The sequence below is a fragment of the Clytia hemisphaerica genome, unplaced genomic scaffold (assembly GCF_902728285.1).
Source record: "Clytia hemisphaerica strain Z4C2 unplaced genomic scaffold, Clytia hemisphaerica genome assembly, whole genome shotgun sequence".
Taxonomy (NCBI): Eukaryota; Metazoa; Cnidaria; class Hydrozoa; order Leptothecata; family Clytiidae; genus Clytia; species Clytia hemisphaerica.
In genome coordinates this window covers 1016368-1073594 of record NW_027103648.1, presented here as the reverse complement: position 1 = coordinate 1073594, position 57227 = coordinate 1016368, and the positions used below count along the sequence as shown (strand labels likewise).

At 35.4% G+C, this 57227-nt stretch overlaps 4 protein-coding genes across 5 annotated transcripts; 3 read left to right on the top strand and 1 right to left on the bottom strand.

Annotated features, from left to right (window-relative positions):
- The first annotated feature begins 1898 nt into the window (after positions 1 to 1898).
- On the top strand, positions 1899 to 12445 carry LOC136803036 (uncharacterized). The gene is made up of 10 exons (XM_067059786.1): positions 1899 to 1963; positions 5494 to 5889; positions 6347 to 6427; positions 6512 to 6622; positions 6816 to 6944; positions 8095 to 8469; positions 9476 to 9616; positions 9994 to 10012; positions 10408 to 10525; positions 10867 to 12445. Exons 1-10 carry the CDS (start codon positions 1912 to 1914, stop codon positions 10927 to 10929), a joined length of 1485 nt encoding a protein of 494 aa, XP_066915887.1. The 5' UTR covers positions 1899 to 1911; the 3' UTR covers positions 10930 to 12445.
- A 375-nt stretch (positions 12446 to 12820) lies between these two features.
- On the top strand, positions 12821 to 33652 carry LOC136803034 (oncoprotein-induced transcript 3 protein-like). 2 transcript variants are annotated; one of them, XM_067059784.1, is made up of 6 exons: positions 12821 to 13013; positions 29043 to 29226; positions 29607 to 29760; positions 30253 to 30462; positions 30851 to 31445; positions 32386 to 33652. In XM_067059784.1, exons 2-6 carry the CDS (start codon positions 29068 to 29070, stop codon positions 32717 to 32719), a joined length of 1452 nt encoding a protein of 483 aa, XP_066915885.1. In that variant the 5' UTR covers positions 12821 to 13013; positions 29043 to 29067; the 3' UTR covers positions 32720 to 33652. The 2 variants fall into 2 exon arrangements, with proteins under 2 accessions (XP_066915885.1, XP_066915886.1); XM_067059785.1 differs by lacking the exon at positions 12821 to 13013 and adding an exon at positions 19381 to 19405.
- Positions 33653 to 33686: 34 nt separating this feature from the next.
- On the bottom strand, positions 33687 to 35499 carry LOC136803033 (uncharacterized). Its single transcript, XM_067059783.1, has one exon. It carries the CDS (start codon positions 35488 to 35490, stop codon positions 33970 to 33972), a length of 1521 nt encoding a protein of 506 aa, XP_066915884.1. The 5' UTR covers positions 35491 to 35499; the 3' UTR covers positions 33687 to 33969.
- A 2256-nt stretch (positions 35500 to 37755) lies between these two features.
- On the top strand, positions 37756 to 39505 carry LOC136803075 (cytochrome P450 4V2-like). Its single transcript, XM_067059825.1, has one exon. It carries the CDS (start codon positions 38019 to 38021, stop codon positions 39195 to 39197), a length of 1179 nt encoding a protein of 392 aa, XP_066915926.1. The 5' UTR covers positions 37756 to 38018; the 3' UTR covers positions 39198 to 39505.
- Positions 39506 to 57227: the final 17722 nt, after the last annotated feature.

Genomic DNA, 57227 nt, shown 5'->3' with positions numbered 1-57227 from the left:
ATACTTTTTAGCACATGGACAATGGTATAGCAAAATCAATATAGATAAAAATCAAGCGCTAAGAAGTTTATCTACTATCAGGTTATCATGTGGAGTCATTACGTAATGTTTTCACTGCTGGGTTCAAAATGGTATGGCACCTAGAAATAGGACTATTGCTGATGCAGAAGAAGTTATGTTGGTATACAGGAGGGTGGGTTGGTACTAAAATCTCAGACATATATGAGTACTAAAAGGGTTTTTAAGAATTTTTTGCATATCACCACCCCATTACCCCGTTTTAGAGAACGTACGCGACTTGTGAGATTATTCTTCTCAATCGGTGAGAAACCTTTAGCTTTTTGCATTATTAGTCTGTCCAATAGTCTGTGTTCTTGAGGTTGAAACAGTTTATCTGTTTATCTATCTTAGTAGTAAGTTTCTCTGTGAGATAAAGTGAACATTTCAGTGATTAACAGTTTAACAGTGGACAAAGATGGTTTTCCATGTGATTTTTGGCAATTGTTTTTTTTGGCTTTCGCTCTACAGTTAAACTGGGTCTGTGATATTTTGGGAAATGCTTATCAATGAGTTGTAGAAACCTTTGTGCCATTTTTGTTTCACCGTTCTGGTTGTAGGGGGGGGTTGAACCAAGTGATTGAAGGATCGTGGAATATCTTTCTGACCAATCTTGCTCCACATACGTCTCAATTCCCTTGTGAAAAAGCTTGCAAATCAAAATTGATGCAAGGCAAACGATATCACCCTTATTTAAAAAACAAAATTTTTTACGCATATCTTGAACCTGTTGGCATTTCTTACCAGTTTTAATTTGAGAAATACATCTTTGCCTTGACTCTCACTTTCTGATCAGATGAAAGCTGTCCACAAATGAATTCTGAATGGCTGAAAGTCTGTAACTTCTGAATTCCAATCAGATTATATTTCACAGAATGTAAGATTGCTTAGAAATTAATGTTATCATGATGTTACTTTTTAGCCAACTACTTAACCTTTTCCGGACAGACGGGCCACCGGGTGGCCCATGAATCGTGTTCCTATATGAAAGACGGGCCAACGGGTGGCCCATAGCTAAATGGGATAATAGATAAATTTCCCGTAACTGGCAAAAAACCGCTTTTCGATATCTTGTTTACAACTACTGTAGAATTATAAATTTTCAATGTTTGTTGTAAATTTACTCAGGCTAAATCTGTAAGGGAAAAATTGCTCAAAAATTTGGACAAAAAATCACTTTACTCAGATTCTTGGAAAGCTTATGACATGAATTTTTTTACCCGGTCAGTAATTCAATTCTCTAACTCATATTCAAACTTCAAGGAGTAAAGCAAATGTCTTTCTCGCGTCATATATCCGTGAAATCATGCTTTCGGAAAGGGTTAATATCCTGTGACTGTTCAAAATTAGCCAGAGTGTAAGGTGTGGTAACCTCTATTCAACAAGTTTTCACTTTGCTTATACAAACACCTGATTGCAAATAAATCTTCTCGGACTCGTTTTATTGCATCCAATCAGCTTATAGTATTTTCCCTGACAATCAGAACGACTATATGTTGTTTCTGATTGTTTTGATAAAATAACGCGTTCCAAACAAAGAGAAAAGTTTGTCATTTTGAATTAATCTTAGGAATAACGTAGATGTTATTAATTTATGCCTTTGATAGCAAAATATTTTATTTCCATTGGAATACGAAAAGTCTTCGGTAAAGGCGATCATTTTTTTACCCAGTCTGTTTGCAACTAAGCTCTTTAAAAATACTACTTAAAACCTTGGTTTGGTTCAACAATTTTTTTCCAGCTGAAGCTTCGCTAAATAAGGGTGTTTAATTTAGGAGCTGTCTTAGGGAAATAGAAGAATCCATACGTTGAACTAATTCTTAATCTACTTTTGTTTCTAGATAAGAACTAAAAATGAAGTTCTACATAATAGTTTTAATATGTTTTATGTGTACAAAATTAACAGGTGATTAAAATTTTGTTATCCTTTTTTCATATTATTATGTCATACTTTCATTCCTTTTTATATACTAATTGAATTTTTTATTGAAATTGAAAAAGGGGTAATCTGATATAAACCTGAGCAAAACCTCATCAAAACGAGATATTCATGCATGCTTTTTATCTTAAGCAAGAAAACAATAGAATTTTGAAAGATTGTTGGTTTTACTCAGGATAGTTTATAGCGTGCCAAAAATCTTAACCATCTGATTATCCCTGGATAGTGAGAGCTTGTGAGTGAGAGCACACAATGCTTTTCGTGTGCACAGACTTGTTAGAAGCAAACTAATTTTTTTAAATGATCAATTAGGTAAACAAGATCACAAAAACGAGTGGTGAGAAAAATTCTGACCATTTTGCTGGTCCCTATGTGGTGTCATCTTCACTTTTGCTGGGGCTTGAGAATGAAAGTGAAAATTTGAAGCTCAAGTATGCCTAATGAAAGATATTTATCTAAGTATTCCAAAGAATATCAGAACAAATATCTGAAAATCAATCTTTGAGAAACTATAACGGAAAATAGCTCAAAAAATAACGTCATTGATGAGGTCTCCTCAAATTAAAAAATTGTCAAAGTCAAAAAATTTCTTTCTTTCATTTTTTGTGATCTAATGGACCTAATTGATCATTTAAGGTATGTGGACACCTTTCTAATACTTTTCCTTTAATTGGCTATATCTTCCGACTGACAAATTTTAGAACCATAAAAGTATATATTTTATGAAAGTAGCAATAAAGGTGGGTTTGTTTCACCAAAGACAGTGCTCTACGTAAAGGAGCAATACAATAATGATGAGTCAAAACTTTTTTTAAAATGTAGAACTTAAAGTTTCATGCTTACAATCATCAGCTACATATGATACAAGTTTGATCTAATTGAAAAAATTCAAATTTCAAACACCGCTAGAATCGACAAGTCGTAAAAATTAATGAGTAATTAGAAAAAATAAAATTATAATTCCCATGTGAGCAGCTATGTCCAGTGGTTACAAAAACATCAACTTATCATATGAAAATACCTACCAAAATACAGAAAATCGTCGATCAAGAAAGCGAAAAATTATATATGGTTCAACCCCCCGTACAACAAAAACGTCTCAACAAATGTAGGAAAAACCTTCCTAAAACTCATTGATAAACATTTTACAAAAGCAAACAAACTTTATTCAGTTTTCAACAAAAATAATGTCAAAGTGAGCTACTCTTGTACCGAAAACGTCCGTTCTATTATAAACTCCCACAATAAAAAGATTTTATTGAAACCTGAAGACAACGACCAACATTGCAACTGTCGTAATAAAAATGCATGTCCGTTACAAAACAAATGCAAAACCAAATCCATTGTATATAAATGCGAAGTTACAGCACCTAACCATGATAAGAAATCATACATTGGCCTTACCGAAAGAGAATTCAAGCAGCGATATAATGAACACAAGCAATCTATCAACAACGCTAAGTACAAAAACAGCACACAACCCTGTCTACGTATATTTGGGCCTTAAAAGAAAAGAATATTGCCCCGACGTTAAAATGGTCTATCCAAAAACGGGTCAAATCCTACTCTAACACTTCCAAAATGTGCCGCCTTTGTTTACAAGAAAAATTAGAAATCCTGAGATTCGAAAACAAAGACGAATTGCTTAACAAAAGATCCGAAATCGTTTCTAAATGTCGTCACATGAATAAGTTTATGTTCAAACATTATAAAACAAAAGACTGGACATAGCTGCTCACATGGGAATTATAATTTTATTTTTTCTAATTACTCATTAATTTTTACGACTTGTCGATTCTAGCGGTGTTTGAAATTTGAATTTTTTCAATTAAAGTCTGTCCAGATATAATTGGCAGTGGAAACAAGAATGCCTGTAACTTTTGATAGTCAAATATAATTATGGAAATTTTTTTTGCTTGTTTTACATAATTAAAAGCGCTATATTTGAATGTATTTTTGGTTGAAAAATTCGCGACTTTTAGCGGTTTAATTTGCGATTGTAAAAATTGAGCTTTTTTTCTACTTATGCTATAACGTTCATTTTTACACCAGTGGTAGTTCAACCTTAGGTTAAGAAGTTTGTTAAATTTCAAGGCAAACAGAAAAGTCCTTCGGAAGATATGGGACCCGAAATACCCCTGGGTAGCACTTTTCTGTGAAATATTAAATCTCCAACTTATTACTAAAAACGGGGGTTATGTTATCTTTTTTGAACAGTGCAATTAAAAGTTGGAAAATGTTAAGTGTTGGTGCATTGGTATTATTGGTATCATTGATTATTTCGAAACGAAGTGAAATCATACAGTATAATTGTTTTTATTGAAAGGATAAGCATGAACTTATATTGCCTTTGTTATTTTTAAGTCATTAAAGAACTTTGCTAATTCCCAAAACACTTGTACTAAACACAGTTTGGCTATGAGGTCATAAAGAGATTGTAAAATGTGTTATGATCGAAAAACTGTTTCATCAATCATATCACTACCCCCGTTTTTAGTAATAAGTTGGAGATTTGATATTTCACAGAAAAGTGCTACCAAGGGGTATTTCGGGTCCCATATCTTGCGAAGGACTTTTCTATTTGCCTTGAAATTTAACAAACTTCTTAGCCTAAGGATGAACTACCACTGGTGTAAAAATGAACGTTATAGCATAAGTAGAAAAAAAGCTCAATTTTTACAATCGCAAATTAAACCGCTAAAAGTCGCGAATTTTTCAACCAAAAATACATTCAAATATAGCGCTTTTAATTATGTAAAACAAGCAAAAAAAATTTCCATAATTATATTTGACTATCAAAAGTTACAGGCATTCTTGTTTCCACTGCCAGTTATATCTGGACAGACTTTAGATCAAACTTGTATCATATGTAGCTGATGATTGTAAGCATGAAACTTTAAGTTCTACATTTTAAAAAAAGTTTTGACTCATCATTATTATATTTTATGAAAGCCAATAATATTCTGTGTCTATCATCTATCAAGTTTTTTTAAATTCTTAGCGGAAGATATTTAAAATTTTGATCTAGGTGACTTTACGGAAGTTAAAGTCACCCATTGCTTTGATCAAAAGAAAAAATACATACTACCAGATTCTGAAAGAGAAAAAAATCATTAATTTTTCTGATTTTTCTTCACTTAACCTGAAATTGTGGAACTTGAACTTGATTAGAAAAAAAAACCAAAGACACTTTTAAGTTCAATATTTTGCCAAAAATATAAAAAAATCTTTAAATTATTAATCAAAAAAGATTTTAATTTAGTTCTTTGACCATCAGAAAGATCTTCTGATTTTCTACAATATGATATAAGAATTTTTTTTTTGAATTTTTCTCAGTCTTTGCACACGAAGGATGTTTTCAGAACATAGACCCTCACTAAAAAATTAAAATAAAAGCTTAATCAAACATATAATCCAGTATGTTTTGATCACAAAGTTCAACATACTACGTGCTTACAAATATGTAACTTAATTTGTTTAATATATTTAATTTTCAGAATGCCTTCAATGGGACAATTCAGTTTCTGATTTAGCGATAAATGCTAACAGCTCAGGCTCCGCAATTATCAAGTTCAGATTTAGCTATGGAACTGAAGACCGTTCAAGTGTTAATATTGAATGTGGAATATGGAATACAGATCAAGCCAAAATTATTCCCATGGTGACTAAAATGGGTAACCAACCTGCACAAAGAAGAAGTGGAGTTACTGGCGATGTTTTAGGGAATAATGCAGCTCTCTATACAGAATCTGCACAACCAACTGTTATTGGATTAAGATTGAGTAATATTGCAAAGACCTTCCCAACTCAGTACCGTTGCGATGCATCTTTTACTAAAGCTGATGGTGTGGCTGATAGTGAAGCAAGTGATCGTGTCAATCTTATTGTCTTAGGTAAATGAAACCCTTCACTTTATTGTGTTTGAAATTTTTAATCAAACATAATCGATGACATTATCAGAATCAAGTACACTCAATTCAACCAAGCTTTCAGCAAATGCGTCTCAAGGAATACTATTGATTGAAGTATTGTATATAGCGTTGTCCATAGCTAGATGTTGAGATATTTGACTTTGAAAACTCGCTCATGTATTTGGATGCTTCTGGCCCTTCTCTGATTTTTTCTTAGGGATAAAGTTGACAAAATTTATTAGCCACCCCGTTATGAAGATTTACTCCATCAGGTGGTAAAATAAGTCTAAGAACTTCAAACTTTCTAACAGTCTCTAAGCTACAAACCCTTCAAAGCTCTCCATAGAAAATTTTTGCAGGCTTGTTAGCTCAGCATTGAAGCAATTGAAGCAACATTTTTAGATTTCATTAATCCATCTGTAATATTTTATGTTTTCAGATCGTCCAAAATTTGTAGACTGTTTGAAAAACATAGAATCCAGATCAACTACAGCTGGAAGTTCACTTGATATAACATGCACTTTTTTTTCCTTTTTTTTTTCTTTTTTTTTTTTTTTTTTTTTTTTTTTTTTTTTTTTTTTTTTTTTTTTTTTTTTTTTTTTTCAAGTCTCTGGCAACCCAACTCCTAACTTGAAATGTTCACTGTTGGCTTTTGATAGAGATATCCTAAATACTTTCCCTAAAAAAAGTAATGGTCGGAATCTTGATGAAGATGGTAATGATTTACTAATATTATGATAACATTATTTAAAGAAGAGATATTATTTAGTTCATCACAATTCATGGATCATTTTTATAACTTAATGATGTGTTATAAACACATAGAAGCTTTGAAAATTTTTTTTTTTGAATCTTTCAATTTTGTTTATAATTGATTGTTAATCTTGTTTATAATGTTAAATTTTTAGAACCTGGTACTCCATTCAACATCTCATCGTCATTTTCAAATTTGCCAAAAGAGGCCCGTATTGTTCGATGCTTTGCTTCTCAAACACTTACTGGGACCAATTCGTTAGAAAGAAAAATAACTGTCTTGCGTAAGTTATTATTTTTATATCATACTTGAAAGCTTAAATTTCATTTCCTGAATTTTGAAAGTTCGTGTGGCGGCTGAAATCCTTTTTTCGCCTTGAAATTAAGAAATCAGAAAAAATACCAAGCCAATGCTCATTTTCCCAAATAAAAAAATTTCTGACTTCTTATTTGCATTTTCTTACAATGATTGCCATTTTTTTATTACGTTATCGTCTTATTACGTTAACCTTAAGGTAGGTCCACTCAGCATGTAGCCTGTTGACATTAAATTGGAATCATTGAAAGACAAAAACTTTGCTTAATTTACATCCATATGCACTATAAACCTTTTTTTCCACCGCGTGTGGAATTTTTATTTGGACATTCTTTGCTCTAACAGTAACGAAAATATTGTCCTAAAGAATATATTGAATTTATCCTAATAGATAGCATTTGGAGTCTGGTGCGAAGAAAATAAAGGGAGCACAAGGTTCAAGCACCAGATTCACTGTAGATCACACTGTAACGTTTTATTGAATTTAATGCAATTTATATGCAAATCAGGGGTTCTTTTTCATTTTGAATATGACATGAAATTAGAATAAGAATGTATTTTTGTATTTATCACAAAATGCTTAATCAGTTGAAGTCAAAAAGAATTTTCGATACTGAAAGTTCTGGACAGCTCAACACAACTGTTGTCGCCACAGTCAGGCTCAACTTACTCTTTTTTTAACCTAGCACAATACGAGTAGTTCAACTGTTGTTGGCTCAACAAAGGTTAACTACCAAACCTTTGTAATGGTAAATTGATCTGCTATCCTTTAGGGACTTTATTTTCAGTGGCTGTCAATACTACTCTAATTTGTTTACTTCTTTCCTGATTAGATTTATCATGAAAATTCTAAGACAACCTAGGAAAGTCTCAAACTATTCTCATTACAGTATTTTTAGTTTGCATTAAAAAGGAAAAGCTTCACGATTTTCTCCAAGATTTACCATTTTTCGTTACTTTTAAAAAATGATTGCGGAATCAAAAATGAGCCACAACAGGAAAGCTGATATTTTTTCACACCTATGCGATTTCAAACGTTTTCACGTTGCCATTGCAGTGGGCGTTGTGACTGCGGAAACTCTCTATTACATATGTGTTCGTTTTTTTCTTTTCTTCAGACACACCTTTTCCACCAAAGAATTTTAGCCAAGAAAACAGTCCTGATCGAACATCAATCACAGTCTCTTGGTTACCACTTACTAACGATGAATGGGGAGGTGCCAAAGATGGCTATAGGGTAGCTTACTACATGGTTGGTCAGGATCCGCGATTGAATTTAACGACAAAGGAATTGGGACATCAACCTTCAGAATTTGGCCAGGATGCAAACGTTTATGTCTCTAGAAAAGTGGGAGAAAAAGATGTGGAATTTTATTTCTATACTATCAAAGGTTTAAATCCACAGAGACCTTATCAAGTATATCTTTATGCACAGAACCGTTATGGAAAAGGAGATGATTCAATAAGGTTTTCCATGACACCTGGTGATAATCGTAAGTAAATGCTCTCATGATATTTTAATAACAGAGAAAAAAAATTATTTCTTCAAAACTTTTTAAAGCGAGTCTTAGTAAGTAACTCTGCGACCACATTCAGAGGCGACCCGAAGGCTCCTCTTTTGATACCTATCTACCCGAAGGTAGGGGAGGGCGCCACTCTTTCTCCCTGGATTGCTCCACTTACCCTTGATCCTTCTCTTAATTGCTGAGCATCAAGCAGAGAGTCACCAAGTACCATTTTGGAAATCTTTGATATGAGCTGGGGTTGATCCACAACCTTGCGAGTAGCTGGGTGTACCAGCACTACGGTCGTACGGGTCATCAGTGGCGTTGTGGCGGGGGGCTGGGGGGCCATGGCCCCCCAGCGGAGCTTTTTTGAAGGGGCGTCGAAGAGCAAGGGGCGCCAAAAGAGATTTTTTTAAACGCCCCAATCTTAAAAATCATACTTTATGCGCCTTAAATTGCGCCCAGGACCAATTTTACTGAGATAATTTTAAAATACTTGCAATTTTTTTCGCCCAGGACCAATTTTACTGAGATAATTTTAAAATACTTGCAATTGCGAAATCTGTATGTCTCTCCTTACGATTTTAGGTGAAGAAAAAAAGGCGTCGGAAGTAGCTTCTAGTCAGTTATTTGTCTTTTCTCTCACGCGTGCTGAATATTTAATTAGTGTTTACATTATTTGATTGACAGTTTTATTATAAGTAATAACCGACTAGTTTACTAGTCTACACTAAATATTTCCTTCCTCATTATGCCTAGGCAAATGAATTTGGTAAAAGTTTAGAAAATGATGGGTGGGGACACCACTTTGAAAAATTGGAGGGGGCGCCATTTAAAAAAAATTGACTTTGGCCCCTCCAGAAAAATGTTCCCACAACGCCACTGATCGGTAATGAGTCTTAAGTAGCCAACTCAATTTACATACAATAAAACTTTTCCTTGATATTTGAAAAAATACAAATTAGAAAGTATTTACATTTTGAATTTATTTTAGCAAATGCAATGGAATCAAGGAATCCTGAATCTGATAGTAAATTGGCAGAGATAATTGGTGGTGTCATTGGTGGTACTATTGTTTTGGTGTTGATTGTCATCCTGGTTGTATGGCTTTGTAGACGTCCATCTGCACCCAAAAGTAAGGATTTGCCTGTTATAAAAAGAATTGGATAATGAATATTCATTCAATTTTCCTGTTCCTTTTTGTTACTGTTCTAGTTCTGTTCATAGTGGTCCTTCGTGGAAACAATTCGTGAGCTGTCTAAAAGCTGCAGAATTTTTCGGAGCCTTTGAACATTCGTTATTGTTATTATTATCATTATCAATAATTAAAATTTGATTGAATTTTGCGATAGTATAAATTCATTAAAAAAATTTATTACCTAATTGCCTAATAACCCCTTCATCTGAAAACAAAAAACTGACTGTTCGCAATTTTTTCTTTCTTTGCCTAAATAGGACCCACCATAAAAATAGAATTTTTAATTTAACGTAACCTTTTTTCTTTGTTTACAGAAAGCAAGTATCCCACAAGGTAGGCTCAATAACTAACTTTCATCTATTTGACTTTGAATAAGGCTACGAAAAGTTGGAGTTCCTGTCTGCCCAACAATGTAACTTCAGTTACCCCACTCAGGAAATCGGTAACCTTATGAGGCTAACCCTAAAAAGTGTTTCTGTTTCTGACCAGGGAAAATTAATTTTTAGTCTTTTTTATGACGATGTTACACCACTACAAAGTCTACCATTTTTTATGCTTTTGAATTCTGATTTAAATGTGAAGGAAAATTTGAAATTGGGATTGAAGCAGTCTGTAACGCAACGCCAAATAAAGAACTTTTTTGTCAGTAAATAGCTTGAAATTGATGTGTCTCAGTCAATTTCAAATATATTGATTTTCAAATTCTGATCTTTTTTGACAAAACTTAGTTATGTTGAAGATGCGGTTGATTATCCACCGCAACAGCCACAACAAAACCTATATGCAGGTGTCAATAATTCCAAACAAAGAAATGGATCTTCCAATCACTCAGACATCATGAGCAATGTATGTATTAATTTCTTTCTTTTTATTCATTTATTTTTAAAGAAGAGTTTTAACTTTCACGGGAAAAGTGTATTACAGTCAACTACAAAAATAAATTCAGTTAAACTTGAATAAATTTGGGTTTTGGAAGTTTTTACTGTGGCATATATTGTCTGAATCATGAAATGGAACGTCGTCTTTAGTAATAGCACAACCTGTTAAATCTCAACTCTGAACTTTTCTACTACTTGAGTTATTCAAAAAGAATGCAATTGGCGAGAAAGGACCTTCATACTTTGAGATACTCCTTCTTGCACTACTTCTGAACACTGATTTTAATATGTTTTGTTTTATCTTTTCAGGGTGATGGCTATCCAATGAGAGGTATGAATTCATATGAAACGTCAGAAAAGGCATATGTGTAAAAAGAAGAAATGAAATCAATCAAAAATAGAAATTCTTTTGGTAAAAATCACACAATTTGTTTAATTGGATAGAGTTTATAAAGAATGGAAAAGTATTATTTGTCGTCATTTTATTTTGGTATGGAGTGGACAAATAAATTGTGCTGTCCGTTGGCTGTTCATGTCCGTTGGGTGTTCAACGAATTACACATCTGTGCCATCATGCTAACTTTCACCTATTTGTTGAACAACATACAAAGTTTTCATGTGCTACCTTGTTTGAAACTTACTAAAAATGAGCAAAAACAATATTTGTTGAAAAAAAGAAGTGAATTGAATATTAATTTTATCTGGATTGAATGGATTTTGTCAGGGGTCATCTTTTCTTTGGGAAATGAGTGAATGAATTCATGATAATTACTGTACAGTTGGTTGGTATTAGAATGTTTTGTGTTTGACAAAAAAAACATGTTTTGGATATAAATTTAGCTTAAGTAGTTTGTTTCACTTTATAAAAGACAAAAGGGAGATTTGAACTGGCTATAAACTTAATTTTTAAAAGACTTTCGTGATTTCTCTTTAATCATAAATTTAGTTAAAAAGCTTCTATTCTGACATACTCTCGAGCTTTGAGAATTTGCTCCTTTTCAACATTTTATAAACAAAATTCTTCCTGAATAGCTATCTTTTCTTCCTTTGCAATGCACTTGCATTATGTTTTTATTTTATTATTTATTTTTTGGTATATGATTTTTTTTAATTGAATGATTCTTTTTTTTTTGTTGATCGTTATTTTTAAAATAATTATTTTATACTCTTCTTTCTTTTATATGTGATAATTTTTTGTGATTATATCTTTTAGACTTTGTATATTTTTCAACATTGCTTGCCTTTCTTTAGTTTGCTCTTATTCCTGCAAGTTCGTTATTGTATATAAACGAATTAAAAAATTCCAGATTAAAATCTTTGTTTTTTTCCATAATTATATTTTTTATACTTTTTATAGGAAGATTTAGTTAATTGTTTATAATTTGATATAACACACCCATTATTACAGTATGACATGTAGAGCCGAGCCATAAGTTTTCAGTATATCATATCAAGATTTAACGTTCTATGATTTAAAATACTTTTGATATCATCCATATTTTTTTTGATATAAGTTGAATTCGAATCTTTTTTCACATAATTTATACCAACGGGTAAAATTTACCTAACTCCACGTTTGCACTTCAAGCCTCAGAGTTCATTAGTTATTTAAAACTAGTTTCGAATCTGTCGTTGACCATTTTTTAATAGAAATGCACTTAGTATTTAGTTAAAACATTTAATCTTTATGTACATAGGTCTACCTTTGTGATAGTAATTTTAACCCTCGTCGAGTGTAGTCGCGTTTTTAAAACAACATTATCTTTTTTGTCAATCAGGTTTTTATGTTTGAAATATTCTTTTTCACGTTTATTTAGTGTCTATACTCTTAGCATTATATTGTATGCTTTAAAGAATAAAATAGTATAAATAAAATTTGTAACAAAGATATGAATCTCCTGGTTGTCTGTCTGCCTGTCTGTTTGCCTTCTATTATTTTTTTCAGCCTGAACATTCTAATTAATGACAGGTGCTTATCGACTTTATTATCGATTTTATTAGTTTTATTATGATTGTTAAAAATAGTTTCACTTACCATGCTTCTACTCAGTACTTTTGGAGGAAAAATAATACCATTTAAAGATTTCTGTTATTTTTTATAGATAGAATTAAAGGAAAGCATTGAAAATGATGAAAATAAATGGAAAAAATAATTGATATAATGATATGGATTGATGGTGGAAAAAAAGATGAAATCAAGACCTATCAAAATCCTGAGGTCTGGCTACAGCATACCTACATCCAGAAATACATGCTATTCATGGGTATCCCTTGGAAATAGTAATTTCTGTTGAAGAACTTTATTTTAAATTCCAAGAAGAATATGGCCTGTACAAGATTTTCTATGTCTCGCACCTCTCTGATTGGATTTATGTCACATGGTAAATGGATAATGGTACCTATATAAGCCAACGACATGGATGTTGATTGTTCAGTCACGTGATGCAAGAAAGTGGGTAAGATGAAGACTTTTTATTCAAATTACACGTTTCTTTTATAAGAACATCCAAAATTTTTTAAGCTTTTGGATGTTCTTAACTCTGAGCTATAAACCTAAGAACCTTCTTATTTTCGCCATTCTTTGAGCATTTTTGCCCATTTTTCTAAGAAATTGTGTTTTAAAGTCTGCGAACCCTAAAAATGTTCTCAAATTTTTCTTGATGTTTTGGCCATCGAAGCCAAATGTTGTCATATTTTGTTCTTATAAAAAAACGTGTATCTCTGTTTTTCAATTTGACTTTCCTGTTTAATCAGTGTGATCATCTCTATTAAAGTGTTGCATTTAAAAATTTGACTTTGGTCCTAAAATGAACTTAAAAGTGAAGAAATCGAAAAATTATGTATTATCAGTAGTGGAGTCTCCATAACTTGAGCACATACGGGGAACTTAAATTTGTTCGAGTTGTGGAGACTGCTTTACAATGTATTGTCAAGTGAAGGGAATAAAAACGTGTATCTTTTTTCAATTTGATTTTCCTGGGCAATCAGTGTTATCATGTCTAAATAGTGTTGCATTTGAAAATTTGACCTTGGTCCTAAAAATATGAACTAAAGTGAAGAAATCGAAAAGTTATATAGTATCAGTAGTGGAGTCTCCATAACTCGAACACATACGGGGAACTTAAATTTGTTCGAGTTCGGAGACTGCTTTAGAATGTATTGTTAAGTCTAAGACTAGAAAACCTGTTCAAATTAAGAGACATTCGAGTACTAGAGGTTAAGAGTTCTTAGAGATTCCACTTATAGTATTTAGTCCATTTCATCATTCGCTAAAAGGATTTCATTTTCAAATAAATAATACATAATACCATTGAAACAGCCATTGCTATGAACAGGCCACTCTAAATCCTCACCAAAACTTGGTACTGCTGAGCAATTTATACTAATAACAGTTTAGTATTTACTTTACTCACACAGCAGGGTTGGGATGTCGCTTTCAGTTGGATACTAGTAAAGTCATTCCTTGCGAAACTCTTTTTTAAAGCTTGCTTTATTTTACTTGCTTACCTCCTAGACATAAGCAGTACAACCCTTTTTCCTTATTTTGAATTATAAAAATTTTGCAATGCAACCCAAGCAAGAGACAAGAGAAAAGTAATTTATCTTTCAAAGTAATGATTCTATCTATCATTAGATTTTTGTTTGAATTGAGCTGGTACTTGATCTGATTCTTAACTTGGGTTTAGACACGTTTCGCCCTACCTATTCTAATTGTAAATTGAAATGGGCTGAAAGTTGGCTGTCTAAACTCGACTGCATTGCCCTCTTTTAATGACAATGCAATGACTTCAATCTATTCTAGACTCCTATGTCATTATCATGGATCATGTTTGAACGCTAGAATGATGTTTTTGAGGGTATATTGCTGTATTCCTATGCAAGAGTGTATAAGTTTCGGATTACCATCCGTATTTTCTTTAGCCTTTCGAGCATCTGCCTATGTGTAGTAAGGAAAGGCATCTTAGGGAGGGCCTGTAAGCCCCCTTAAAATCCAAAGATTTAAAATTTTTATGACCATGATGATTTGAAATTATAGCATTTTCTTAGCTCTGAAAATTTAGATTCGCATTTCTCTGGTTGATATTATACAGACTAGAATGTAGATTTGGCTAAAATCACGTATTTTTCAAAAAAAGTCGAAATAATTCAAAGCCATGTGTGTTTGAAAAATGTATTAATTTTATAAAGGCGATACTCCAATTTTGTACAAATTGACTAAAGCTGTAAAAAATAGGTAGCACCTAAAAAGGGTTCATATTAAGTCGTTCATTTAGTATAAAACCGATCCTCCCCTTAAACGAAATCTTAGTCAACTTTTAAGACATTTGATTTAATTTTCAGTTTTGCAAGTGTACACCAAATATGAATTGGCATCTTCGGTTTCACTTCACCATTCTAAATTTTCAAATTCAAATCCCCTTAATACGACATGATATGTTCATGATATGATTTTTGGGATGCAAGGTCAATTTTGACTAGAAATATTCACCAATGATGAATTTTAACTAGAAATTTTCACCAATGATAAATTTTAACTACAAGTACAAACTTGTAAGATCAAAACCCAACACTGTTTAATAGTCAATTCTAAACGAAATTTTATAATGCGGTTATAATATGCCATTAAAACATAGCACTCAAGTTTGTAATAGAGATTTAGCAATGCCAAAATAGAGATTAGCAGTCTGAGCTGCTTGGTAAATCTCTTTTTCAAATTTTACCGCCACCGAAAAAAGATGCTCTCAATTTCTCATACGGTTTATTGATACTTATGTATTTTGATGTATCAATAATGAGATAAGCTTTTGGATTTTGGAGTTTTTCCGAGTTAAAAGCCTTTTAACCCTTGATAGGGGAAGCATCTTGGGGGTTAGCCTCGAGGCTTAAAACCTCAAGAATGACAAATGGGTCAGCTATGAAATTTTGACCTGTTGTAGATATGGATTTAAAAGGGTATGATTTTTATGTTTGATCGCTTTTATGTTTCTGAGCTAAACAATATTGAGAAATGAAAGGATTCTAAACTTGACTTTGGATTTTTCGATTGATGTTCACATGTCTAGGAAATTGACCAGACGTTTTGACCTTTTAGAAAATTTGTTGATTTTCATCTGTGCTGAAATGAAAAAAGTATATTTGGTGTTTGGTTTTAAGTAGAGCAGATTGTTAGATAAGGGGTTATCTATGTTTATAGTTTCTTCCGACACGTTAAAACTCTGAAGGTCGGGTGAGCTTTAACTTCGTTTTTGGAGGTTTTTGCAGCGAGTGGTCTAACAAAAATATTCTCAGGCTTTGGGCTGAGGGCAGTTGAACCTCAAAACTGTCCCATTTCTTTAGATCTTCAGGGTGAGCGGCCGTCAAGCCGCTATCGGAATATCAGATGGAACAATGAGTTATTGTTTCATTTACATGATAAACCATTTTCTAACTAATTTTTATCAAGTAGTTAACCATATTTCTTTAAACGAGTGACGCATTATTTTCAAAATATTTTCCACGATTTTTTCAAAAATCGCTTCAACAATATTTTGAGTTTTTAAAACATTTCGAAACTCGGAAAAATCTCGAGTAAACTCGAGAAAAAAGATCATTGGAATTTGGTACCTTGTTATTTTAACTGTACGATGAAGTTAATGGTATTTTAGAGGGTATATATGAACTAATTTTTTCTTTACAAAAAATCACTTTTTATAAGCCTGTTTTACGGTTAATAGTGAATCAGTATTTGGGTAGCCCGGGGCCACTCAAAGCTTTTTGATAGACTTGATGGTGTTGATAAGTGGCCCGGTGTAATTTGGCTGACTCGATTTTTTGGCTCTGCTTGAGGTAGTACCAAATCCAGACCACTAGATCCAGTCCCTTTTTTTGCGAAAAACAAACAGAAAGCTATGACCCAGGAATCGATCGATTTCAAAGTTCGGAGGTATTTTTGTGTCTTTATTATCGGTACGTAATCTTTGATGGAATTTTATTTAAATATTTTATTGTTTTTGAAAGCGAAATTGAAAAAATTCAAGAAAATCAGTAAAAATCCAAACAACAAAAAAACTACTTGGAGTTGAAAAATATGATTAAGAATGGGAAACAAATATGGATAACAAATTTGCTTTCCCTTATTTTCAAATAAAAACATTGCTTCATCCTATTTTACCTTTCAAAATCAACTAAAATCTGCAAAAAGCAAAAGCATATTACTATATACTACCGGGCCACTTAATCGTGCCATCCAGCCTATAAAAAAACTTTAATTGGACCCCGGGCAGAATTTGGGTGATGTTTTCCTTGCATAGTTAGCCTGTAAGATGGAACGGGAGGAGCCTCGTGCGCGGAGGCTTAGGAACTTCTGCTCATCGACTTCCAAGCCCGAAGGGCTAGACACGAGACTCCCGGATGGGAAATGAAGCCATCTATTTCCCTTCCTAAATGCGTGACCCGCATGGTTTTCACACAAACGCTAGATTGAAAGTAAAATATATATATCGCCAGATTTCGAAAAATCCGTTGATATATAGAAAGTGCTAGATTTAATCAGTCATTCTAAATGCGACGCAAATCTTAAGGCTTCACTTTTTCTTGCTTGAGAAAGGTCGAAGATTTATCTTTAACCCCTTCGAGGCTCTAAACTCAATGCTTCTCCTTTTAATTATCGCGGTGACAGGAGTGTTATCCCTAGCCTGGTTACCCCCACCGTCCTTTCTTTTTGTAGTTGGGAAGAAAACTTTCCTTTTTTGATCATTAAACGATACTTCTGCCGGTCTTGCTAAGCGAGAAATTCTGATATTATCCCGTAACAATAATCGTATTATCATGTAACATCCATATTACTGTATTACACGAATTATAAACAATTCCAGTCTAAGCAACATTACCCTTTCTCCTTCATTGTGTCCAAAAGTCTGAACGACTGTCTAATGATGTCTGAATCATAAACAAATAAATCAATGTAAAATGCTTTTCGGATCTGTTAGAATTTCCGTTTTCAGATATTGATACGAACTGTAAACATTGGTCACATTCCAAAGCGTCTTATACAGATTAAATGCTAATGCATCATTTTTGTAATGCTATTATTGGTTAGTACTTCGTGGATAATGCACAGTGTTGATGCACAATTACGAAGATTAATTTTAAAAGAATTTTACATTCCAGAGAGTTGGTTGACAGAATATTTTAGACGCTTTTTTATAAGAACAAGTGAATCTCAGTCGAAATTATTTTTTGGAGCTTTGAGCCTTAAATTTTTATTATGTAATTCTTATTTTAGGGGGAAATTGAAGCATTAAAGGCTTCGAACCCTTTTTTTTTTATACTTTGACCAACAACTTACCTTAAATGGATTCGGTCTCGGACTCGACAGTTCTTGAATTAATTTTACCTTATCAGGGAAAAAAATGTCGGGGTTTTATTTAGTCGGGTTTTTGTTTCGTCGGGGAAAAATTTCGTCACCTAGAGACATTTTCCTCACTTTCCCCGACCAAAATTTCAAATTCGTCACTTTTCCCCGGCCAAATTTTTTAAATGTTCCCGACAAAATATAGAGCATAAGAAGAAATTATCAAGATTTTTCGTAATGCTCAATTTGTTTCATAGTTTTATTACAACATTGAATTACTGCTACAAACTAATACCTTTTCTTGCTGCCAAAAATGCCCAGAAATGAGGGACATCTGCATAAAAACTTTGTTAATATTTGGATTTTTTAAAGACTTGACCGAAGACCGACATTGTGTTACTATTGTTATTTTTTATAAAACCATTGTAGTTTTAACTTAGCTTGTTGTGTTTACTTAAACCAAAATTTACTGATTTCTTATAAAAGAAAGGTGTAATTTAAAAATTGTAAATTTAGGTGTAATTTTTGGGTTTCCATACAACGTTCTTGGGAAACTTTATCCGACTTATGTTCGATTAATGTTATTTTAACGTTTTCATTCGTACGACTGGTAGTTTGTTTGAGACCGCCCTTACGCCCTGACTCTACGCATACGATAGCATCGTCTAGTTTGAGCTGTGAGCTAGTAAATGTTGTAAAAAGGCTTGATGTAACCCAAGTTTAAAGAATCTTCAAAAGAAGTGGCTTCATTTCCCATCCAAGAGTTTCAAATCTAGCCCATCAGTGGGTTCGACTGACAATTCCTGCATTGAAAACACGCATGCGTAATTTGTCGTTCTTTTAAACCACATGTAATTAATTCCCGTGATAAACAACAGGAATGAATCCGGGTGGTACAGTCACTTTCAGTCGGGGTTGTGGACGGCAAAATTTGTCGTTCTTTTTGTCTATTTTTAGTAATGCTGGGTTTGTTAGGTAGACCCCCTCCCTTCCAGGGCTTTGAAATCAATGGATGTGACAATGCATCATGATTGCATCGCCTCCGTAAAAGATAGACAGGTTTAACTTTTATTTGGTGGCGAAATGATGTAACTTCAAAAAGGAAATCTAATTTTCATGATGTCATAAAAAGGGTTATTGTTCCTATTATATGTGCGACATAAACTTTGTTCGGTTCGATTGTAATTGAATACACGTTTTTTAATATAAGAATAAACTATATACGAACATAAAGCTTCGATGGCCAAAATATTAAGAACAAGTTAAGAACATTAAGGCTTTGCGGACTCTAAAACACCCAATTTCATAATAAATTGCACAAAAACACTCAGAAAATGATAAAAACAGGCACACTCGAAGGCTTCAATAATTTATATCGTTCTTATAAAAAATGTGTATTACCCTCTGGTGACAAATCAAAGGATTGTTGTCTTTAATCAACTTTTTAAGGTTTCTTGAATTACATAAGTCCTTTTATTAATGTGGGAATTGCAGGATTAAACTTTGGAATTAAAGGTAATATGCAATGTTTTTTTCTTAAATTATTTTTTTTTGTGTGTTGTCTTGACGTCTCAGCTTCGCTTTTTAAAGGTTTTTAAAGGGTTTTCTTGTTAAGCTGCTCATAGTGCTTTGGCTGTTCACGTGGAGCTGGATGGTATCTTCTCACCTTTTGATGGTCTTTATTTTATAGTTAATACCGTAGGATAGCTAAACTTTCTTATTCCTGGTGAAACACTCCTGGTGTTTTTTCTGGGCACACCGGCAAAATTTATGAATTTTCAAAAAAATTTGTTGCTAAATTTATTTTGTAAAATTTGATGAGAAACCGTTGAGTTTCAAGCCAAAGGCTAAAAGCCCGAAGGGTCTCTATCCTTTCTCAGGCAAGAAAAAGTGTAGCCACTTATTTCCCATCCAGAGTGCGCCTAGAACGCGCCGCAATCATGACGACGGATTGTATCTTAAGGTTCCTTTGTTTCTGAAGACTACATTTTTTTAAATTTAGCGATAGATTTTACTTTCAATCGGGTGTTTGTGTAAAAACCATGCGCGGGCGTTCTGGATGGGGAATTAAGTGGCTTCCTTTCCCATGCAGGAGTCTCGAGTCTAGCCCTTCGGGCTTAGAAGTCAATGAAATCTACAACCTCTCCTTGAGAAGGAAAAGTGATACCTTAAAATATGTGCTGCATTTCCGGATTGAATCCATTAATTTCTTTGTTTTCGCGTTTTAATTTTTTTTTAATTTTGGTGGTAAATAATACTTACAATTCGTGTTTTGTTTGAAAACCACGCGGGCCGCGCAACTTATATAGTAAGTAAGTCGCTTCAAATCCTACATTGGCGATTCTACTCTAGCCTTTGGCTATACTTTATTGACTGGAACTTGTGACCATAGATTTATAAATCCCGAAGGGCTAGATGTCGTGCTTCTGCTGAAAAGGGTGCGGTAGTTAGGTAGGAAATCCTACCTCGGTACCGTAGGAAGCATTTTCATATTGGGGGGGGGGAGCTGAGGTTTAGTAACACCGCGAGGGCCAACCATGGTTTGGCCCGAGGGGGGAAATTTTGAAAATTTGAGCTCTAGATTGCTTGAAAATGCACTCAATTATGACAATTATGACAAATTAAAAAAGAAAAACTTTGCATTTTGCAAAACTTTGCATTTTGCAAAACTTTGCATTTTGCAAAATAACCATTTTTGAAAAAATTATTGGGGGGGGGGCATAGCCCCCCCTTGCCCCCCCCCAGTTGCTACGGCACTGCTAGGTCACGTGACATTAAAAAGAGAATTTCAGTGCTTGACCAATCAAAAGCTTCGTGGATTTTTGAAAACAATAGAAAATTTTTTTGCCTGCGATGGCTTAAGCACTGCATCTAGCCCTTCGGGCTTCATAAATCTGTGTTTTGGCTATACCTTATTGACTGGGACATGTGACTCATGTTATTCTTCCTGGAGATATGGTAAACCAATTAGATAAAGTAATTGAACCTCCCTCTGTGTATTTATTCGTAACTAGACGATCGTAACTAGGCGATCCTAACGTCTACACAAGGTTACTAAAGAGGGAATGATTTAAGAGGCGGGGATAAATTTGAAAATGAAGTTTAGCCCGGGGTGGAGTTAAGCAGTGTTTACGGGGTTTACGGGGTTTACAGTTTGCTCCAAGCTCTACTGCCACTACTTTTTTACCGTAAACTGTTGTGATCGCTATAAACTCTGCGCAAATATATTTCCCGCGTTTACTATCTCTATAACGGATGATAGCATCGTCTAATTCGTAACAGGCAAATCTAAGTTTTTGTAATTCAGGTCGCGTTCATCGGCACGTCATTTAAATGAAATACAGATGAATTCGATTTCCATAGGAATTGGATTTTCATCAAATAAGGGAGCGAAACGAATGGTGAAGAGTCCCTTATGAGAGAGTTTTTTGTAGACCGTAACTTTCAATATTATCGAATAAGGGAGCGTGTCGAATAATAGATTGTCCGGTTATGAGATTTTCTTGTTGACGCTGACTTTCAGTATTATCAAATCATGGAGCGTATCGAATCCACCTCTTCGACCGTAGCCGCCGATTGCTGCGCGGGTATTTTTTTTGTCCGTTTTACCACCCTAAAACCGTCTCAGTGTTTTTTTCGCACCTGTAGACAATAGAAAAAGGTGTGATGAAGTGGCACGCGCCTAACCGTGCGACTTCGGTCGAAAAGGTGTATAGTAGAGCGCCGAATTAGAGAGCATAAACTGTATTTACTTTTGACTGAGTTACCATCTTTCCTCATGATTTTTATCCGACACAGAGATACTCAGCAATGCGGCACCACCTCAATAATAAAAAATGCCTCAATGAATAATAGAATTGCGTAACCCTTGTTTCACAATTTTCACAAACCATTTTTTCTTCTAAACGGGAGAACAATACATGGGTATATTTTATTGAAAAATAAAGGAAATAGCCTCAATAAATATCTATTGGTAACAACTACAATGAGAAAAATAGATTAATATCTATAATGAGTCTCCCATTAAGGAGTTCCAACCGCAGATATTGTTAAATTTTATTAGTCGGTCGGTTGGTTGTTAGAACTCGCTGTGTTTGTACCATTCTGTTTTGAACAAAACCGACGAATGGGTGGACATCACTCACTGTATCACGGTATTATGGTTTGTGTTAAAAATGTTATGTTTGGAAAAGAATGGGCGTGACACAGCATAGATTTATAAAGCACGAAGGGCTAGATGTAATGTAAAGCTTTTGTTGAAAAGTGTGACGTTAGGTAGGAAATCCTACCTAAGTCACGTGGCGTTACAATAGAATTTCAGTGATTGACCAATCAGAAGCTTCGCGGCTTTTCGAAAACAATAGCAACAATATTTTTTCCGATATTCACTTTTTTTTGCTTGGAAGAGCTTAAAGCCCGACATCTAGCCCTTCGGGCTTTATAAAACTATGCGTGACACGTTTCGTATTCAGAGCCATTGGATTTAAAGCACGAAGGGCTAAAAAGGAATATTCAACCCTTCTAAAGCAAGAAAGAGAAGGATTTGCATAGCCTTTCGAATGAAGGATTGAATCTAGCGCTTTCTTTGTTTTCATGCGGCATATTTTGGTTTTTTCTTTCGATCTGTTTGTCTGAAAACCCTGTGGGTCACGTGTTTAAGGCTTGAACAAGGATATTCTTCTGACGTAATCATAGTAAGATTTACTTGTCCTTACAAATGAGAATGTGAGATGACCTTAAACGTGGCTATTTTTCCGTTATTGTGAACATCGCCATTCTGTGTTCGGTTCATAAAGGTTATAAATAGGGGTCTCTTTGCTCAGTATGATTCTTTAGTCTATACTCTATTGGACAAGCTCGTCATTAGAATTGGTTCGCTACCACAGACTACTACTGCTAGAATTTTAAGTATTTCCTTTATATTCAGAGAACTCTTGTCATTTTCTAAAATACTGGAGTCTTTTAATCAAAGTCCATCGGTGTAATGGAAGGAAAATCAATTGGTCAAGCTACTTAATTTGCTGAATGTGCCATTTAATCACTTACATCATTTGCACCGACGGGGGTCTACTTAAGTTTAATCTACGATTATCTTATAGTACATGTTAAGAGGATATTAAAGTACATTATATTATAGGAGAATTAGAATACAGCCTCTAGGACTTCTAAGCAAGTCTGCAACCGCAGTCGGAGGCCACCCGAAGGCTCCTCTTTCGATAGCTAATTGCCCGAAGGTTGGAGAGGGCGCCACTCTTTCTCCCCGGATTGTTCCACTTACCCTTGACCCTTCTTTTAATTTCTGAGCATCAAGCATCAAGTGCCATTTTGGGAATCTTTGATATGACCCGGCTGGGGGTTGAACCCACAACCTTTCACACTGTAGCCAGATGCTTTACCACTGCACTACGGTCGCACTAGAACTTTCTACAATTCACCAGATCTTAATAGCTCCATAAAGTCACCTTTTACTGAAATTTGATTGATTACAATCAGAAGCCTTTCTTTCATTGAATTACACATACCATAAAGCCCTTAAAATCCGTGTAAAGATATCTCTCAAAAGATTTAAAAGTCAGAAAAGATAATCTTACTAAGTAGATTTTCAATCAATCCTTAATTCTCTATTTTCCTCTCCCTTTTGATTTTACCATGGGACTCAGAAGATGCAAAATTAATTTTGACAATTCAATTTTTTTTCAATTAGAGAAGGATGGTTAGTAATTAGGTCGCACTGCTGTTAGCAATTTTAAACATCTGGTATCTAAATTGAGGAACTTGAAAGTAAAACCTTGTTGGGTTTCATTTGCCACTGGTGAATATTCCTTGTTGAGTTGAATCTAGAAATGAGATTGTAAATATATATTTTCGGTAGTGGAGTATGGAGAAGAACCCAGTTATTTGACTTGTGGTGTGATTGAGAATATTTTTTGGCTTGATCAACGTTTTAAGCTTGGCGCGAAACGTAGCGTGTTAAATAGGACTTCTTTTTTTTTGCTGTTTTTAAGTAATTAACAAAATTTTGCGACCTTTTCGATCACGACACGAGAGCAAAATAACTCTTATGAAGGCATAGATACAGTGGAGATCTATGGCACTACTTTTAAGGAATGACATCAGTACTTAGTGGCTCCCTAGACGTGGGAGATAGGAGTTTGGATATAACTTTGGCGATTAAATCTTTTGGAACTCGAGGAAATTTACTTGAAAGGGAGAAACTTTGTTATGGTGCATCCTGTAGAACACTAGTTTTATTTAGGCCTAAGGTCCAAAAAGTTTACCTTGCAACTAGTTAGACTTCTACCCGGGGGGGGGGGGGGTACTACCCTTGTCGACCGACGGGGGTGCTCCGCCGAGGTTCGAAAAATGGACCCTACGTGGGACTTGAAATTTGCGAAAAAAGTGACCCTGAATGGGACTGAAATTCCAAAATTTTCTCAAACTTTCTACTTTTTCCCCAAATTTTCCAAAAATTGGCACCCTACGAAGGACTAATTTTTCTATTTTGGTGTTTTTGCGACCCTACCAGGGACTCGTGGAGGTTAAAAAAGGTACCCTGACCAGCGGAGCATCCCCGTAACCCATTTTGCCCTAGTACCCCCCCCCCCGGGGACTTCTAGAGAACTAGTTTTCTAGAACTAGGGATTTAGCACATTGGAAACCTTTAATAACTGCTCTACCTACTCTTCTGTGCTTTGGAAGAAAAATCATAAAATGAAGGGATCATAATTACGTTATATTGGAGTGATTTTTGTGAATTTTCTAAGGAAAAGCAGGGTCTCTTTTCTGATGTTGGAAACCCAAAAACGGTCTTTTTTAAGACCACAATCTCTTAAAAAACGAACCATACTTGTCTTTGAAGTTTTTTGACACTTTTGGGCAAAAAGTCATAAAAATGGTCATTATAAAGTGATTTTAGGGTTAAAAAAAATCGATAAAATGGAAAATAACTCTCCTACAATTAAACAGTCTAAGTCTTCTGAGTTCATTTTTTCCTTCTTGTTTTTCCTCCTATTTCCTTCCTCTTAGTAATACGACGTTAATGGGTGGTAACTATAAATTAGTCCTTTTCAATAAACGAACTCATTCTTACTAGATTTTCTCCGATAAGGTAATCCAACTTAGCCACACGTTTTTTATAAGAACAATTATATATAGAACATAAGGCTTTCAATGGCCAAATTATTAAGAACAAGTAAAGAACATTTGAAGGCTATGGACTCTAAAACATCCAATTTTTTATGGAGATTGGACACAAAAGTACTCACAAAATGAGAAGAATTTTGGTTAGAAACTCATAAAAGTAAGAACATCCGAAGGCTTCAAAAGTTTTGAATATTCTTATAAAAAACGTCTATCTGTTAGTCGACGAATTGTGGTTCCTATAGCAAGGGATAATGTGGATTCCTAAAGGATGGTTATCTGGACCTGCCTCACGCATTCAACATTCATTCAAAGTCTGTTTGAATGCTTAGTCAGCTACCCTAGGTAGTATGATTTTGAGAATGACATAAACAAAGGCTTTCTTGTTTGACTTTATTCGTCATAGTTTGTCTGGACATACCTATTTTCGTTCGATTATGATTTCGAGTTTGACGTTTGAGCATATAGTTTGGAGGATGATACACTTTTTCTTGGATATAAAAGGCCTATTAACCTGTTTCATTCGATCTTTAGAATTTGAATTAATAGCGAGTTTATTTATCTGTGTTTTTCTATGGCGGGGACGGTTAGTGCTTGTTTTGGCTAGATCTTGATCAACTGAGGATGACGGTAAGGGCTGCAGTTTTTTCTTTAATCGCGTCAGTCACTCCACCGTTCTCAAAAGGTTAAATACATAAACTTACTAATAAACGGTTAGGACAATGGTGTGTTTTGTACGTGTCCAAGTTTAGTTAAAACGATAGTAAACACGGGAAAATATTCATAGGCAGAGTTTACAGCCGTGATGGGCAGTAGATATAAAAAAGTAGTGGCGGTAAAGTTTTGGACACCCAAGGCTTACTTTTGATTTTCAAATTTATCCCCTTCCCTAAATTATACATTAAATTATTATACATCATATATTATTTTCTAATGATCTGTGTAGATGATAGGACTGTATAATTCAAAATATGCACCTTAAAACGCGGTTGATTTTAGATTTTCAGAGTAGGGTTATTGCCGTGTTCTTTGTTTGAATGATGCTTGCCTCTAGGATTTCAGTTAAACCGGGGTTGGTCCTTTACGCTAAAATTGCCCCACTCCCTAAATCCTCCAACTCTAACCACCGCGAAACTAGACCTGGCGATTTTATTGTATTAGCAGGCCCGATGGAAGCGGGGAGACTGGGAGACTTCAGCCTCCCTATATTTGAACAAATGAGATTTTTTTCTCAAATTCCTAGCGAATTTTATCTCATTTGAGCCTCCTCACTTTTACAGTTTTTCCGCCGGGCCTGTTGAGAATCTATCTACTCTATGTGTTTATCTTTTAAATTTGGTTGGCAATCAAGAGCTCATTAAAATGCCATCTGATTATATATGGAAGTTAGAAGGAAATAGAATACACCATTTTAATGAAAAATGTTAATGCCTCTTAATGAAGTTGGTTTTCTATTCAAACTCTTGGTAATTAATTGACATGATTTATGTTTGGTTACCCAAAACCTTTTTATAGGTTTGTGTCATTATTTTTAAGTATTTGGAATTTGAGTTGGGTATAAAAAAACGTGTTGAGAAAACTTCTCATAACAGATGATCCATCCTACGCACACTAGGCTTGGCAAATTTGACTGACCCATGTCTGACCCAATGAAGTAAAATCCCGAAGGGCTAGAAGCAAATCCTAAACCTTTATTAGGCAAGAAAAGTGAAGCCTTCAAACATACGCCGTATTTTTGATGACGGATTGAATTTAGCAGTTTCTTTGTTTTCGAGCGGTACATTTTTTGAAATCTAGCAGAATCTAGCGGAAAATGTCACTTTCAATCTGGAATTTTTATAAAAACCACGCTGGCCGCACAAGGCCGTGCAACTTAGGTAGGATTTCGCGGCTTCAAATACTACGTAGGAGATTCGCTTCTCGCCCTTCCGGCTTTTACTTCATTGGTCTGACCTGGTTGCTCAGCCAAAAAAACACGCATTCATTTCACTAAATATTGCAATCCTGTATGGCATGAAACTTTGAGTATGAAATTTACTTAAACCCGTTTTCTTTACTCAAAGCCCGGGGGGAGGGTGCTAGGGCAAAATGGGTTACGGGATGCGCTGCTGGTCAGGGGACCTTTTTTAACCTCTACGAATCTCAGGTAGGGTTGCAAAAACACCAAAATAAAAAAATCAGTCCCTCGTAGGGTGCCTTTTTTGGAAAATCTGGGGAAAAAGTAGAAAATTTGAGAAAATTCAGGGTCACTTTTTTCGCAAACTTTGGTAACATTTTTGAAAAAAGGAGTCCAACGTAGGGTCCATTTTTCGAACCTCAGCGGAGCGCCCCCGTCGGTCGGCAAGGGTAGCCCCCCCCCCCGGGACTCAAAGTAATTAGCATTCCACAAAATTTCATTAAATTACTTTTTAACGCTTCTTAGTCATTTTAATGAATGTCTTAATGAAAATGTTAATACCTCTTAATGAAGTTGGTTTTTTATTCAAACTCTTTGTCATTGATTAGATTGATTTATGTGTGGTTACCCAAAACCTTTTTATAGGTTTGTGTCATTTTTTTCAAGTGTTTGGAATTTGAGATTGGTACATAAAAATACTTATAAACTCAGTAATGGGTACTTGGTGTATGCATGCCTCAAGGGCAGTTTTCCTTTTTCGCCTCTCTAAGGGATATCAAAACATAAAAAAGTCAAAATTGGACTCTCCAAGGCTCGGAAACAAATAGGAAGAAGAAAATTCAAAAGTTAAAAAATTCGATGAATTATTCGAAATACAAAGAAACTTTTATGAAAAATTCTCTCTAAAAGTCACCTTAAAATCTCTAAGGGTTAGGTTTCGGCGTTCCGGTTTGCACACCCAGAATTCCCGATTCTAGTACTCCCGTGCTAACACAATAGGTAGTTGACTAGCCTCTTATCTTTTGCATCTGTAATCGTGTTTCGTTTGTTTATGCAACGAAATTTACAGATTTCCACTTGATTGATTGAGTGACAAATTCGATAATTGAAGGGTTTTAACAGAAAACTACTTTTTAAAGATTCATAATTTAAAAAATCTATTTTCAAATGTCAGTTGAGTTCCTCACAAACCACATTTTGATGTGTATGACAAAAGTTTTCAAAACCGGGATAATTCGAATATCCGTTTAAAACAAAATAGGGATAATGATATTAATTATCGGATTATAAAATCTCAAAAGATTCTTTAAGTGCTGGAACGTCATTAGAATGTTCTTAAAACCTGGAGATTCTTGAAATACGTCTACGCACTGAATTATGGTCCTTTTAGATGCGGCAATTTGCAATCTTTCGTTAAATAAGAGGTTATTTAGAAAAGAAAAACTATTCATGTAAATTCAATTGTCGTGATTGCGTCTGATTTTTCTCTTCTTTCTTTTACACGAAATCAAGTTAAAGTTAGTCTTTTGGTTGTTATGTGCTCAGTAGACAGTATTAGAAAGAGGTTTTCATTTCAAGAAAAGAGTAGGAGTTTACTCAAGTAGCAGGCACGACGGAAGCTTTTTAAATCTGGTACGGTGAATGAGGAAATTTAGGCGATTTTACCGACGGAGAGGAAAATTTTGGGATTTTTTGTGAAAATCTGGGACGGTGGCCCGTACCTGCCGTAACCGGTGCATCTTGCATGATTAGAGGCCGAAGGGGCGTTTGCCTTGCCTTGCAACATTTTTGGTCTAAAAAGGTTAAATTTTGTTTGAAATCAAAATGAATGTTTGAGCAGTCACTTGATCTTTTCGGATAAATTTTATCCATTTGATTCTTCTTCTAGCTCATTAAGGATTTTCAAGAGAAATTGGATTTTCATCGATTAAGGGAGCGTATCAAATTCGTTTATGAGTGTTTCTTGTTGACTTTCATCTGTATCGAATAATGGAGTGTATTGAAATGTAGAAAGTCGAATTAGAGAGCGTCAACTGTATTGCTATTCGCTGCATAGCCCATTTGATACTTTGCTTAACCTGATCAACTTTTAAATGATCATTCAAATATTTTCAGGTAAAAATTTGACGAAGAACCAATAATGTTATCGTTTAAATGGTGCTTAATTATGGCTGCATGTACACTTTGTTTGATACACAGCACAGAAGCAAAACTACATTGTAACTGTCAAGCGAAACGTTGTGTGAAACCAACAAATTGTAAAGCTGGGACACACAAAGACGCCTGTGGCTGCTGTGATGTGAGTTGTGAGACATATTTTTTATCTAACTTTATAAGCGGCACCATCATGCAGTATCGCATATCGTCGTATCAGCAATCTGAAAGTGATATATTTGGACACGCTGTATAGAGAACATTTTTGAAGTTTTTCCAAAACGAATTTTTGCTTTATAGCTCATTTGTGCGGTCTAAGAACATTCTAAGGCTTTGGAGACTTAAAAACATGCATTTTCTTAAGAAATTACATCAAAATGATCAAAAAATGCTGAAAATAAGAACATTTTAAGAACATTCTTAGGCTTCAAATCCAAAAAACTAAGAACATCCGAGGGCTTCGAAAATTTTTGACGTTCTTATAAAAAAAACGTGTAATTTATGAAAATCTCAATCAAACCTTAGGTATGTGCCAAAGAAGAGGGTGAATTATGTGGTGGTGAAGAATATAACCAAGGAGAGTGTGGCCAACAATTACAATGCATGGTCAGACATATTAAAGATAATCGAAATCGTGATAAGAAGACTGTCAGTGATTTGATTGGTCGATGCGAATATAGTAAGTGGCCATGCAGTGATCTTTGTCAAATGCTTTACGTTTCTAGTTTCTGTTTTATTTGGTTTTACGTGCTCTCTGCCAATTCTCTCTGAATAGGATTGAATTTTCCCATGGGGTTCATCTCAGACATATTGGGGGAAGGGAACATGCGGCTGTTCAGGATCCCTTTTTCAACCTGAACAGGGTCCAAATGTCGGCTATAAGGAGGAACCAAACTCCGTCTGGGTTCTACAAAACATGATATCTGGTAAGGTCAATCTAGTCAATCAACTCTGGCAACCTCGCCGTCGGCAAACTCGTACCCAGAGCCACTTCCACCATTTTTAAATTTTACTGCAGAACGTTGATACAATCGTGAACGCTATCAAAATGAAAAAAATGCTCTTAAAAACTGAGAACGAGTTTGTCCTGTCCGATATTAAGAACATTATCCTCCACTAGAAGTACACGGTGTTTATATAATCTCTCATTTCCAAAAATCATTTTTTATAGTTCCATGTCATTACCAATCTTGTCCATTCGGACAGCTATGTACTATGGTTAAAAATCTCCCGACATGCACTTGTCCGAAATGCAAAGACATGATTATGTCACCGGTATGTGGCGAGTTGAACGGTGTTACATATAAGAACGAATGTGAATTGAGACAAGCTGAATGTTTACAAGGCAGAGAAATAAGAATGACACGTGGACCATGTAAAGGTATGTATTTTTACAGTCTAAACTTCATAGCTCGAACGCGCAAATTTGTTCTTGTTATGGAAATTTCGAGTTATAGAGTTATACGAGTTATTAAGCTTCGAGTTGTGGAGACACCATCGGCATAGAAACTAGAATGTGTAATCTATTGATTATTAAAAAACTATGCAAATTTTGTAAGCTAAGTACCTTATCGGCCAAAACTTTTAGTCACCAAGCCAAAATTTAGTCACTTAGGGCCGACTAAGTTTTGGCCGATAAGGTACCATAGAAAATTCGATTAGTAGAAGCTCGAATTAGAGAGAACCCAGTTGTTGATTTGCTTGATTTTCCAATGCCATTAAAATGCATTATCCAAATTTCATTATTCCAATTCAATTCGTTTTTCTAGCTAAAAACATCAGTCGTGTGGTATGCCGTGAAGATGGGATGAGAATCGAAGTGTTGAAATCCTTCGTTGGCAATGAACAAATCACTCAAAAACGCTTGACGTTATTGGACAGTAACTGTGTCTTCAAAAGCAATGAAACTCATCTCTTTATTGAAACAAAGCTGAACGAATGTGGTACAAAAGCCAACTTTGCACTAACCTCTGTTATCTATTCAAACACAATCCGTACAGAGATCGACCCCAATGCGGTGATTATACGAAATAAAGATTCCGTACAGATTCCAGTTGAGTGCTTTTATTCAATAACCGGTAAAGGGAAAGTTGAAATAGCAAGCCGTGGCAAGTTTGGAGACCGTATTGAGGAAAGATTACGCGGGAATGGTATCGGTGTCCGGATTAAAAGTGATAATCAACGGAAATACCGGTCAGCTCAAGAAATGAAAATTTCTTTGGACAAAGAATCCAAATACATTGTTGAATTGAAAGCGAAAGCCTTAAAAGTACCTGCTCAAGCACATCTTTATCCGAAGTTTTGTTACGCGACACCTGTCGATCGTAGCGATCGTTGGATGAGATACACGTTGATTAGAGATGGGTAAGCTTTTCCTGTGTTGAATTCATTCCCAACCCCCTTAGTTTATGATGATTATGAAGCAATGTTTTTATTTGAGAATAAGGAATTGCAAATTTTTTATTGATGTTTGTTTCTCATTTTTGATTATATCTTTCAACTCCAAGTAGTTTAATTGCTATTTGGATTTTTAACATTTTCTCTCGAAATGGCCACCTCGCCAAACGCTCTTAGTCTACTTCACTGGACTCTAGTAGCACTTTTGCCTCTCTTGTCAATCAAAACGGAACTCTGTTGCTTTGACCCTTTGAATTTGAAGCATTTGTTTCCCTTTCTCGAGTACACATTTTTTTATACAAGCAGCTTTATACAAGAGGGCTCAAAACAGCCGATTTTTTCTTCACTATCTCGTAAAATAAAAGCTTTTTAGATAATTTAACCACGGCCAACGATAGCCCTTAACCCATTAAGCATAAATATATATATCAGCTAATTTTCCAGTAAATGAGCTAGAATGCTAAGCAACCCCACCCCTGACACGAAAATTGGAGTTGCTTATAGAAAAGAAATGTGTACGCGCCAAGAGATTTTTTCCAACTAGTAAATTACTTTTCCACCTGAATAGAGCCCATGTCTATGGAAATTCAAAATTCATGTTTCATTTTTGTACGAGGGATGTTTATAAGCAACTTCAATTTCCGGGTTAGGCCTTTTGGTTGCTTTAGCTCATTTACTGAAAAACTAGCTTTGACCACCCTTAATATTATACCATATTTATGTTTATTGGATAAAAAAGCTGTAGTTTGCCATGGTTAGATTATCTAAGGTTTTACTTTACTACGAGATAGTTGAAATGATTTAGCCTTTAGCAGATTACAATTTTGTTAGCTACCTTTTTTATGGTCGTCTTGAGATGATATTTACATGTCCTTTAGAATTGATGGAATTCGTGTTCTTTTTTTAGATGTCCTACTGAGGAAAGTGTTGAAATAATGGATTCAAAATCACCATACATCAAACTACTTATACCTGGTATCGAATTTGATAACGCCAAGCGTACTGGATTCCTTGTCCGCTGCAAGATTCGAGCATGCTTCCCACGTGATCCTAACAACAAAGCTATGTGTTTACCACAATGCAATTCGAATAAAAACAATAATGGTGACCGAGTTGTTGTAGATACCAATAATAATCGGCAGAAACGTGAGTTGGCTGAGTTTGGGAAGCGGAGAGCCAGACGCAGTGCTGTAGAAAGGTTCTATATTGATTTAACGGCGGAAGAAATTGTTGACATGTAAATAAAAATGACAAAAATGGTTTTGATTGAATGGATATCTTTCTAAGTATTGAAAGAAGTATTTCGTTTGAAATATTATAGAGACCGTACCATTCATTCGCTACTGAACAATGGGGTTAACAATGACACAACGTTGTTTCAACGTCCATGGAACGCCTTAATAGGCGTTAGGAAGACTTTGCTCTTTTACGTTGTAACCATTGAGTTTAAAGCCCGAAGGGCTAGAGGAGATTCTTTAACCTTTTTTAGGCAAGAAAAAGTGAAGGCTTAAAATATACGCCGTATTTTCGATGACGGATTGAATCTAACAATTCCTTTGTTTTCGTGAGATATTTTTTTCGAATTTAAGCGGTAAATATTAGTTTCAATCTGTCATTTGTGTAAAAACCAGGTGGATCGCTCAAGGCCGCGCAACTTTGGTAGGATTTGTTGGCTTCAAATCCTACCAAGGAGATTCAATTCTAGCCCTTCGGGCTTATATTTCATCGGTTGTAACCCTTTGCAACTGGCACAGAGCGTCAAAAACAACAACCATAAAACGTTTTGCATATTACAAAGGTCATTTCACGGTTGAATAGAACCGTGGGTAATCAGGACCTCCACGCTCTGATAACGACTCTTTGTTGCACCAAATCTCTAGAGGTTTTTGCTTCTAACCAATGAAGAGCCATCATTGGGGTGCAATTAGTCCTGATTACCCATGATTCATTTCGGCCGTGAATTGGAACAAAAAGAATCGTTGAAAGAATCAACCTATTGGAGTGATAGGATAATTTTTGATAAATTGAACATGACAATAAATTACTTAATGATGAACGTATATATCTATATTGACTAAATTTTTCTGTACATAAAGACAATTTACAAATTATATTCGTCAAATTTAAGGATATCTTTAAACGAAACAAGAGAAAATCTCAGTTTTTCTGGAAGATATTTTGAAAATGTTATGGGAACTCTGAAATCACTTCAAAATAGTCAGCTAAAAATTATCCCCGAAATTCTCCCCTGGTGAGACAAAACAATCAAAAATCAAATAATCTTAAAATACACACCTATTAAAGGCAAGAGAATTTCATTTTGTGCAGTGTATTTTCATGATTGTGCATCCCCATTGGCTAAAAAATCTCTGAGACAGGGGTGAAAAAATTAGGAGGTTACACTAAAGAAATGATAAAGATTTGAACAACCCAGAATTAATTGTCATAGCAACGTCCATTGAAAGTCTAAATAACTGTTGATAAAAAATATTTAGTCCCCTGTAAAAAAATGTTTGATAGCAGTAAAAAATTTACCAATACGTTCGGTCATTCTGGCGAAAAATCCTTTACGAACTTCAGGGTCATCTTCATTTTTCACAATTTTTTGTCGAATTACATCTCTCACTTTTGGATCGTTATAAAAATCCTCGTTAATATCTCCGTCAGCACCATCAGGATTCATTTTATCTTCAGCAGGAATATCTACGATATGATCGTTGATGATTGGCTTTTTACCAGGATTTTGATGAACTCTTTTAGAATTGAAACTCTTTGTATTCCCGATCCCCTTGGAGTCTATATTGTCAGCGACAAAATTCGGATTCGTTTTTCCCAAGCATCCTGTTTTCTTTTTAGCCTTCTGTTTGCCCTTATTCGGCACATCTCGGTCTTCTTGCTGATCGTCGATTTTTATACTACGCTCGAATTTAGCAATGGCCTTAGCTTGGCCTTCCACCATTGAACTACAGAAGCTCTTAAATTTATCATCTTCATTTTCATGTGAGTCCTCAAGAGCTGAGTTCCCAGGATATGAACTACATCTGTTATGGATATTAGATTGATTCTGCCCTTGGTTTATTTCTCTTGCTGGTGAAGGGGTTCTACCACTTTGATTTTGGATACCAGAATACATATTGCTAGGAAGTGTTTGACTTTTGTGTATTCCCGAACTACCCGGGATATCAACAAAGTCAAAGGGCCCTTGTCTTCCTGAGGGCCCTTGAAAACACAAGTCCTGATGACTATTATTCTCAGGGTAAGAATCATAGTCCTCATAAAGCCGAGGTAACGGCATACTTGGTGTCTCAGGGAACGCAGCTTCAAATTGTGCATCTAACTCACCAGTCATTGCCAGTCTCTTGGCATCTACACGAAAGAATTCTTCAGCAATCTGGTAACTTTCACTGGTATAAAATCGACCATGATTAGCTTTGACAATCTCCTTAACTTTCCTTAAAATATGTGTAGCATCTTTGTTAGTTGCTAAATCTTTAGTATTGTCAATACCGATATAACCTTGAGAATATTGATTGATAATTTTCTGGAGCATTGGAGGAGCATTCATCACAAGATCATCCAAACTTTTCTTCTTTCGTTTTCGTTGGTCATCATGTGTAAAAACCACAAGCAAATATTCCTTCAAATTCTCACCAAACAGTTTCATAAGAACTTCAAAAACAAATGCATTCTCGTGTGTAAAACGACCCTCACCAATCACCAAAATCATTGCATGAATCCCAGGGCTTGTAATTCGGATACACTTCAGAATCTCATTTGCAGTTTGCTTTAAATCTGCATCACCTCTTGTATCCAACAACCCTGGAGTATCGACAACCAATATTGTACGTCCATCACGTATCGTTTTATCGAAAAGCGATTCTCTCGTTTCTGAGGTGAAACTACAACTTTCTGTGAAAACCTCACGACCCAGCAATGTATTACCAGTACTGCTTTTCCCAGATCCTGTTTTCCCGATCAAAACAATACGTAATTCATCTTCGATTGTACCCATTACATTATTTTTTCTAAAAGTATTTAAAACAAACTTGATAAAATACATCCCTGTGTCACAGACCCGGTAGACCCCTCACCCCGGTGGAAAAAATACCCTACATTTTCAAAACCACTAGGAAATTTCCCTATGATTCTATCCCCATTGAAAATTGAATGGAAAAAATTGGACCGTCCATCCCCACTGGATTTTTTAAACCTTGAAACAATAGATTTTCTATCTCCATTGGGATTTCGATAGAAATTTTCATCCCCACTGAGGGAAAAGGTTCCATCGGGGCACTGAGACAGGGGTGTTAAAATGGAACATTTGGCGAGAAAGAGGTTCAGCGAAAACTTTAGTCAATTACTATCATACAGTTGAGTCTCCGTAATTCGAACCTCTATAAATCAAAAATTCCTCAACTCGAATAAATTTTCTGGTCCCTTCAGTTAACAAAAAAACGTATAAACTGTATAAACCAAAAACCAAACTCTATATTTTGAAATTTCTCTGATTCGAACGAATTTATGTTCCCTCGCGTTTTCGAGTTGTAGAGACTCTGCTTTATTAATAAGATGCACCATTGTTAATGACTTTAATGAAATTATGAGACATTTTCGTCTGTTATCCAATACATAAATAAAAATACGTCGATTTTCTTAAAGATGCTTTCATGTTAGCAAGCAAGGTTGTTTTAATTGAACTGTTCCTTTCACTCTTAACAAAATGCGGTTGGTTTGAGAAGTCTTAATGCTCTGACGTACATATTATTTATTTAAAGTAAGCTATTATCTCAAGTTTCATAGCTACAAAGTAATACAAATTGACATGTATTTTCCTGATAAGAAGCTATCAAGAGAGATGAAATGACATGAAAGTTGTAAGGGACTCTCTTTGTTAGTCAGGGATTTCCACATTTTTTTCCAGTGGAGTCTCCATAACTCAAACCAGTAGCGACCTACCGCGCAATCAACGAAGACAAAAGTAACCATGACGACCATCCAAGATCTTGGATGAAGTTCAAAGTTGATATTTTTATTCCTGTCGTTGAAAACACAACTAAAAATATCATCAATGCTTTTTAAAAAGAGTCAGTGATAGAGAATCATAACATAAAGTCTGTCTATTATTTCGATTCAATTAAAAGTGACATTTCCATAATTTATAGTTTAGTAATTACTGTTATACATTTTGGGGATCATGTAAAAGTTTCTTTCGAAAGAAACTCACTTCAATTACACTTGGAGGTTTCTGGGGAAATCGTAAATAGTAAACTGCATGCTGATACAGTCTGCTAGACATTAATAAGGTAATATTTGCTCTTCATCTTTGATTCTTTCTACAGTGATTAGATTGACACACGCACGATAAAATTTCTATTATTGGTCTTCAGAGGTTATAATATATTCTTTGAAAACTTAACCTCTGATACTCAGGGTAGTAGTGACCTGGCTTAATTTTCTTGGTGGTGAAAACTATGAAATTTATGCCTCTGGTATCTTTTGTCCTCGTTTACGCCCGACGTTTCATTTTCTTTCTTTCTTAGCAAGTCTCTTAGCAGTTACAAAGCACGATGGTTTGTTTTATATGGCTGGGAACAATTTTGGTTGGAATGTTGACCCTCGTTTTTACATGGTGGAAATATTACACACGTAAAGGTCAATGTACTGTTGATATCATCCCTGGGGATTGGCCACTGGTTGGTCACTTACCAGCCCTATTAGATCAACAGAAGTTTATGAAAATGAGTGATGAATTTCATAAGCAATATGAAGGAACATTTGGTTATTATTTAGCAACTAGAATATTAGTTGTAACAACGGATTAGAATAGGTGGATTAAGAACTCATAGAAAACACTCCTCGTTAGGTTATCAAACTTTTTTACGAGTTTGCTAGCAATTAAAACTTGATAAGTTGTAAGAAAAGTTGTAAAAAGTTGTAAAAAATCATTACTTTCAACATTTTCATTGGTCATTACGTATCACGTGGTACATTTTAAATAAGAAAATGCACTTTTTTAGCCCTTTCTATCCAATGCAGAAATTAGCCAAATAATTTGAAATTTATTTTCCTAATTCTAAATACAGTCTTCTTTCACCAGTATGCAACCCATTCGTGACCCATCGATAGTTTCTTAGTTATAGACCATACGTTAATTTTCACTTATCTGAAGATTGCCATTGACAAAAGATTAAAAATTTACATTAAAACTGGTCTAGCGTTTGTTGATGCTACAACTTAAGTGCAGGATTTAAAATATTTGCAAAATCATCAAAATTGATCGAATCATAGGACAAATTCGTTTTCGAAACTGTATAAATTGGAAAATTGTTCTTATAAAAACAATGAAAAAACTAAACGAGGAGTGCGCAGAGTCATTTACAGATTTTTCTTGTAACAATGAGAAGACAATGGATCTCTCTTGGGAGCAACGAGAGAAGTTAATCCACCTATTCTAATCCGTTGGTTGTAACTTCCAACCAAAGCGTCATTGAGGATTTATTGAGTAGCCCAAAATATAATAAAAAATCCTGGGGCTACAAAATGCTTGATAACTTTATAGGAAACGGTTTAGTTTCGAGCTACGGCGATTTATGGAAACAGCGACGTCGCCTTATAACTCCAGCTTTTCATTTTGATATTTTAAATGGTTTTTTACCAGTAATGGAACGATGCAGTAAGGAATTAATCCAAATTTTAGGCAAGCATGCTTGCGAGGAAACTTCTTTTAATGCAATTAATATGGGAACAGAGTTAACGATGGCTGTTATTTGTGAGACCTCGATGGGTTATAAAATATCTTTAACCAAGGAAAGTCAGGATAATGATTTCAAATCTTTGTATGAAAATGCTACAATAGTAATGTCTAAGCGATTCTATAGACCTTGGCTGATGAATGATTTTATCTATTCATTAACCCAAGATGGTAAAATATTCTTTAGCCACCGTGATGCGTTAAGAAACTGGGTTACATCTATCATTGAAGAGAGAATCAGGTTCCGTAAAAATGAAACAGGTGATCAAAATTTACGTCAGCCGAAACGAAAGATTGTGATTGACGTTTTATTAGACGCTTACGAGAAAGGAGAAATCGGCGTCGAGGGTATGGTTGATGAAGTTACGACATTAGTCTTTGCAGGTTACGAGACTACTTCATCAAACTTCGCCTTTTCGCTCTATTGTTTAGGTCGTAATCCTGAATGTCAGGCTAAACTCTACGAAGAGATCTCAGAATTTGGTAAAAGTGAGAATTTCAACTTGGATGATTTAAAAAGAATGGCTTACTTGGATTTAGTTATTAAAGAAACATTACGGCTGCATGTCACCTTAAACGCTTTTTCAAGAGACATCAAGGAAGGAACCATACTTGGTGGTAAAATTTTCCCAGAATGCATGCTGGTAGTTGATGTCCGAAACCTTAACCATAATGAAGAAAATTGGGACAACCCAATGTCTTTCATTCCTGAAAGATTTGAGAATTTCGATGAAAGGAAAAAAGACAAGGCCTTCATGTTTATACCATTTTCAGCCGGGCCACGAAATTGTGTCGGGCAACGGTTTGCATTGATGGAGTTAAAGATAGCATTGTTTCATTGCGTGAAATATTTTGCGATTTTTTCACTTCAAAATGAATCTGAGATTGAACAAACTTTCCAAGGAGTAAACACGTCGACTAACGGTTTACATTTGAAAGTGAAACGAAGAAATATCGGCTCTGAATAGGAGCATCTGAACACTCTTAGATGGTGGAACAATTTCAAAAACATATGCCAAATAACGTCGATACAACAGACAATGATGAACGTTAAACTAAGGCACTGTTTTATCTGCGGAAGATTATGAGAATCTGATGAAAACCTACTACAAACTTACGGCTTACTATCTAAAAAAACTATGATGTAATATATGGGGCCCCTATATGGGCAAATCAAGTGATTTGAGTGGACTTTTGGATGATACATTTCTCTTTTGAATACGTTTAATCAATTCAATTAATTGATGAAGACTGACATTATAATAAATACTAAATCCGGGTATAACTGTCTAACACAGAAGTTATTATTATGAAAATGACTTTGTATATTTTATTGTTTAACTTTTAAATTTTTACATGAAAAAATACGTTTTGGTTTATAACCAATCTTATATTGAAAACTTTTTGATTTTACTGTTGGGCGTTGGTTCAATACTTTCGTGAGCGCTATCAGAGTCATAAAAAACAAAATAAGGGACTGGGGTTTGATGACCTAATAAGACCCATAAGAGAGCCTTCCAGACTACTGTGAAAATTCAATATAAGAAGCTCATATTTCAAAGTTTTCCAGAGGGTTAATAATAACAGTATTACAGTAGAATCTTTTTAACTCGAACATATTTATGGTTCCTTAACAATGCCTTTTAAACCTTACCTCATAGCTCGAAATTTCCTTAACTCGAACAAACCCGTGCGTTTTTGAGTCAGTGGCGACCTGGTAGGGGGTGCAGAGTGTGCGGAGTGTGCAGAGTGTGCAGTGCACCACCCGAAAAGACCTGAAAGGGGCTCCAAGGGGATGCCAAAATTTTGTTGATGTTTAAATGGGTAATTTGGCGCCCTTCTGCACGTTGATAGCGCCTTTTATTAAGTGTAATGATATTTTTTTCTTTCTCTTCAGTTTTTCCGAAACTACTATCAAACATTGAATTGCGAAAAGTCAAAGCAAGAGAAGTACTGTGTATCTACCAGGGGCCGGAGAGGATGCTCACCTCCAAAATGAGAGATTACCAAAAGATCGAAACTTGTTGATGCTCGCTGTGGGTTTTGTGGTCGTATGCTGACTAACTTTCTCCTTTTTAGGAGCTCTTTAAAGCTGGTTTGTCTTTACACCAAAATATTTTGCCTGCAGCGCCAAAATTACAAAGAACCCATTTTTGAGAAAACGTTAGAAAACAAAAATTGCCTTACTTGGGAGCGGGGGAAAAGATAGTTTTAAGGAAAAGATCTTTCATAGAAAATGTTTATTCATTTTAAAAAAAAAGTTCTCTCCTGGAAAAGGGAAACAGATATTTCGGGAAAATGGGCTCGTTGGCTGCTTCTGATTTTATCAATTTTGATGGAAGGGAGATAGGGAAATAGTCACGTCTGATAAGTAACCCCCCCCCCCCCGACAACCTTGGATAAAAATGAAGAAGGTGATTTAATGTAGGATAGCGTGGTCAACAAATATATCAGACACTACAATCCGTGCCATAATATATTTGCACTTTTGGCTAATTTACAATTTTTCGAAAATTGAAGTTCGAGCGAGAATGTCAATTTCAGGCCCTCAACTTGATTTCATCGAGTATTTCGATCTGGGAGGGATTTATTGGTTTCTAGGCTATATTTCAAGCCCTATTGGAACATTTTTGAACTTTTGGATCCTCAGATCCTAAGGTCCTAAGTCTTAAGTCTAGCGTTAAAACTCAGAGTTAAAACTCTACCCTTCGAACCTACTTTAGAGCACTTACAAATTGATTGTGGTTTCAAAACACCCCGGTGAATTTCCCTTTTGTGCCAAGTATTTTGTCCCTGATTGTAGCTATTAGAAACACATGCATGTCCCATAAGTTAAAAGGCTACCATACCAGTCAGGTAGATAAAAGAATGAAGGTGTTTTTCCGAAATCAGTTCTTCCTTGAGACTTTCAGAACCATGGAACAGAAATATCTTTTATCATCAAGAAGAATTTAAAGCATCAAATATAAAAAACAAATTAAAATCAATATTTACCTCGCATCATTATCACTTTTGGTTTTGACATTTTTGACCTTTCTTCCAAACCTTGGACGAGGTCCTTCCACGACAGAGCGTGCAAGTAAAACTAATTTTCAGTGGTGGCAAAATCGAAAGATCACAATTTTTCAACCAATCAAGAGCCGTTTCTAAGGCGGGTTTTCTGTTTGCTATGTATGGACACATATAATTGAAGGCGCCCCTTGCCCTAAAGGGTTTTTCTACCGTGAGTATCACATATCGAATAACGGTGTTTCTAATCAGCGGAAAGAGCCAGAGTGAGCCAAAATGACCCATAATGAACCAAAATGACCCAGAGCGAGCTAGAAAACTCGCTCATTGGATGCCAAATTCGACAGAAAAGCGAGGGGAATTCTTTTAAATATTAAACATTCTAATCATGACCGCGAGAGAATGGCTATTGAAAATGGAAATTTGAAATAAAGAAATAAACTGAAGGAGGATTTTTCAGACGTGAATAAGAGGCTTATTGAAATTTTCGTACAACCTTCGTTTACTGTATTGTGTTATAGATTATAGAGAGACTTCATACGTTCAGACGCTCAAAAAATGATAGACCCATAAACATAAACCCTGCCCTTCAGAACTTCAGAAAAATTTTTTAGCCCAGCAGATCACAAAGCCTGCCCTTTTTATCCCAAATACCTCTGGATTTCAATTTTTTTAAATAATGTTGAAAAATAAGGCCTATTTTTGGTAAGGTACTAGCTGCGACTCGCTGCTGAAATCGAGAATTTCGAAGGAATTTTCGGTATGGTTGATATTTTATTCTTGTTTAGACGGCTTGACAGAATTTAAGGAAAAATATTACGGATTAGCGGAATATCGGTTGTATTACTGAAACTCTCCCCCTCTCAAATCGAATTATCCGATAAAATTGGAAGTACTGAAAATCACCATTCTCACTCTAAATTTCCTTGGCAATTTTAATTCTGAAAGTACAAGTGTCCTCTTGCTTGAGTTTAAAAAACGTTGAGTCGTTGAATCATTTTGGTTTATTACCAAGCCAACAAATCCTACCAAAGTTGAGCGGCCTTGAGCGGTTCGCCTGGTTTTTACACAAATGACAGATTGAAACTAAAATTTACCGCTAAATTTCGAAAAAAATATCAATCGTAAACAAAGGATTTGCTAGATTCAATCTGTCGTCAAAAATGTCGTTAAAAATGTGGCGCATTTTTTAAGGCTTCATTTTTTTTTGCCTGAGAAAGGTTAGAGATTGAACTCTAGCCCTTCGGGCTTTAACCTCAATAGCTCTGGCTCATAATGGCTCATTATGGGTCATTTTTTCTCGCTCTGGCTCTTTCCGCGGATTAGAAACACCGTTATTCGATCTGTGATACTGATGGTAGAAAACCCTCGACGAGGGCGAGGGTAGCCTTATCTGGCACTCGATGTAGAAATTTTCTTCCGACACGCTAAAGCTCTGAAGGTCGGGAAAATTTTAACATCTGGAACCTTTGGGTTACCATTTTTCATTTTTCTTAAGGTTTCTCAGGCAGGCAGCAGAGATTTTCATGCTAATTTCAGTCGGGTGTAACCGATAGTCAAGCAAAAAGTGTAAGGACAGCTAGACACGACTGTGATGCGATACATCAAACGATGACTGCTATAGGTCTCCGATGGTGATATTGGCCCGCTCCTTCAGAGCTTTAGCGTGGGCGGCCGCCAATACACCATTGGAATATCAGATAAAGGGTAGCCTATCTCTATCCACAGATATCTGTAAAGCCCGAAGGGCTAGATAGGCAACTTTAAGCTTTCTCCAGCAAAATAAAGTGAAGCAAAAATTTGACTTTTTAAATTTCGTGCCGATGGATAGGATCTAGCATTTTAATTGTTTTTGGAGCGCGAGATCAAAAAAAGTAGGCGGCAAACGCTATTTCACATCTCTCAAACCGGTGAAATTGCATATTTTAGTCACGTGACTTTGGTAGGAAATCCTTCCAAACCTAGGCTTCACTTTTCGATAAAAGCCGCGGGTCTAGCCCTTCGGGCTTTACAGATCTGTGTCTCTATCCCAACACGCAATTTTTTATCACTCTGCCGTGGTCGTCTGGTACAGGAGGCTAGGGCGAGAAGGCGCCTTCAATTATATGCGCCCAACAACGAAAACAACTGAACGGCAATTCACAGTCTTCCCTCAACACAAACCAATACAAAATGGCACAACCTTTTCAAATATGTTCGAAAAATCAAAACCAGACCAGCCTGTGACAAAATCTCCAAACCCAGACAAAATACTTCCACCAACACAACCAAACCCATCATCACAAATCGAACAAACATACCCTTGTAAATTCTGTGAAAGGGAATTCAGCAGCAAAGGAGGCAGAACAAACCATCAACGACACTGCAAGAAAAATTATGCAAACAATGTACAACCACAAGCTCCAGTTAACCCAATCCCCCCCCCCCCGAAATCCTCATGGAACAACCCATAGTCGGACACGAAAACCAGGAACCCGCAGTCTGGGGAAACCTCACTCTTCTAGAAATAACTCAAATAACAAGACGACTGAAAAGTCGAAAATTTCGCCTTGAAAATATGTATCGATAATTATAAATACTGTATATCGATAAATATGAGGTACATGCGCTAATAAAAGTGCTTAAACAAAAGACTTCCAAACACACCTGTATGATTATTTTGAAACAAATCCAATCCCTGCATGCATTTCACTCTTAAAAACAGCCCTAAGTTGGGACTGATCAATTAAGTAAGCCCGAAGGGCTAGAATTGGATCTCCTTAGTGTAGTGGGATTTGAAGCCTTCCCATCCCACCAAAGTTGTGCGGCCTTGAGCGACCCGCCTGTTTTTTCTACAAATAACAGATAGAAACTAAAATTTCCCACTAGCTTTCAAAAAACAAAGAAATCACTAAATCCTATACGTCTCGTCAAAATACGGCGTAAAAAATATAAGAATTCACTTTTTCTTGCCTGAGAAAGGTTAAAGATTCAGCTTATACTTCATTTTGGGACTGTGATGTTTATCTTTAATTAATTTATTTTTATTTTTTCATGTGCAAATCTACAATCATCGTTTTGTGGTTATGGGATAATGTTCACAAGAGTTCCGAGTTTCGACGCAGTGTTTCACTCTTTCATCTCCTTCATCATTCAGCTGATTGGAAAACTTTGTTAGCATCTTTTATGATATTATACACTATCAGTAATACATGTTTTTTTTATAAGCATAACGCTTATAAGCATATGAAGGCTCCGATTTGCAGAATTCCTAAGCATAACATGAGCATATATGTCAGCCTAAAATATTTTTCAAGTGGTCATTTTTATCTGTTTAAAAAGGTTTGGTAGAGGTCAAGTAAAAAATGAGACATTTCACGGCTAGCTAACATTCCACTGCTCCCAAAATCTGAACAAATTTTTACAAAATTTCTGAAATTTCATTAAAAACTTGGCTCGGGGTGAATCATAAGTATGATTCTTAAGCATATAATAAGCATAAACTATGCCTGGATGCTTTGAGAACTTAAGCATACACGAGCCTAACCAAGGGGCATACACTTGCTTATAAAAAAAACATGTATATGAGTAAATGTAGGCATGCTAATGCAAATATAGATTAAACGATTAATTGAATTTGTGTATATCTTGTTATTTTGTTGTTTTTTTTTTGCAGAGAGATAAACAGTTCTCTTCTTCGTGCCTCTCCCCCGAAGAGACAAAAATATAATAGGCCGAATTCGCAAAAATTTAACTGTCTTCTCTCAAACTTGTGCAATTAAATTAGTGGACATCATTTGTCCGTTTTTCCAGCATGGCCGAAATTTGAACCGCTAAATCAAACTACTTTATTAATTACACAAATATAATTAGTCAAGTATTTAACAGTCATGAAATTTTTACAATTTGAAATTAACACAAATAAACCAGCTGCGCTGGAAGCTCCGGCTTAAAGAAATTAAAAGATGTGGAAGATGAGTTTGTTGATTAGAACGTTGCCCACAAACTACTAATCAGAACAGATCAGAAAGCAAAGTAATAATTCTATTGCAGAGCGAGCATGAGAAATAATCTTAACGAATATAAAAAAAAACAGCTGAAAGTTTAGCTCTTCTAAGTGATTACACATGCACTTTCTTGCCTAAAGAACCAACCCCAACCCCCACTAATCCTCGACTAAAAAGTTCAAAATTGGAGCTAAAGGAGATAAACATTTAGGAGTTAATATCTTCAAGTTCTTATAAATTTATGTTTTTCTAAACTTGCCAATAGTGAAGCCATGATGCGCCGTTAATTTGATTGTCCGGATAAAATTTTGGGGAGAAAAATAGCCTAATTAGAGGCCACGGCTTTTAGCTAAGCATTATTTTTTCTGTTGGGATAATTCTTGGAGGAGAGTAGGATAAACCAAATAAAATGGTACAATAGTCAATAGTGTGTATGTAATAAATAGTGGTATATTTGGAAAAACCTGTTTCGGGTTTGAAAAATCTTCAAAAGGAACGGTCGCCCCAGCCAATGAATGAAATTACGACAAAGTCCAAAAACGATAATTTTCAGCCATAACACTGAAGATTTCTCCAATCTTGTTCAAATTTACACATGAATTGTGTTTTAGTATCCTTTATTGAATTCTCATAGTGATATGTTTGTAAAAAATCTGTGTCGGGTTTGAAAAATCAAAAGGAACGGTCGCCAGTCGCGATGAAATTACGACCAAGTCCAAAAACGATAATTTTCAGCCATAACACTGTGAAGATTTCTCCAATCTTGTTCAAATTTACACAGGAATTGTGTTTTAGTATCCTTTATTGAATTCTCATAGTGATATGTTTGTAAAAAATCTGTGTCAGGTTTGAAAAATCAAAAGGAACGGTCGCCATGAAATTTACGACAAAGTCCAAAAACGATAATTTTCAGCCATAACGCTGTGAAGATTTCTCCAATCTTGTTCAAATTTACACAGGAATTGTGTTTTAGTATCCTTTATTGAATTCTCATAGTGATATGTTTGTAAAAAATGTGTGTCAGGTTTGAAAAATCAAAAGGAACGGTCGCCATGAAATTTACGACAAAGTCCAAAAACGATAATTTTCAGCCATAACACTGTGAAGATTTCTCCAATCTTGTTCAAATTTACACAGGAATTGTGTTTTAGTATCCTTTATTGAATTCTCATCTGACAATGATGAATACAAAACAAGATCATTTTCAGCCATACACATAATAATCTATTAGTACTTCAGTGGTCAGAAGCTTGGGGAATAGCGATAGATTTGGACCCGTGTTACATTTCATCATAAATCCCAAGGTAATTAGTATTACTTATTTCCAGATTAAAGTATAGACAGGGTCTTGTCTCAGCATTTAGATCCGTTATACATCTCGTCATGATTCCCGACCCAATTAGCATTACTTATTTCAAGTTAAAGTATAGACAGGGCCTTGTCTTAGCAAAGTATCCTGGGACGCCCTATATGTGACGCCCTCATTCCTCCCGTTACGCCCGAAAAAAATTCCTAACCGCCGCCGTCGCCGCAGAAACACGCTGAAAACAATACTTTCGCTAGGCGAAATTAATAAATGACTCTTATGAACAATGTGTTAAATTCAGAAGGAATCTATTTATGTTACCATCAGGGAGAGCCGGTAAAGACTACATTGATGAGACCACACGTCTAATCAGGGAATGGTCAAATGAATCAATCCTCTACAATATCGCCCTAAAAGCTGCCATGATTATGCCATCACTATTACTCCAGAAGCCAAAACCGGATTCCAGAACAAAAGAAAATTCTGAAGCTTTTAAACGTAGACTGCTAGCCTGGAAAAATGGAGACATAGAATCCCTATTGCAAGAAGCAAGATACATCCAATCAAAGCTCTCAAACAAAAATACCAAAAACGATTTCAATGCCCTCTCAAAGCGTTTCAACGACCTGATGCTAGCTGGTAAAGTGAAACAAGCCCTCCGTCTCCTATCAGAGATGGAATCAAACGGAATCCTCCCAAAGAATGACGAAAACCTTGAATTGCTACCGTGAGTATCACAGCGCGAATAAATTCGAGCTGTGAAGACAAAGTTTTTTTTTAATACAAGATCTTGTAGAAAAACGCTCGCAAAGTAGATATATTTCACCGTTTGGCTTCGTTTGGCTTAGAGGAGGTTGCGGATCATGTCTGATTTGCTTTTTCAGAAAATTTGTGAGAAATGAAAGGCGGAACGATTATGTCAGTAGGGAACTTTGCGATAGCTTGCTAATTCTACTAGATTTTCCTTGCAATTGTACCTAACTGACGTACGGGTCAGATCAGTGAGGACAATTTTTCAGTCCCTTTTGATAACATTTCCATACTTTATGATGAAGACAAAAGACCCCGAGATACCAGGCTCTTTTAAACCACAAACGAGAAATCTTTTTTAACGTTTTATACTCCTTCTCTTCATAAAAAACATCTCCAGATTATCTTTCAAGGATGAAGAGTGAACCGTCCCTATTTTTCATTTTCAAAAATGCATGAACAGCATAAGTTTAAAGAAACAATTTTATTATGAAGCAAAATGGAACACACTCATTGGATTTTAAATTTAGCATGGAGTTGTTGCGATAAACAGACTGTACCTTTAAAAGGTTGGTGAGTTCAGTCAAAACACAGATTTGATCTGCAGCGTCACGCTTCACCTTTTGTCTTAATAGATGAGTCAAATTGAAACAACTATCGCAAAACAAACTCTCTGGTTGTTTTTCTTAACTTCAGAAAAAGTAAATACCCTATTATAGCACACAAATTGAGTGTTTTATTCCCTAGGAATAGGGCCCATAGAAATTCTTCAAACAGAGAGAAAAGTTTCATTCCATTTGGGATAAAAAAAGCTGGGCGATTTTATTAATTCATGCCAGCTGTAATTCTAAAATATTAAACGACTTACCCTTTTTTGCAAGACTTCATCGTTCCTGACACACACAGCAAACAAGCCAAGAATGGATCACTATTATTGGAAGTAAATATTCTAACTTCTTATTATCGCAAACTGTACTGTAGTGTCAAGTGTAATAAGTTAATCGAATCTAAAACATTTCCTATCCAACTCCTCCAGGTCCAAAGCAAATTTTGAGTATTTGGATCGAGTGAAACATTTGCATCAGGGCTATGGGTGTCATTAGAAGTATTCACCCTCATCAAAGATCAGAAAGATTTAGACTTTCTCATAGTCTTTGCCTTAATTTATTCTCCAAACCACAACAAAATATCCAGCTAAATATTTTTGTCTAGCACTAGCAGCACAGCAGAACTTCTGAATTTCAGCAACATGACTGCACTCGAAAAAAAAACAGCTTTACAGTAGCTATTCTTCTATTGATAGATCCCATATTTCGGATCAGCCAGGTTAGATATATAACAAGAAAACTTTTTAATCAGTTTGATCATCACGTCCCTATCTCACTTTATTTTTTTCACTCGAAATTCTTTTTGTTTTGATTCGATTTTTGTGTTATTTTTCTTTCTTGAGTGACGTAATTGTGTTCTGCATTTTAAAAACAAAATTCGATTGACAATTTTCGAACGTTTTGCAATGCAGCGCCTTCCGATTAGAAAACCCAACCTTGTCCTCAGAGGTTAATATTTTCTCTTTGAAAACTTGACCTCTGATACTCAGGGTATTGAATTGCTACGTGAAAAACACCCAAAAGGAGAACCTGTTTTCGACGAGATGATTTTGCATGGCCCAATAGTGAACCTTGCACCGTATATGTATGATTCAATCGATGGGAACCTCATCAAAAAGACGGCTCAGGAGATCGATGGCGCTGCAGGTCCCTCCCTATTAGACGCAGATGGATGGAAACGAATTTTGACTTCAGCTTCGTTTAAAGCAAATGCGGATAATCTTTGTAACGCAATCGCAGAGATGACTAAGAAAATCTGCCAATATAATATGCTCACTGATGGTAAGTCACTTGAACCCTTCCTATCGTGCAGACTAATACCCCTGGACAAGAACCCAGGACTACGTCCCATCGGCATAGGAGAAGTATTAAGACGAATCGTTAGTAGAAGTGTGATGAAGTACTTCAAGAAGGAGATCATGGACAGTGCAGGTATCTTACAGATGTGTGCTGGACAAAAAGCTGGCTGTGAAGCCCTTGTACACGCATTCCATGACCTATTCAAGCAGAACGAATGTGACGCTGTTATACTTGTTGACGCAGATAATGCTTTCAACCGTCTCAATAGAAATATGATGCTACATAACATGAATATTACCTGCCCCATCATTGCAACCTTTGCCAAAAACTGCTACCAACAACATGCACGTTTATTTATCCATGGGGGCCTGGAGATTTCGTCCGAAGAAGGCACTACTCAAGGAGACCAAGCAGCAATGCCGCTATATGCCCTGGGTCTAGCACCACTTCTTGACGCAATTCATGTATTCAAAACAAAACACGGTGCATACGCTGACGACATTGGTGCCATCGGAAAACTGAAAGCTCTTCGTGTCTGGTGGAATACCTTAATAGAGTTAGCTCCCAACATTGGATACTACCCAAAGCCAGAGAAATCATGGATAATAGTAAAACCAGAGAAACTCCAACTAGCCGAGGCCGAATTTGCCGGAACAAATATCAATATCACAAGTGAGGGAAAGAAACATCTAGGGACAGCCTTGGGATAACCCACCTACAAAAAGGAATATGTTAAATCAAAAGTTGATGAATGGGCCAGCCAGCTGCGAACTCTTTCGAAAATCGCCAAAACCTACCCTCACACAGCTTATTGTGCATTCACAGCAGGCTTCAAACACAAACTAAACTATTTGATGCGTACACTTGATTCAATAGAGACTGAACTAGCCCCAATCGAAGAGGTCATTAACAGCCAATTTATACCAGCCTTGCTCGATGGAAGACCAGTGAACGAAAACGAACGCGTGAATTACTCTCCCTACCGGTAAAACTAGGAGGGCTTGGTAGTACCAACTTCACCAGAATCGCTAAGCACGAGTATGACACATCAAAGTCGTTGACACAGAAGCTATGTGAAAAGATAACCGACATAGCCCAACCCCCTGAACGCCCTGATATCGTGACAACCAAACAATACCTAAAGATCAAAGCCAACCATCTACGGGAATCAATGAGCAGAGCTGATTTAAAAGCAAACGACATCGGACAGACAGACGCCTCCATATGGCTTTCCGCATTACCGCTCAAGATTGAGGGATTTAACCTATCAAAGCGAGAGTTTGTGGATGCAATCTTCATCAGGTATGGGTGGCCACCAAATCGTCTACCAACTGAATGCATCTGTGGAGCAGCCTTCCTATTTTAAAGCAAAAACGATAATGTAAATTTTATAAATACTATATATATTTTAACTGCACATATAATGTATGTAAAGTTTTTAGACCCAGTCAACTGTGGCTCTGGGAAATATATTTTACGCACCCTCGACCCCATGGCTTATCTAACCCCCTTACGCTATTGATGATTCTGATGGACGCGTTGACGGGGGATATAAGCCCTGGTGCACTTTAAAAACGAAAGTACTTTTAGGCATGTACGCGAGGCGTATGTCGATTAGCATAATCCCGCCATTTTACAAATTCCGAGAATTTGAAAAAATCAAAACAAGCTAAATACACAAGCTAAATACATAATGAATGGCTGATGTAAATAGTAAATTTAAAAGTCAAAGACAGATTCTCAACATGAAGAAGTTGAAGTATGAAGAACTCTTGGCAAACCAATCAATTGACAAAATTGCAAAATGTCATTTAAATGAAACTTGATTGGCAGAGAAAGATACTACGAGACCTTGATAAGCAGTCTATCCCTGCACTGAGCGAACTGAAACTGCTTATAAAACGATTTTTTACAGAAAGACAAAATGACTATGGAAAATAGTTTAAAGATTCACTCGAAAAGACCCTCTGATGTCCACATATAATTGTTTTGCTTGAACTGATTTCCAACAGCAATCTTGCATGTTTCTTTATAATCTGATCACTCGTGATGAATGACTGACTGATGTTTATACATTTTGACATCTATCTTGTCCATGACCATGGGCATCAGGAGTATGAAAAAGAAAAAAGCATACATCTCCAGTGATTGCTTGACTGGTAGTCAAAATGAACTGATCTGTGAAGAAGCTTTTTCAGAAAAACTTGAGACTACGTACAATACAAACTCACTGCAAAAATGTTCTGGTTATGGTTTATACAATTAAAAGCTTGGCAATTATGTGAACAATTCTAATCAACTGATGAATGTGTAAAAGCAAGAAACTTCAAGTATTGAAAAAGAAATAAATCTGTTTCTTCAATGTTTACCATGAAACAATTCTTTAAACCAGACTGAAAATTTATTTATATTGACCGTAAATGTCAAAAAGTATACAAACTAGTATGGTACATTGTGTATATTGGACTAAATCTGACAAAAAATGTTGAAGCTGGAAGTAGTTTTTTTATCGGGATACAATTTATGCAAACATATAACAAATCTGTCATCTAGATTATCAATTATGACATGTTAGACTTTTTTAGATTGAAATCAGTTGAATTTATTCTGACCTAAAGATTATGTTTCACTGTCGTCATCATGTTCTGATTTGCTACATAACAAAATTTTTGGAAAGTTTTCCATAGAGTCTTCAGTTTTTAACCTATTTTGAGGATAAAATCAAATAGGAGTACAGTCATCTAAAGTAACATTGACAGATTTTTTTTAATAAGCTGTATTAAGTGTCAAATTTTATTATTTTATAGATGAATATTTCTGGACATTGTTTCAAAAGATAGCAATCAACTACATTTTGGTCAAAATTCCAGAATAGAACTTTAAGATTATATATGTCTTTTCAGTTCAAGTTCTGTTATTTTGATACAAAATGATTGAGAAATTTACTACAAAAATTGAATACATATCTCTGTTTTTTTTTTGTAAATGTCACATTTTCTTTGGAGCAAAGCTGTTTCATTTTAAAGCATCTGATACCTTGAAGCTGAAAGGACTGATAAAACAAGATTAATTTTTGGAACTTTTTTCAATCAAAAATTAGGAACCATTAAAGGCAAAAATAAAATTTGGAATTATTGTACTTTACCTTCACTGTTCTCGAGACTTGACAAAATTGATAATAATACCTTGAAGGAAGAAATTTTGGCAGGAATTTAATTTGGCGGGTGGTTGAAAAAGTTTTTTCAGAGGAATTTAATTTGGCGGATTGCTAGAAAAAAGAAATTAGGCGAGAATTTAATTTGGCGGTTGAAGGAAATTTTTGGCCAAAAATTGTTACCGAATAAGCAAAAACCTGTTTTTAAGGCCTGAAATAGCACAAATTTGGAGAGTACACGAGATAAATTAAATTTGGCGGGAATTTAATTTGACGTATGGCGGAATTCCTGGTAAATCCGCCAAAATTTCCGTCATAATTTATTCTTTTAAGGTAGTCCTTGATTACAATCGACCTCTTTTTAATATTGAAATTCAACAAAATCTAATATTATTTTTAAGCCTTTCACATGAACATTTTCCATAGGACCAGTAAATATTTCTAACTTTTTTTGTTAATTGAATAAAACGAAATGTTCCAAGTTTATTAAAGTTTCATGTAAAATGTATTCCTGCAGATTTCTTTTGATCAATCATCTGCCAAATCTCTAAAAAACTTATTACACCATGGGCATGTTTTTATTATCAAAACCCTGAGTTGAAAATCGTTTAAAGATTCACAAGAAAAATCTTAAAAATGGCACGTATAAAGATTCACACAAGAATATCAAATTCATTTTACTAGTCAGAAAACTCTTATTAATTAGAATTTAATTCCAAACTCTATACAATGATTCATAGCTAGCAGTAAAATTTTCATAAAATTTCAAATGGGTATTTTACATAATTCAATGTGTTCTCTAAATAAATAAATAAATTCTTAATGAATGATGATATAGTAACAGAACAAAATTCACCAAAATTAGTTATCGCCAAAATTGAAAGAATTGCTTCCTCACCCTGCCTCACCATAATAAGGGCCCCTAATAAGTTCTTGCCAGAATTAAAATTTCCAGTGATTTTCCTAAGGGGCCGTCCACATAGTACGTACGCACTAAAGGGGGAGAGGGGGTGTCTTCTCAAAAGCATATGGGAAGGGGAGGGGTTGAAAGAAAAAGTACCTAAGTACGCAGAAAAAAAAATTCACAGCCCTTTTTTTGCTTGTAAAATTGGTTGAAAGAGAATAAAAAGAGGATTTTTTTTTCAGCCAGGGGGGGGGGGGTGTGAATGAAAAAAGTACGTACTCACCAGGGGGTATAGCTATTTGCATCTGCTTGCCTATAGGGGGAGGGGTATATATATACTCAATTTTTGACATTTTAGTGGGTACGTACTATGTGGACGGCCCCTAAGTAACCCCAAAGTTCTATTTGAAACACTAATTTTTTAGCATAAAAGAACCACTTTATATACTGTGCTAGGTATTTGCCCAAATTAGTTTTTGCCAAAATTAAAAATTGCATTTAGCTCTTCAAAACCACATTTATGAAAAATTCTATTTTATTTAGCTCCTTGCCAAAATAAGTTCTCTCCAAAGTAATTGTATTCCCCAAATTCTTATTTTTTCGCAATTTTTGCCTCTTGCTGATTTCACCATTTTATATCCAATTGTCCCTTTTCGTTAAATAATTGTTTTTCAGTGAAGTGAAAGTATAACAAAGATCAAGCATTTTCACTCTTAATTGTTACACAGTCCATTAAGTGTCCATCAATCTTTGTTTTCTTATTATTTAAACCAGTTAAACATCATAACAGTGGCCAAATGTTTAAAATTAACTTCAACTGACACTGATGACTGAGCAATGCATTTAGTTATTTAGCATCCTGGAAAACCAGGGCTAACAAATTATAGTGCAATCTCTCAGAGACTTTATAGCTCATGCTTATTCCAATCAGCCAATTAGTCACAAAAGCAAGATGCAAAGATGATGTTGAGGACATGATACTTTTCATGTTTTTACACACAAAAACATTATGTTGTTGTACAAAAATCTGATTGAATTCATTCTACTGCTACTGTCACTGTCGTTCATCGTTCCCAGCTGTGGTGACATGATGATATGGGTGGACAGTTGGAGTTTACGTTCTTGAGGCTGGATATAAAAATTCTATCGGCTACTTTTTGGATGAGCAGCATCAGCAGAGTCAGCAGCAAAGCATTAGAGCTGTTGAAAATGTTTTATTTATTTTTCACATAATCTAAAAGTGAGAAAGAAAGCAATAATTTCAAGGTTGAAATTTCTTTAGATTTGCTGAGTGTGTTTAAAGCCAGTTAATTTATAGCTTTAACTGTTTAAGACCAGTTCACCAGTTCACCACACAAAAATATCCATATCAGAGAGCCAAATTTAAAAAACAGTAATTGGAAGTTGAGACTTATTGCAAGGCTACTAATTTATTTTGAGCCAGTAAAACACCTTTCCCTTCCAAATGTCCAAATCAACATTTTCTTTTCCCATGCCAAATGGTCATACGGAGAAGAACTATTTACAGCATTTTGATATAAATTATTTTAGTAAGTGTGCTCGCAGCTCGGCTGTACTTGTCTTCGCAACATATTGCCCACACTCAAGCTGCCAGAGTCCAAAGGTCGAAAAATATCAAGATTCTTGATATTTTCTCTTCTAAAGTACCAGGGCCCTAAACGATTCCTCCAATTATACGGTACTGGCCTCTTTAAGTCGCAGAATCGTTTATCGGCCCTGGCTCGCGAGGGTGTATTTTACGTAAATTTTCAAATTATATGCGCTCATTGCAAACAGAAAACCCGCGTTTGAAACGGCTCTTTATTATTATTATTATTATTGAAATTGAACCACTCCACGTCCGTGGGCAAACTACAAATTTTCTATTTATAAAAACAAAAAACTGTTCGTTTGCGAGTTCACGCTTCTGTGACTGGCCCCTCGCACTGGCCGCGCCTAACGGCCGTGTTCAGAACCCTTCACAGTAGCGTCTCTCGTTTACGTTTATATCATAAATATATATTTCTATTCAAATGAAACTTTGTCGTGAGAAAGATAGCTTACTAATTGTAAGTCGAAGCTTAAAACTAGGTAGTTGAGTGACGCAGATCTAGATAGATGAAAAAAGTAGATGTATACTAATTTGCGAAGATCGTGTCTAAAAGTTGTAAGGATAATCCACCAAAAATTCGAAGTTGGCTTGAAGAGAATTAAAAAATCAAAATTTGCCGTAGTTATTTTAAAATCTAAAGATAAATTTCTCTAATCCTCAAAGCTTTTTCAATATATTTTTCTAGCATTTTTAATTTGGCCACATTTTCGCTCGTTATGTCTTCTTTCGATACTGATGTTGATTCCTCTCCTACTTTGTCCTTTAAGTCATTACATTCAAATAAATGTTCCGTGGTGTCGTCCTCTGTCTTGCATATCGGGCATTTCATATCTCTGTACTTTCCTTTGTAATTCATCTTGACGTCTATCATATTTACTTTCATACTTAATATGTTTCTCATTGTGGCTTTGTCAGTTTCGTCTAAGTATTTCTTTCTTTCGAACCCCTTACTGTTTCTGGATTTTGTTCGTTTCGTCCATTCTTCGTTTTCAATACTTTTCGTGATGGCTTTTCGTATTCCTTTTTTCCACTCGTTTTTTGATATATCTTTCACGCTCGTTGTGTCGATTTCGTACTGGTCACATCGTTCTTTCAGTTCACTGTACCAACAATTTCGTATTTGATTCTCCATTTGGGCCTTTAGAATCTTTGCTGCTACCCTTTCATCTGGAGAATTGATTAGGTTGTGTAACAGTAGAAGTTTTTTGTAATTTATGTAGTGTCTTATAGGCCAAATGCCTAATTCACTTAGGAATGGCTCGTACGGTGTTGTTTTTGGCATTCCGTATATTCTCAATAGCATATCTTTTTGCATTTTTTCAATGCTTGCCATTTCACTTTTTGAAATCGCACTCCAAGTTTCCATGTTCGACGTCACGTATGGAAGTGCCTTCGTTAAGTATAGCTTGTTAACTACTTTTCCGTAACTTTCTCCAGTGCAATCTGCATCTTTTATAATTGCCTTCGTAATTCCGTATATCTTTTTCTCCTTGTTTTGGATCGTATCTTTATATGTACCTTTGTTGTTGACGTAATCTCCTAGGTACTTATATTTATCGGTTTTGATAATAGGGCCTTTTTTAACCCTTTTCTTAATTTCTACTCGATCTCTTTTTTCGCCAAATTCTAAAATTTGATAGTTACTTTTAGTTTCATTAAAGGTCATTCTCTTCTTTTCCTCCATCCTCGCACAGTTATCAATGGTTTTGGAGACGGTTTCTCTGTCTCCTGCTCCACAAATATCATCTACATAGGTGAGTGACTCTACATTTAAATTTGAATATAAGGTACTCACTTTTTCGCCGACTTTGTTCACCTTCTCTGTGGATACTGCACATAATGTTGGCCCCCAAATTGTTCCCTGACGTACAATCTCCTTGGTTGTTATCTCTGCTGTTCTCCCGTGTGGCGTGTCCACCACTATTTTCGCTTCTTTGTTCATTTCGAAAATGATCATCGCCTCGTTAGCAGGTACTCCTGCCTTCCACGCTTCCACTATACAATCGCGAAGCCAGAGTTTGTCGAAACATTTCTCCAAATCACCATAGAACAAGTAAAGATTTTTGTTGTAATATTTCGCGTCATCAATTAGTGCTCGCATCGTAAAGAGATGGTCACAAATTCCCCTGCCGCTCCTTCCACCACACTGGAAAGGAGACATATTCTCTTCAATCGTCGTTTTGTTTCTATTGAGAAGGATTCTCTCAAAGATCTTGCTCACTATGCTCGTTAGAAAGATCCCACGTTGATTTTTCATTTCATTTCTTTTGCCTTTATTTTTGTAAATTGACTTTATAATCATATGTTTCCATCTATCTGGAATTTCAGCTTTCAATAAAATTTCATTCAATAACTTGAGGAGACTCGTTT

Excerpts from the sequence above, each read along its gene's own strand:
- LOC136803036 (XM_067059786.1), top strand. The coding sequence starts at position 1,912 with ATGAAGTTCTACATAATAGTTTTAATATGTTTTATGTGTACAAAATTA. Across the intron at positions 5,890-6,346 it reads TGTCAATCTTATTGTCTTAG|ATCGTCCAAAATTTGTAGAC; the intron begins GTAAATGAAACC and ends TTATGTTTTCAG. Across the intron at positions 6,945-8,094 it reads AAGAAAAATAACTGTCTTGC|ACACACCTTTTCCACCAAAG; the intron begins GTAAGTTATTAT and ends TCTTTTCTTCAG.
- LOC136803034 (XM_067059784.1), top strand. The coding sequence starts at position 29,068 with ATGTTATCGTTTAAATGGTGCTTAATTATGGCTGCATGTACACTTTGT. Across the intron at positions 29,227-29,606 it reads ACGCCTGTGGCTGCTGTGAT|GTATGTGCCAAAGAAGAGGG; the intron begins GTGAGTTGTGAG and ends ATCAAACCTTAG. Across the intron at positions 30,463-30,850 it reads GACACGTGGACCATGTAAAG|CTAAAAACATCAGTCGTGTG; the intron begins GTATGTATTTTT and ends TCGTTTTTCTAG.
- LOC136803033 (XM_067059783.1), bottom strand. The coding sequence starts at position 35,490 with ATGGGTACAATCGAAGATGAATTACGTATTGTTTTGATCGGGAAAACA.
- LOC136803075 (XM_067059825.1), top strand. The coding sequence starts at position 38,019 with ATGCTTGATAACTTTATAGGAAACGGTTTAGTTTCGAGCTACGGCGAT.